Here is a 72,089-nt window from a genome sequence, read left to right as displayed (position 1 = left end):
GCCAAAGAATAAGTACATTGTATACGACAGAACAACTGGAGTGTTCTGTAGCTTTGAAAAACATTGTGGCCAAACAAAATGTTCTGCCAGGGGCAACACGGGCTAGCTCTCTGTCATCCCAGTATGAACGGTCATATTTTCAGGTACTGTTGGCCTTCGAGGCCCAGCCTAACACACTGTGTTCTTGTGTAGCTGAGTTGCCCAACAAGACCAACAGTTCCATCTGAAGATCAAGGAAGAAAAAGTGAATTTTCATTTCCTTTCACAGAACTGGAGTGCAATGGTGTGATCTTTGCTCACTGCAACCTCCACATCCCAGGTTCAAGCGATTCTTCTGCCTCGGTTTTCCAAGTAGCTGAGATTACAGGCATGCACCACCACACCTTGCTGATTTTGTATTTTTACTAGAGACAGGGTTTTGCCATATCAGTCAGGCTGGTCTTGAACTCCTGACCTCAGGTGATTTACCTGCCTCAGACTCCCAAAGTGCAGGGATTACAGGTGTGAGCCACCATTCCCAGCCTCAAGAGTATTTTTTTTTTTTTCAGGGAAAAATCCTTGAAATAAAATTGTTAGGAAGGAAAACTCAATTTTAGTAAATATAGCTATATTTACAAGAAAAACTCTTGACATATACATAATAAGACATGTAGGATTAGCAGCACTATATGTCTTAGTAAAAGTGTGAAGAATATCCATCAATGGTAGAATGTCTAAACAAATTGTGATATATTCAAACAATGGAATATTATTTAGAAATAAAAATGAAAAGTATAGCTACATACAGTAACATGAATAAATACTTTGGGCATGAAGAGAAGCAAAAACCATAAATTTCAGGAGAATAAATAAATATGAAATGGTTTATATAGAATTTAAAATATGCAAAATTTGAAAATATATTTTATAAGGGTACAAACATCTATGGAAGCTATAAAGAATTTCAAGATGATGACACACCTTAAGTTCAGTACCATGGTTATATCTAGAAGGGAGAAAGCATATTAAATCAGGAAGGGGCACACAGAGGGCTGTAACTGGGTGTGTCAAGTTTTGTTTCTTAAGCTGAGAAGTGGATAAGGAAGGTATTTTGCTTTTACAGTTTGCATCCTTTTTTTAAACAACTCTATGGGAAAAAAATTGAATCTGATAAAAAAAATGGGCAAGAGATTTAAACAGACATTTGTCAAAAGACAAACAAATGGCAAACAGGCATATGAAAATCTGCTCAACGGCCTGGGAGCAGTGGCTTGTGCCTGTAATGTAATTCCAGCACTTTGGAAGCCTGAGGCAAGTGGATTTACTTGGGTCAGAAGTTTCAGACCAGCCTGGCCAACGGGGTGAAAGTCTGTCTCTACTAAAAATACAGAATTAGCTAGGTGTGGAGGTGCACGCCTGTAGTCCCAGCTACTCAGGAGTCTGAGGCAGGAGAATCACTTGAACTGGAAGACAGAGGTTGCAGTAGGCTGAGATCATGCCACTGCACTCCAACCTGGGCAACGGAGCAAGACTCTGTCTCAAAAAAAAAAAAAAAAAAAAAAAAAGTGCTCGACATCATTGATCATCAGAGAAATAAAAATTAAAACTAAAACTATAATGAAATATCATCTCACCCTAGTTAAAATGGCTTATATCCTAAAGACAGGCAATTACTTTTTATAAATTTTTAAAGGTACCCCCAGAGACTAACACCCTTTCTCCAAGTGGGCAAAGTGAAGGGCTGCTTGTCACCTTTGGAATGAATATGTTTCTTTCGACCATGGCTGTGACTGAACTCCCAAGAATTTACATTTCAGATGAAACAATGAAGACAACTCAGAAGCTTATTCTGGAAGAATAAGAAACTCTCTACAGTTTTTACCCTGAGCTCCTTTTTCAACACCCAGGAACCCACTAGTATGGATTCCATACTTTGCCCTCAGTGTGGGAGCTGGTGTGAAAAGGATAGCTAACTTTTAAAGGCAGAGATAGATTGGGGTTTGAATTCTAGCCTTGCCACTTTCTGGCTTCAGCTTCTTCATCTATAATACAAAACTAATAAGACAAATCTACTTCACTGGGTTTCTATGAGGATGAAATTAGTTACTTCATATAAAACGCCTGGTATATGTAAGCGCCCGTGAGCAATACAAATCAGCAGTCTAGGGAAGTCTATTCTATTCTCTTGCTTGCTCTTTTTCTCTCTAAGATGTCTGCCATTTTCAAATTTGCCCTATAACTAAATATTTTCTTTCAGATTCCCTTTCCTGAGGTTTATGGTGACATGCACCCTAATTCACTGTTAGACAGTCAATTTTCTAGTTATTTCTAAACTCAGGAAAAAAAGAAAAGATATTAAAATGTTCCACTTATTCATAGTTCTTGCTTCCTTAAAAGCACTAGTGGAGGTCAATTAAGACCATTACCTCAGAGTGCTCAGACGTTACTACAACAAATTACTCTGGGTCAGTTTAAGGGGAGCCTTAACACTCATTCCAGCAGAGGAGGTTGGGAGGCCCCTGAGAAAAAGTGAAAGAATGGATCTCTTGTTGGCTCACACATGACATTATTTAGAAATGGTTTGTTTTTCTAATATGACCAGATGGCTCCCAGCCACATATAAAAACCTTGCAAACTACAGCGATTTGCTTGATAAGTGTCCTACAAAATGCAGTTAACCTAGACTGAAGGGCATGTGTCTATCTAAGGGTAAACCTTATTCAGGGATTGTATGGTCTGCTGATGAGAGCTCTTCCTTGAGAATATGCAAATATCAATGTTAGAAGGAAAAGCACTTGGTTGAGCCAAAAGTTGTAGGTTTGAATATTTACTCCAATACTTCCTGGTGAGGTGGCATGAGTGCACTGTTGAGTTTCTTGGCCACCATTCCTTCATTTGTGGAGCAGGGATTATAATACTGCAACTCACAGAGTTCTGGTAAGATTTAAGAGAATATTATGAAAGACTGGAATGGAGCCAGATGCCTAATAAGCACTCAACAGATATTAGGTAAAATATTAACTGACAGTAGATCAACTTGGACATGTGTTTTCAAACTTTAGATCCGTGTTTCAAGATGGTAGGGAACATAATGGAGTCGAAAGAAGTTTTAGACTCGCAGGCAAGGGGGGAAAAAAACAAATTGTACTTGCTACTGGCTGGGTGGCTCTGAACAAATTTCTCAACTTTTCTGAGTCTTATTTTATTTTTTAATTTTTAAAAAAATTTTGTGGGCACATAGTAGCTGTATATATTTACGGATACATGAGGTGCTTTGATACAAGCATGCAATGTGACACAATGAGTCTTATTTTCTTAATGTACAAAATGGGGCATCATCACATAATCTTCTCTCTCTACTTTCTGGGATCATTGAAGGAAACAAAGTTTATCTTTGTGTGTCCCCAGCCTTCACATTCTGCATTCCTTCTTTCTCTAAAAGTAATAACCATCGTTAAGCATGTATTTGTGTTTTCTTAAATTACTAACTTCTGATGGAATAGATTTTTAAAAATTCAGTGAAAGAATTATGGCTGTGATTTGGAATTCTAGTCTTCTCTCAGGGAGCACTTTATATATAAAGGCAAACAGCAACTCCAGAACAGAATACTAGCAACAGTAATAATTAGGATAATCATTCATCTCTGGAGAAACACCACCATCCTCTGGGACCTTGTGCTTGCAAGTTCAATCAGATGGAATAATTCCATAATAGTTTAAATTCTAGAACTACCTTGACTCAGAATCTGAGTAATAGTTTCTGAACACTCTACAAATCAAATGTGATAGCCACTTGGCTGCATTGTTGGGTTAATCAAAAGATAAGGTCTGTAATAGCCTGAGTTCTTGAAGGGTTCAGACTCAGTGAGTTGCATGGTATTCTAGCACATGGGGTATGCATGGAAGTTTACAGAACATGGCCTGGAGGAAAAGAGTTCTTGTTAGATTTTAGTTTGGCTGAAAAAGAAATATTCAAGTTTATTTGTCTTTTCTCTCTTTAAAAAAACAAACAAACAAAAAAAAACGTTCCATTGGTGTATATCTCTGTTTGGGTACCAGTATGCTACCAGTTAAGTTCTAAAACAGAGACATAGACCAATGGAACAGAACAGAGGCCCCAGAAGCAATGTTACACATCTACAACCATCTGATCTTCAACAAACCAGCCAAGAACAAGCAATGGGAAAGGATTCCCTGTTTAATAAATGGTGTTGGGAAAACTGGCTAGCCATGTGCAGAAAGCAGAAACTGAACCCCTTCCTGACACCTTATACAAAAATTAACTCCAGATGGATTAAAGATTTAAACATAAAACCTAACACCATAAAAACTCTAGAAGAAAACCTAGGCAAAACCATTCAGGATATAGGCATACGCAAGGACTTCATGACCAAAACACCAAAAGCATTGGCAACAAAAGCCAAAATAGACAAATGGGATCTAATTAAACTTAAGTTTCTGCACAGCAAAAGAAACAATCTTTAGGGTGAACTGACAACCAACAGAATGGGAAAAAATCTTTGCAATCTACCCATCTGACAAAGGCCTAATATCCAGAATCTACAAAGAACTAAAGCAGATTTATAAGAAAAAAACAAACCCATTCAAAAAGGGGTGAAGGATATGAACAGACACTTTTCAAAAGAAGACATTCATGAGGTCAACAAACATGAAAAAATGCTCATCATCACTGGTCATTAGAGAAACACAAATCAAAACCACATTGAGATACCATCTCACACCAGTTAGAATGGCGATCATTAAAAAATCTGGAGACAACAGATGCTGGAGAGGATGTGGAGAAATAGGAACACTTTTACACTGCTGGTGGGAGTATAAATTAGTTCAACCATTGTGGAAGACAGTGTGGTGATTCCTCAAGGGTCTAGAAATAGAAATTCCACTTGACCCAGCAATCCCATTATTGGGCATATACCCAAAGGATTATAAATCATTCTATAATAAAGACACATGCACATGTATGTTCATTGTGGCACTGTTTACAATAGCAAAGACTTGAAACCAACCCAAATGCCCATCAATGATAGACTTGACAAAGAAAATATGGCACATATACACCATGGAATGCTATGCAGCCATAAAAAATGACAAGTTCATGTCCTTTGTAGGGACTTGGATGAATCTGGAAACCATCATTCTCAGCAAACTGACATGAGAACAGAAAACCAAACCCTGCATGTTTTCACTCATAGGCAGGTGTTGAACAAGGAGAACACATGGACACAGGGAGGGGAGCATCACACACTGGGGTTGGTAGTGGGGAGCTAAGGGAGGGACAGTGTGGGAAGGGAGGGTTGGGAGAGAGAACACGGGGAGAAATGCCAGTTGCTGGTGACAGGGGGATGGAGGCAGCAAACCACCTGGTCAAGTATGTACCTACCCAACAATCCTGCATGATCAACTCATGTACCCCAGAACCTAAAGTACCATTAAAAAAAACTTCCTTTAATGTTTAAGTTATACGTGAATACATTCTTACTAAAAGAAGTAAATTCTATAGATGAAGTTTATGTCTTCTTAATCACTACTCCCCTTCTTAAAGGCGACTACTATTCATTGTGCATCCTTTCAGAACTGTTTTCTCTGAATTTCTTAGCACATATATGTTGTGTAGAAATAGTTTTATGAATATGCATTTGTACATAAATAATACAAACTATGACTAGCTTTTTACTACTCTATGAAGTGTATTAAAAGGGAATTCCAGGTCAGTTTTGTAGATAGCAACCTCAGTCTTTTTAACTGTTGTTTAGTACTCTGTAGCATGAATGTGCCTTTTTTTTTTAAAGACAGGGTCTCTTCTCTGTCACCCAGGCTGGAGTGCAGTGGTGTAACCTTGTTCACTGCAAACTTCACCTCTCAGGTTCAGGTGATTCTCTAACCTCAGCTCCAGAGTAGCTGCGATTACGGGCACATGCCACCACAGCCCGGCTAATTTTTGTATCTTTAGTAGAGTGGATTTTCACCATGCTGGCCAGGCTGCAATATGCTACCTTTGTTTAATTGTCTTCCTACTGACTTACAAGTGAGTCATTTCAAATATTTTGCTCTTATGGATACTGTTGCAATGAATATACTTGTTCATGCCTTCTTAGGCACGTGTATAGATATGAAAAAAGTAATTACTGATCTTAGGATATACACATTAAAAGCTCCAACACTGACAAATTACCTTCCCACATGCCTGTCCTAGTTTATACTCTCATCATCAGTGTATCATGGAACCCATTTCCCTGTACTTTCACCAAGATTTAATAGCAAATATTTCATTTTTTGCTTAATGAGAAGAAAATGTTATCTTATTATGGTTTTTATTTGTATTTATCAGATTCATAGAAATATTTATTACCTTTTCACAACTGTATTGCTTATGTGTATTTTTCTTCAGTAAACTACCTGCTAATATATACTTAAGTCTTCCCTGGACTTTATTCTTTGAATCTATTTGCATTTTCCTGCATAGATGCCACATTTACTTAATTAATCTAGCTTTTCTAGCTTTTTAATATGCTTTAATATGTTGAGAAGGGGTCTTTTTTCTGACATTTTTACTTGCAAATTACTTACACAAGGAAATATCTAATCTCACATTACACTTGTCACCAAGTGACAGATATCATTCTCCATTTCTTAGAAATGAGGAAATAAAACCACAAAATGTACAATGTCAGATCTAAAACCCATATCTTTGGCTCCAGACTTTTCTTCTGAAGTTTTGCAGTTATACTGAGATGCCACAGAAGCATAGGCTCTTAGAGGGAAGAATTATCTAATCTAAACTCGTGCTTTCTACAGATGAGTAAACTAAGGTATGGGAAAGATAAGTACCTAAAACCAGGTACTAGAACCCAGATCTTCAGGTTTTTGTTCAATTAGGTTTCTATAGTGGCATTATTTTATAAATAAATGCTAGTGGGGTTTTTTCCCGCATCACTGTCCTGAAAGAGGGGGAAAAAAATAGAACCATTGTAAGACACTTAGTTTTTTTCAGCTTTGTAATTATGAAATAAAGGAAAATAAATTGTCAAGGTTGAGACTGGGCACATATGAGTTCAAACTCAGGAGACTTTTATATGTTTATGGCAGCTCTGTGGAAGCGATGGGGAATAAAAGCATTCCCAGTTACAATAATGAATTCAGTCTGTTTATCTACTGCCCACCTCCCGGATATCGCAAGCATTTCATAGTGCTGCGTCTGTAAGCAAGAATAGACAAACGTGTCCAGAACAAGCAGTTGTAACTATGGTGAGGCCCCATCTGGGACAGAAGGTGATTCAAGCTCTTTCTTTGATTGGAATCTTTCACACTTTGGTTTTCAGCATTCTGAGCTAGGAAACATGTGAATACTGAATTTCAGCAGTCATCTGGTTTCTCCTGATACTGCTAATTTTTGCCTGAGCAAAGGACAAGAATAGCTTAACCTGCATCTCTACTTCAAAAGAGTTGTAGCTACTCCTGGAAAGAGAGAGACAGGAGGCTGCCCATGCCTCAACATCCTCTGGATTTTGAGCCAGAATGAAAAAAAAAAAAAAAGAAGAAGACAACAGCACTTGAAGTTCTGACCAAGTTTGGGCCCACAGTCTCAGATCCTCTGAGTTACAGAGCAGGAAGGAAAGAGTCCCCTGTGGGGTCATGAACCACATTGCCTGATTGAATAATCTGTGCTTATTTCTGGGTCCTCGTCTTGGCCATCTGACAGCTTGCATGTATTCCATTTATAATCCTCAGGCAAATTCTTTAAACTTTTGGGTTGCATTTTTCACTTCCATTTGTTATAAATAATAGGTCAGGACACATGTCTTGAATAGCCTAATATCTAAAATATATGTTTGTGTGATGAGACCACAGAGGTAGAACTATAGAACATGAAGCCAATTTTGTTTTTAGAAAAGACTTGTTGTCATTCAACATATTTATTTTAAAAGTAATTTTTATCTAATATGCTATTAAGAAACATATCAAATAAGAAGGCCAAATTCCTACCCTCCAGGAGTTCATAATCTTATTCCTCAATGTCCCTTCTCATGCTCAAAGAGTACCAGTTTGAAGAACTGGGGATCCCAAAAAGGGTAATAAGGTGAAGTTGTAGGGGAGCACACTTTCCCCTCAGACAGTCTCGAGCTAGTGAAGAATCCCTACCAGTTTTCTTCAGGCCCTTCAACGGAAATGTGGAGTAGCTGTATGGACCTCTCAACTATACATGGTAGCTTTGGTCTAATTTGTAAAACTGTTCCTTTGTTCCCTCTGAGACTGCAGTTCTCCTGTCTGCACACCCACTTTCCTGGGTCTGCAGCAGAAACTTAGTTACAAGACCCATTTCTTAGGTCAGCCTGTCTTCCTCTTTGGGTGAAGAAGTTTCCTTCTTCTCAGGTATTCCTGCCGTGAACTTTATGTCTTTCTGCTCCTTCTGGAGAATTCTGGTCCTGGAACAATTCTGCTACTACCACCCCTCCTCCTCCTCTTCCTCTTCTTTCTTCCCCTTTTCCATTTTCTAGAAAAATAAGGTCTAAGAGATAATGATGTTGTGGTCCAATCCTGAGTTAGGATCCTGACTCCACCCCTTAATAATCGGAGCTTCGGTGTTCTTGACTGTAAAACAGGTGAAAACGTTCACACCTACCTGCCTCAGCAGACTGATGAAATGCCTAAAGTATATGAAGCAGATACCTCTATAAGTATTGGCTCAAGTCTCCTTTTCCTAATTAAATCCCAAATTGCTCTTTTAGGCTGTATAGCATCCAACTCTGGTCTGTGGTCATCTTTCTTACTTTTTTAAAAAAAAGCATACTTGGCTTTAATACCTGAATTTCTCCATAGACAGTTTTCTCTGTCCTGTGAGCATTGCCTTCAATTGGTCGAGCCAACTTTGTCTCCAATGATGTTCAGCTTTCCCCACCACCACCACCACCACCACTAGGTTGTTGTAAACTGTAGATCACAGCACCCGCTCCTAAGACATCCGCGTGACATGCCTCCTCCAGGTCCTGTGATATGTTGATCAGTTGCCTCTTTATTGAGATGGGTGAAAGAGGAACACTGATTGGCAGCACGGTGTAAGTATTCCTACCACAGCCTCCCTCAGCTACCAATGGGTTAACGACCAACTTACAAATATCCTGAATATTGAATGATACATTTTTCAGCCTAGCAAGAGCTGGCTTCAGTATACAGCTGATACATGTTCCAGCTCAATATTCCTCTTGATTCAAAGGGATCTTGTTATAACTCTGTAGCAAACTTCATAGGACCTTCTACTATGTGTTGCCTCCACCATTCGTTTGTAGCCCATTTGCAGGGCTGAAATGATTGACACACCGTTGACCTCAGCAAATGCCTCAGCTGCTTCTGGACTAGAGCTCGACCCACCTCAGATAGCAAACCATCGTCTTTGCCCCCAAGAATTTAGTTACTAGGACATTTTTTTCTTTCTTTTCTTCTTTCTTTTCATCTTAAATGTGATGTTATTTATTTAAACCCAAAGAGACACATGCTGTAGGCTGGGTGTTTGTGTCCCCCTAAAATTCATGTGTTGAAATCCTAACCCCCAATGTGAAACTATTGGGAGGTGTAGAGCCTTTGGGAAATGATCAGGTTATGAGAGCAGAGCTTCTTATAAAAGAGACTCTGTAGAGCCCCACTGCCCCTTCTGCCAGAGACGACACAGCAAGGTGGCTGTTCATGAACAGGAAGCAAGCCCTCAGACACTGGACCTGCTGGATTCTTGCTTTTGGGCCTCCAGAACTGTGAGAAATAAATTTCTGTTGTTTGTAGCCACACAGTGTGTGGTATTCTGTTAGAGCAGCCGAAACAGACTAAGACAGACATGTATACAAACAATTTCACTTAGAGCTGGGAAGGAGAAACCTGTCAAAATTCTCCCCATTTCGCAGTTGATTTTGTGAGAGCAGCAGCAGAATGAGAAGAGTCTGAGTTAAACTCATGAGAGTTAAACAAGAAAAAGACTAAGACTTGTCCTACAGCATGAAAAACAATGATCTGTATCTTTTAAGCATCTGTGTCCAAAATTACATGATGAAACACAATTCTAGATGAAAAGAATCTAATGCTTTAAAATAATTTAAAACCCTTCCAAACAGCCAAATAATACTCTAAAAAGAGCACATCTCCTTAATTTTCTAATTTATCATTTTATTCAGACAGTTTTTGGAAGAGGACCAGGAAGTATCTTTCTTTCAATAAAGAAATTCCAAATTGGCTTTAGTTGAAAAAAATTCTTGACTCTTTTTGTGACACATTTGAATTTCTGGGTTTTGTTTAATCATTATAATTTAATGGATTCAACAAAGCTTTTGGCTTTCAAATCAAGTGATTATGATAACCTCATTTGTGTCTGTATATCCCAGAGTCACATGGGTTGTGGATCCATTTGAATCCACTACTTTTGTGAAATGAACTAGATAATTCACAAATTTCTATTTTCCTTTGGCTGAAGTCTGCCAGCTTCCAGTGATCCTCTCCTCCTGGTGTTCATGCCCCAATGTAGTTCTTTTCTACACTGATTAGGAATGACTTGTGTTTCCAATAGAATATTGTATAGAAATAGAAATGTCTGATGTGTGTGTGTGTGTATGTGTTGTTTTTGTTTTTGAGAGAGTGTTTCACTTTGTCACCCAGACTGGGGTGCAGTGGCACAATCTCGGCTTACTGCAACCTCTGCCCCCTGGGCTCAAGAGATCCTCCCACCTTAGCCTCCTGAGTAGCCAGGCCTACAGGCATGTGCCATGATGCCTGGATAATTTTTCTTTTTCAATGTTTTATAGAGATGTGGTCTCACTAATATTGCCCAGGCTAGTCTCAAACTCTTGGGCTCAAGCAATCCTTCTAGTTTGGCCTCCCAAAGTGCTGGGATTATAGCATAAGCCACTGTGCCTGGTTGAAATGTCATTTAAAAAAAATTGCAGCTTCTGCTTTCCTCTCTCCTGGATCACTGACAGCTTCCACGTCACGAGAGCCCCAGGAGAGCATTCAAACAGCCCTATGGAGAGGTCTATGTGGCGAGGAACAGAAGCTTCCTGCCAACCCTAGGCATCAACTGTCAGCATGCGAATAAGCTGCCTTTGAAGTGCATCCTGAAACCCAAACTGAGCTTTCTGAGGACTGCAGCCCCAGCTGACATTTTGATTGCCACGTCGTGAGAGCCCTTGAGTCAGAAACATACAGCTAAGCTGCCACCGAATTCCCAACCCGTTCAAACTGCGAAATAATACTTACTTTTATTTAAAGGTGCTGTTTCTAGTTAATTTGTTATGCAGCAATAGAAAACTAATACATTTAGGTAGAAATTTAAAACCCAGTATTAAGCAAGCCAGTGTTTCTCAGGGTCAGTTGATGCAAAAAATTCCACTTTAATCCCTGTAATAGACAATATTACTGAGTTTTTAGGACCCCCTTGGCCTTTGAACTCCCTTTCACTGCTTGTGAATTCTCTGTCTTCTGGGTCTTGGTGACAGGCTGAGCATTTTCTTTCACCCTAGACCCAGAAAAGGCAAGATGTGCACTTGCCAACGTAGGATCTTGAATCAAGCAACAGCTATTGATGCAAACAGGTGGACAGTGACAGATGAAGCAGTATCTAATGTCCAGTGGCAGTAGAGACAGTAGAATAAGCTGCAGCCACACGGATTCCATGAGATACCCTATATTCCTTAGTAAATGTGTTTGGGGCTTAAATCAGCATCTTCTGTGTGCGCACTGCATCACGGTAGGTGCAACTGAAGTTACAATAGAAGAATCAAACACATCAGATGACTGTTGCCAACAGTAACTGCCCAGGAGAGAGGATTACCTTATTCTGGTCCATTGAGTCTGTCTTCAAAAGTACCAGTTAATTGACAGGAAGAAGCCAAGTCACAATATGGAAAGATAAGGGTTAAAAGGCACAATCTCTAAGAGAAAGCGTTAGAGAGATGCATCAGTACACCTGGCGATTCAGAAGTGCAATGTTTTACAAAGCCTAAGTTCTTTTCCTTCTGTAGCTTTATATTTAAATGTGCGTTAACTTACTAAAAATGATTTCAAACCTTTTATGAACTTCAAGAAACAGAAGGCATCAAGATATGGAAAACAGAATTAATTGTAAATGAATACTAGTTAGAGCAATGACACGCAGAAAATCACACAATTTAACATGGCTGGAATTGAAACCAGCTCTAAAAGTATGAGATGGTCACAAACATTAGATTTTTATACTGTTTTCCCAAATAATTAAGAAGGAATATCCATGACAGAACTTGGATTTAATGTTTCATCTTATTCCTCATATGCCTTTGATTAATTTTGAGTTACAAATCCACATAAATTTTGGAATTTAGGCTGCTAAACAGATCTGTAGGCAGGCCAGAGAAATTCTAGAGGAAGAAGAAACAAAAGTGCAGAATCACAGCTTTTTGCAAACAGTATTTGGCCAGCTGCATCCAGCCTCATTTGGATCTGCTAGTAGCCTGTCAGCTCTAACTTCAGTCCCTCTCCATGGCCTTAGCAACTCCTAAAACTCTTGCTCTACCTTTTGGCAAGAAAGTATGTTAGATTGTTTTACTTTTTATTTTTTGGAAATACTTAATAACACAGAGTACATGAATACATTCTTGGTACAAAATTCAAACATGACAGAGCAAGCCCCTCGTTACCACCACCCACTGTCCATGCCTGCAGCCTTCCACACATTTTTCCATGTACATATTAAACTATATACGTACAGGTGTAAAGCCCAGCCTCAACTCTGATGTGTAAGAAAAGATTATTTAAAGGATGCAGTCTAGCTTCATAAAAAAGTTACTCCCAGTCCATCAACCCCTACTATTCTCCCTTTTGTCATGGTTGCACCTAAATTTGGTGATGGTTAGAAAAGTATCTTGTCCTCCAAATCATTTGTGCCATAGGCATTTAGGGAGAAAAAGCTTGTTCCCATCTTTTCAGCTCTTTAGAACTAGAGACTGCCTTTACCCCATTAATGCTGGAAGGCTAAGACCCGGTCATCTACCTGCACTGCTGTTATAGCAAGAGAATTCCTGCAATGCCATCCAGGTTCTTTTCTACAAAAACTCCCTCTGGGGTCTCTCACTTTCTGGATACTGCCGGGGAGAACTAGCTCCCCGCAAAGGAATCCACAGTCCCAGTGTTTGCTCCATTTGTCCTACCCCTCTCAGTTCAAGGAATTTTTGTTTTGTTTTGCTTCTTAGGCTGGGGGGTATAATGAGACAGAAGACTCAGAATTCCCTCTGTCCCCCTAAAGCGTTGATGCTTTTAAAAAGCAGAGGTAGGAAGAGACATGTAGGTGATATTTCCACCTTTTGTCTACTTAACATCTTTCTGCTGAGGTAGTGAGTCTAGAATGGCCATGTTAGAAACAGGAGGGAATGAGGAGACAGTGAAATTATTAGAGTAATATTACAAAAAGAAATCATTTTGTACTTATTCTGCATGAATTATATAATTCTATGTGAATTACTCTGTAAAGTTCTTTTTCTTCCTATCAATATGCCTAGGTGAGTTTTCTATGTGTTATATATAGTTCAACACTATTCATTCAATAACAAGGTATTGAGTCCCTATACTATTCCGGGCAATATGTGCTGGGGCTCCCTATGTGACACTGGAGAAACAGACTACATCTCTATTCTTATCAGACTTACATTTTAGACGGGGAGGAAGATACCAGCCAAATAGGCGTGTGCATCACTAATGCAATAACATGGAGTGACAGGTGCTATGAAGACAAAGTGGGCGAAAGGATATAGGCAGGAGTGGCATTTCAGTCGGAGAAGGCTGCTCTGCTGAGGCAAACTCATTGCTTTTAGCTGCTGCATAGCATTACATTTTCCTAAAAAAGGATAGTGAGGTTCATTTCTCATATGCACACAAACAGTAGTACTTTGAGGAGATGCTGAAAAGTAGAATTACTATGTCATACTTGAAACTTGCTGTCTGAAATGGATAGTTTCCACTCTCATTAGAAACCGCATGTTCCCTACACCTCTCTTAGTAGTTAATGCTATCAAAATTATTCTTTTTATCAATGTGATGTATGAAAAATGATATCTCAGTTATTTTTAATTGGCACTTCCCTTATTACTCTTTAGTTTGAATATCATTTCAAATGTGTATTAAACATTTATTTTTCCTGTCTTGTAAAATGACATCTTATTTCCTTTGCCCGTGTTTTCATGTTTCTGTCTTTTTGATTTGTTGGCATTCATATATTGAATTTGTCTTACATATGTTGCAAATATTTTATCTCATTCTTTGTTATCTAGAACTTTATTTATTCATGTTGATGAATGTATCCATGTATCCCTTTAGTGGTCATATATTTCTCAGTCCTCGTGTTTTCAAATTCAAATTCAGTGTATATTTGTTAAATATTCACTATATATAAGACATTGTGCTAGGCAGTTTGAAAGACATCAATGTAAGTGAGATATGGTGTCTGCCCTCATGAATCTCACAATTTATTGGTGGGTACACATGAAAACAAACACCTGTAAAGCCAAGGGCTTTGATCATCCACAAAATACTATAAAAAGAATTGCTATGGTAGAGCAATGCCTAAGTCAGAACCAGCTACCTGGGAAGTTTTTGCAGATGTACTAGCTTTGAAGAGAAACCAGCCTCTTGTAAGACAGGGGTGAAAGTAAAGACCTCCGTCTTAGGAGAAACAGCATAAACCAAGGCAGAAAATACAGCAAGAAAGGGCTAGAGAGAGATTTTTAAGAAAGCTGGACAGTGGGTGTGAAAGTAGGAATCAAAAGAGTGTGGCAGAGAACAGACTGCAAAGGTAGACACAACTATTTAATCTTTTCCCATTAATAAGAAATATCGAGAAATTCCACACTTTCTCGTCTTCTTGAAAAGTAGTCATTAAAGAAAAGAACAACTGACTCTGAGAAGTTAAGCACAAATCTGGAGTGATTGGGTCAACTCAGAGAGCCTCACTCTAGTGTTGGAGGCAGCTGAAGGTGGGTTGTCACAGCCTGTGTGTATGTGTGTGCGCACTGCCCGCAGATCTGCTGCTTTCTGCCCGGCCAGAGCCCTTGCCCAAGAACAGCTGCAATTCGCAAGTCTTCTTGAGTCTGTTTTACCATCCTGCAGAGGTAAGAGTTGGATAATTTATGCACTATGACTTCACAGTCCTCTAGGTAGGCTGCCAAGAAAAGCATGTTTTGGATAGAAATCTGAAAAAAAGAAAAAAAAACGAAAAATGTAAAAACCTAAGCCCAGTTTGGCATAGGGATAAGGTTTCACATCCAGCTCCTCCCTAGGTTCGGCCATTTAATCATCCGCCAGGACGCAGGGGCTGCCACGGGTTACCAGGGATAGTGATTAGGCATCCCTGAGCCGCATCAGCAAACACTCCTGATAGGCAGCTGGAAGGTAATGGTTTTGGGTTTTAGTTGTGAGACAGTGGTGGAAAATTTTACCAACAGCTGACCTGCTTTGCCCCTGCTGAAATAGCGGCCTTCCTCTGCACATTTTTATGTTGCTTTGGGGAGAGTGACAAAAGACAGATGCTTCTTGCCGGAATGCCAGTTGTTTAATCATTCTTTCTGGTCCCAAGACATTTACTGTAGCTTCTTGGAGCTGACATCTTGGGCCGCTCCTTGGTTTTCAATGTCTTGTAAATTGTGTTGCAATTTTCCATTACATGGAATATGGGGAAGTCTGTGGGAGAGTTTTTTGAAGGTGTTACGATGCAGATGGTGTCCTCAGGCAAAAAGCCTTAAAGTTGAGAGTGCAGGAATTGCAAATAAACTGTAAGCTCTCTAGTGGGACACAAAATACATAACCTGGTCTGGCTCCTGTCCCCCACACAGCCTCACTCGGGTCCACAGAAGTGTTTATGTCCATTCCAAGGCTCGGCAGTAACATCTGAGATTAATCTTCCCAACAGCATGACCTGACCACACAGTGCCCACTACAAAGGAGACCTGCTTCCTCTCTAGATTGTGTGGTTCCCACAGCACCCCAGGAAGCTGCATGGTAGATAAAATGTCCTTCAGAATGAACCTCTCATCTTAGCTACAGACTGCCCTCCTCAGCAGGTCTCTTGCTCTCTGTTTTCAGAAAGATAACATTAAGGATAAACTGAAAAGGTGTAATGTAGTCAGGCATTTTTATTATGTTAAGGAACAAGAGTAAATGATTAGTCTCATAATCTCATATATATATATGAGATGTGTATATTAGGATGATATGCTTAGGAACAGGTGAATTACGACAGTGATTTGGAAAGATATTCATATTCTTTTCATTCTTTTCCCCTAAAAGTCATAACATTTGGTAGAACTTCATGATTCCTCTTGTTTTACTGTATCTTATTAAATTTACTTTTTCTAAACCAGGTGTGGTGGCTCAAACCTGTAATCCTAGCACTTTGGGAGGCCTAGGCAGGTGGATCAGAGGTTAGGAGTTCGAGACCAGCCTGGCCAACATGTTGAAACCCCATCTCTACTAAAAATACAAAAATTAGCTGGATATGGTGGTGGGCACCTGTAATCTCAGCTACTTGGGAGGCTGAGGCAGGAGAATCGCTTGAACCCAGGAGGCAGAGGTTGTAGTGAGCCAAGACTGCGCCATTGCACTCCTGACTGGGTGACAGAGTGAGACTCTGTCTCAAAAAATATATATTATTTTTTTGAATGTGAGCCTGGGAATGACTTTTCTCACCCTCATGTTATGTTTACAAATTTTCTTGAGATTAATCGTTCTGAGATTAATTAGCACCATAACCTCCTTCTCTTGTGCTGAGATACTTATTTCGTTCTTCTCTGGTGACTATTATACTCTGAAGAGCTCTCTCCTCAATATGTGGGAGCTTCAGACTGAAGAAGACACAACTAAAAATGTTGTGTCCGTGTGTTGGCCCCTGTGTCTTAGGGAGAAGAGACATTCTGGGGAGGAAAACACTCACATTTTGTTGATGTATCAATGTGTGCAGGAGGAGCATTTGGAAACAGTAGGGAGGATAATAAGACTTTGTGTTTCTGTAACACTTTTCACATGGACATTTAGAAAATATAAAGATTATCCTCCAAACCCTCTCTTCAGCAGGATTAAAACCAAGAATAATTTGCATATTTTATCAAGAAAAATCAGAGTAAGGAGAAGTGTCTCAACTCTGCCAGCTGTACCCAGCTCAGAAACCAAGTCCCGCCCTTCTGAGTTTAGAGACATCGTCTGTCAGACCCGCTGTCTCTCCCTGGCCTCTCTTTGGTTCTCCACTTTGTATAAACCAATGTTCTTGGCTCCTCATTTAATCTAAAAATCAGTGTTGGGTGAATCAGTCAGAATATTTGGACATTCTGTTCAGAAAACATTATAAATTGATCAAGATTTGCTTGTCCTGCAAAACTTTCCTGGCATTCTTCATAGCAGTTTTCTGTCCTCAGATGACTCCATGAAATGTAGAGTTTGTGTGAGGAGATGATCTGGACAGTTTGCCCATTGCCCTGAAAGAGACACACCCTGCCACACCCCTTTGCCTTCATCCATGCTGTCCTCTCTTCCCAGCATGCCTCTCTTCCCTGCTCTCATCCACCTGCAATGTTCTTATGTGCCTTCTAAAATTCAGTTTGACTGTTATCATCCCCCTCATCAGGCTTTACATGCATTCTTCATTTCTCCTTCTTAACAAAGCCCCGATTTTGCTCAAGTCCCACTCACTCCTCTCCCACAAGATGTGTGTCTAGTGAAAGGTGTTGATCTTAGTCTCATCTCCATGAAAGGACTAATCAACATAAGCATAATCTCATTCCCTTTGCCAGGGTTTGGCTAAAGAATTGTCATATGGTTTGGCCAATAAGACAGGAGGGAAAGCATGTGGAGGGCTCTCAGTCCTCACTAGTAAGAAAGAGATGGTCAGCCCCCTTCCCTTTGTTGTGCCATGTCTGACTATGGCCTAAGGGTGGCTGCCTTCCTCTCCAGAGCAAACCAAGTAGGTCAGCTGGCCTTTTAGTAACACTCCATGGTCACTTACCTCTGAGAGTGTCACTTTCCTCTTTTGCAAAATGAGGAAGTTGACCTCATTTTTCTGTAGCTTCCTTTTAACTTTAGAATACCATGTATGCCTCTAAAAGATGATGGAGGAAGACCTAGGAAGTGAAGAAGGCCAGCTAATTTTATGTGTAGCTTTAACCATCTGCTGCCATTAACATGAACAAGCAGCTATCTGCATTTTAGTGTTTGGGTGATCTTAACTTTTCAGTTTAAGAAACAAGTACTAATCTTGGTTTAGCCACTAAGATATCCTCATATTTCCCCTTTCCCTGAAGTGAATCTATTAATATCCCTTTATCTTGTTTGGTAAACAAAATGTTTTTACTGAAATTAAGTAGAAAGGGTAGCACAATTCAAGTTTAGGAGCCAAAAAGATTTTTTCCCCTGAATTTCAAGTAAAACCATTTTATTCTCCTCCTGTAATTGTTCCAAAACCACCCAAGAAGACCTAAGAGTTTATAAATGGAGAAGAAGTATGGACATTTTTTAATGCAGGATTACATTGCTTAAGGTCAGTAGATCTTAGCTTGCTTCAAAATGTTAAGAGACTTAAGTCGAAGCACCATCTAGTGGTTCTCAACTGTGTTCTGCTAAAAGTTGCTCCCAGTTTCCCTCTATTTAGGACCGCAGTTAATTTGATGGGCATGAATACTATTGACCCTGGAACAGCAACTTTAAAGTGCGCAGATCTACTTATATGTGGAATGCTTCCACTTCTTCAGCCCCTGAGACAGCAAAACCAACCTCTCTACTTCCTCCTCCTCCTCAGGTTACTCAATGTGACAAGAACAAGGATGAAGACCTTTATGATGATTTACTTCCAATGAATGAATAGTACACATATTTTCTCTTCTTATGATTTTCTTAATGTTTTCTTTTCTCTAGCTTGCTTTATTGTGAGAATACAGTATACAATACATTTAACATACAAAGTATGTGTGAATCAACTGTTTATGTTATCAGTAAGGTTTCTGGTCAACAGTAGGCTGTTATAGTATTTACATTTTGGGGAGTCAAAAGTTATATGCAGCTTTTCCACTGCATGGAGGGTTAGTACCCCTAATCACCATGTTGTTCAAAGGTTAGCTCTATATGAACGCATATGTGCGTTCAGAAAAACAAATACGGAGTTTTTTATCTTTATGTAGGAGTGGGAGGATGGGGGTAGTAGCTATAGCTTTTTACTCTTTCAATCTAACATTTCCCACCCAGAAAATTATGGCAGTGAGAATGGGATAAAGAAATAACATGAATTCACATAAATCTCTTCTAGAAATCGTGAAGTTAATCCAGTGGAAAAAAAGAATTAATACAATAAAGTTTCATAGATTTCAGTTCTTCGGTTTCTCCTGCTCATATCCTCTTTAAAAGCCCACACCAATATCTTTATCTTCCTTTAGAATTGCATAATGTAGACATGTTCTCACACATCCAGGTACTGTCTAACAATTAGATCATTTTTACATACCTCCAAGTTCTCAAGCCCTTCTCCACCACAAGCGCAGAGGATTCCTCGCACTTTATATAACCAGCAATTTTTCTTGAAGTGTCATGGAGATAACTCTTATACCTATAATTCCTATCTTCTGAAGTTACATCTTTTCATTACCTCTACGGGCATAATGAAAATGGACCATAACAGTGTCACATGAGTGAGAACATCTGTTTCATTGTCACTAGGGGAAGAACAAAAATTGGACATGAAAACATACATGAGTAGAAAATAACCTGTAGCAAGATTGACACAAACCTTCACATTAACAAACTAGGTATTTGCATCAATTAGGATTAAGTTTAGCTACGTGTCGTGTGAAACTGAAAATACCACTGGCACGAACACATTTTATTCACTCTCACAAAAGAAGTCAATGAATAGGTGGTTGAGAGTTTGCAGGGAAACTTCATGGTCATCAAGCCCATAATTCCCATGTGTTATGGGAAGGATCTGGTGGGGGTAATTGAATCATGGGATCAGGTCTTTCCCATGCTGTTCTCAAGGGACTGAGTGAGTCTCATGAGATCTGATAGTTTTATAAATGAAACTTGAACATACTCTCTCTTTGCCTGCCACCATGTAAGTCGGAGGCTTGCTTCTCTCTGCCTTCTACCATGATTGTGAGGCCTCCCCAGCCATGTGGAACTGTGAGTCAATTAAACCTTCCATTTACAAATTACCCAGTCTTGAGTATGACTCTATCAGCAGTGTGAGAACAGACTAATACAACTAGGTAACCAGCAATCCCTGCCGCAGCTGTTTTTAGTCTGTTACAGAATTGAATTAGAAGACTGCTTTCCATTCTATGCCGTCTTAAACATAAAGGAATTCTAATAAAAAAGAGAGGCACACACGAGCTTACATCATATTGTATATATATTGTGAGCAGAGCCTACTCTATATGTCGTAGTGAACCTGATTACTTTTCTTTTAAGGCAGCTAGACTGTATGTTCCGACTTCTGTGGGCGCTAGAATAGGTATGCTGTTAAGAACTAACCAATGGAACGTGAGCAGAAGTGATGACTGCTCCACGCCTGGCCCATAAACACCTCCCACATAACATCCTTCATTCTCCCTCCCTGTTTCCTATTCACCAGCTGAACTAGAGAATACTCTGAGAAGGGCAGAGCCATAGGATAAAATGACAGCTTAAAGTAACAGCCTTCCTCCACCACTGCCTCGTCCTCACCAACTGCACTGTAGTGTGATGTGAGCAAGAATTAAATGTTTGTGGTTTGAATACACTGAGATGTAGGGCATGTTTGTTTCAGCAATTAAATGATCATATGCATATAATATCACCCAATATTATGCATTCATTTTTTTCCTTAGGATTTTGCTAAAAATAAAAGTAATGGACCAAATAGTTCTTTTTCATGCTGCTGATAAAGACATACCTGAAACTTGGAAGAAAAAGAGGTTTAATTGGACTTACAGTTCCACGTGGCTGGGAAGCCTCAGAATCCCAGAGGGAGGTAAAAGGCACTTCTTACACAGTGGCAGCAAGAGAAAATGGGAAAGAAGCGAAAGCGGAAACCCCTGATAAACCCAGCAGATCTTGTGAGGCTTACTATCATGAGAATGGCATGGGAAAGACCAGCCCCATGATTCAATTGCCTCCCCCTGGGTCCCTCCCACAACACATGAGAAATCTGGGAGATAGAATTCAAGTTGAGATTTTGGTGGGGGCACAGCCAAATCATATCAATCTGCTAATTTAAATGAGAAATGTCTTCTTTTAAATAAACATACATTTTACTATATGATTACCATCTGTATCAAGTGAATATAGGATCTCAGTTTACAGTGGCCCTAGAAGATAAAAGGATTTCACCAATATCTTACTCTTTCCATCATTAATCCATCCAACTGCTGGAATCTGAGTGTAGACAAGAGAGGGAGTTGAGACATTTGAGGTCTAAAAGGTAAGGGGACCTTCAGGGTCATCTCCAGTGACCCTGACATTTTCTTAGTGGAGATCAACTTAAATAATTTCTGCCAAAATGTAAATACTGCTAAAAATGACTCAGCCATTTACTCATAATCAGTCCAAACATGCAGTACTACTGCCCCACTAATTGCTAGCAAGGAAGTAATGGATGAAAGGTCAGCTATTAGCTGACTTGCAGACAGTGTTTGCAGTGGTTCCTGCCGTTGCAGCATTGATTAGCATCTCGGGTGTGCAGAGAAGCCAAGAAGCTAAGAGGAAAGCACCGTTTGAGAACCCAAAGGGCGTAGAAAATCTGCCCAGCATCATTATTTGCCTTTTGCTGAGCCATCTTCCTCTTTAGTTTGAAAAGCAGTTGTTTCACTTTTGCAAATAAAAATTTACTAAGGGAAATGGGAAAGTAGATAAACTATCCTAGGCATTCGTGACGGCAGGCCCGAAGCTTTGGCGTGTGTACTTAACACTGTATGCCAAGAGTCTGAAATACGCCTCGGAAACTATTAGTCCATTTCACACTGCTCTAAGGAATTCCTCGAGACCAGGTGATTTATGAAGAAAAGAGGTTTAATTGACTCAGAGTTCTGCATGGCTTGGGATGTCCCAAGAGACTTACATTCACAGCAGATGGCAAGGGGAAGCAAGGCATGTCTTACATGGCGGCAGATGGGAGAGCGAGCAGGGGAAACTGCCGCTTATAAAACCGTCAGACCTTGTGGGAACTTTCTCACTATCACAAGAACATCATGGGGGAAACCGCCCCCACGATCCAGTCACCTACACCAAGTCCCTCCCTTAACCCATGGGGATTACAATTTCAGATGAAATTTGGGTGGAGACACAGCACCAGACATTATCAGTAATTATCACATCAAGTCACAGAAGTTAAGATAGACTTTGAACATGGAGGCTTACTGCAAATGGCTGTTTTTTGTGATGTCTCAAATATAAGTTGACTTCCGGCTCCTTTAACTTTAATTCTTTGGGGAAAAAAACACATAAAATACATGATTAAGCAGGAATGGACACAAGCCCCTCACAGAGAAATTTGAAACGAACATTGGAGAAGCCCCAGAAACTTTATTTCCCCCACCACGTTCTCAAGCTGTGGGCTAGGCCTCTTCTCTTCTAGATCGAAGCCACAGTGAGGCAGAAGTCCTTGCCCCAGTTTTGCAGGCACATCTGCCGGGGCTCTCCATTTTCCTGATGCCTTCACAATGAAGAAGGGGCCGGAGGGAGAATACAACATGCCAAGAGTGTCAAGCTTTTCCCAGTACGCTGTAAACTCAAAATGTTACAATGATTTGTTTCCTACCGTGTCTTGCTTTTCAGGCTTCAGTTCCTACCTGGCATCATTTATCCTCTGGAAGAAAACAAGCCCTGTGATGACCAGAATCACCACAAAAAGAGTTTCATGTAAAGAATGATCAGTACGGAGGACAACGCTGGAGATCCTGGGGTTCTGAGACCTTTAAACACAGACGGGGGTAAGAAACCATTTCAAGGATTCTTTTAATTACAAATTAAAGTCAATCATTTTAAAGAACATTTTAAAATATTCTTACGAGTTCACAGACTGTCATAATCATAAAAACCTCTAAATTACAACTTGAATGTTACTAATATATCATTCTTTCATGGCAGAATTTAGGAAGCGTGCTTGTGTTTCGTACACGGTAAGTTTCTGACAAATGTTTTCTGAACAAATAAATGCACAGTACACATTGCTGATACTTTCCAATTTTATAAGAAAAACAATATGTTTTCCCCAGTATATTTCAACTTCCCATGCAAATATTAGCCTTTGAAAGAACATTACTTTTAATATTTGGGGTACGATCTGATGACACTTTCCACACAGTGAAGTGATTTTCTTACTAAGTTGATGTAACCTCTTTAGCAAGGTGTTTTATGTCTTCCTACTTTCATTGTATTTATCTGTGAAATGGCCCTAAGAATTACTGAAAAGATAAATCAAAGTAGGAACATCATTCTTTTTGGGGGGATGGGGATGGAGTCTCGGAGTGTCTCTCAGCTCTAGTGCAGCGGCGTGATCTCGGCTCACTGCAACCTCCCCCTCCTGGGTTCAAGCAATTCTCCTGCCTCAGCCTCCTTAGCAGCTGGGATCACAGGCACACACCACCCAGCCCAACTAATTTTTGTATTTCTAGCAGAGACGGGGTTTCATCATGTGGCCAGGCTGGTCTCAAACTCCTGACCTCAGGTGATACGCCTGCCTGGGCCTCCCAAAGTGTTGGGATTACAGGTGTGAGCCACCATGCCCGGCCAGGAACATCATTCTGAAGTCTTTTATCCTATGAAATTGGCCAGCTAGGCTGGGCATGGTGGCTCACACCTGTAATCCCAGTGCTTTGGGAGGCCAAGGTGGGTGGATCACCTAAGGTCTGGAGTTCAAGACCAGCCAAACCAATATGGTGAACCCTGTCTCTACTGAAATACAAAAATTAGCCAGGCGTGGTGGCACACACCTGTGTTCGCAGTTACTCAGGAGGCTGAAGTGGGAGAATCACTTGAACCCAGGAGGCAGCAGAGGTTGCAGTCAGCCGAGATCGTGCGACTACACTCCAGCCCGGGTGACAGTGCAAGACTCCGTCTCAAAAAAAAAGAAAGAAGGAAGGAAGGAAGGAAGGAAGGAAGGAAGGAAGGAAGGAAGGAGGGAGGGAGGGAGGGAGGGAGGGAGGGAGGGAGGGAGGGAGGGAGGGAGGGAGGGAGGGAGGAAGGAAGGAAGGAAGGAGGGAAATTATCCACCTAAAGAGTGTGTGAACTCTAAATACAAGTCTGACTCCTGGCTCCAAGAGGTCGTTCTATCCTGTTAAATACCCTGCTCAAAGACTACACTAGAAAAATGTCAGATAACCCGAGGCATGAAAACAATATGGTTACAGTCCTCAAAATATCTCACAAACCAACTGGAGAAGTCAAATCCATACAAATGAAAAGATAACTCATATGAAAGAAAAACAAAAGCTCAAGACCCCAATTCAGTATGCCAAATGGGAAAAATTAAGCTGAAAGCTGAGTCAGGCAGGCAACTGCCTTTCCTTGTATTCCTTAGCAGATAGCTACAGATAAAACGTAAATTTCTTCACAAGTAGTTCCTCTGTGTTCACCTTATCATAATTGACTCTCCCTCTACCTGCTCCGTTTCTCTTACATCTGAGTTACCACACCCGTCCTCTTTCCCCTCCAGTGCACTTTTACCCTTTAAATATTGAAGCCCTCAAAGTCATCTTTGGAGAAAGACACAGATCACTGACTGTGTCTCTGATTCTGGTTTTTTCTTTTGTTCAATCTGTGCAAATTGTTCTAAACCTTGGCAAAATAAACTTCCAGATTAATTGAGACCTGTCTCAGATATGTTTTAGTTTAAATGTACAAGAGAGAAAACGGTGCTGGATGAACATTATTGATTATAAATCATCTAAGGAATAACAGCATTTAATCAACTCTCACAGGGAGGTTAGGGAGAGGCAGGACTTGAACTGAGCCTTGCTGGTCTGCAGAACTGAAAAGATTAAAAGAAGGACTTTTCAAGACAAAGAAAGAATTTGAGAAAAGTTTAAAAGACGAGTTCACCTAAGTAATATTTAGAGCATAGAATGGAATATATAGAGATGAATCTGCAGTGATTTGAACCTAGGTCTGCAGTTGTTTGTATTATGTCAGGTACTGTGCCAGACTTAAGGAATACAAAACTAAAAGAAGTGGTTCTAACTCTCAAGGACCTTACACTGTGCTGAGCGTCACAGAAGCAAGTGGTTGTAATATAATAAGAAACATAGATTTGGTCTTTGTCCCCCAGTTCCTGGCACAGTTCCAAGGATTTTTCATAAACTCCTTGGAAATTCCACAGTGATCCATCTCTTGTATGCTAATGAGATAAGCGGTGTCTGGGCCTTCAGAATGGGGCTGGTAATTAGAAAGACCGAGGTATGGTTAGAGCGTTGAAACTCACCCCCTACCACCACCCTCCCCTTCTACTGACCTCCTGGGAGGGGAGAGGGGCTAGAGATTGAGCTCATAACCAATGCCCAATAATTTAATCAATCATTCCTGTGTAATAGAGCGTATACAACAACCCTACATGACAGAGTCTGCAGAGCTATCTGCATTGGGAGATTTTCCCAGCTGTGAACACACTGAGGGACTGGGAGGTCGGCACTCCCAGAGACATCATGGAAGCTCTTTCCTCCATACCTTGCCCTCTGCATCTCTTCCTTTTGTCCCTGAGTCGGATACTTTGTAATAAATCAGTCGTAGTAAATAAAGTGCATTCCCAAGTGTGAAAATAAGTAATTTAAAATTCCAAGCTGTTGGAATTTTAAAATATTTTGAGGCTTAGCGGAATATAACTATGAGACTTGAGTTACATAAACAAGCGGCTATGACCTAGAAAGCTGTAACTTCTGTTTCGCTGATTGTACATTAGCCTTTTTCCTTACCTCCCCATCCCTTTGGAGTCTGTGTTACCCGAATGGCTATTCTCAGACTCTTGCTTAAATAAACTCTTTTAAACTGGATTCTGATCCTTTTGATTATATCAGGTTGACATGAGTTCTGTGAGCCATTTTAGCAAATTATTAAACCTGACAAGGGAATGATGGGTAGAAGTTCAGGTGGCAACCTGGGACTCATGACAGGTGTCTGAAGTGAGACTAAGCCCTTAACCTGTGCAGTCTGTGCTAACTCCAGGTCGTTAGTGTCTGGATTGAATTGTAGGACACCTAGTTGGTATCTGGAGAGTTGGAGAATTAGTTGGTGTAGGGAAAAAAACACCCGCATTTGGTGTCAGAAGCATCGTGAATGAAAACAGTGCCGAGCAGTCCATTACAGGTCCGTGGAGGTACTTTGACAGAGGAATGCATGAAGCATTCTGTGAGCACAGAGGAGGAATAGCTAACCAAACTTCAAGGCAAGAGAAAATCATCCCAGAGGATCAATGTCAAACTGAGTTCAACAGGAATTGATCACATGCAATGGGAGAAGAGGGTACAGGGAAAGAAGTGTCTTATGGAGAGGTAGAAATTGCCTGTAAAAGGGAACAGAGGAATACAAGCACTTAACACTTTTGAAGAGCCTAAAGAGGCCCACATGCATGGGGTACAGGATAGAGAACAGTGAGATACGAGGCTAAAGAGAGCAGCCAGAGATTGTTAAAGCGTTTCACTCGATATGAAGCAAAGAGATTATGTAAGTAGGAGAATGGCATTTTAGAAAGGTCCCTCCAGAAACGGTAGACAGGGTAAATTGGAGGAAGGTCACCTGGGGCCAGGAAGATTTGTTACAAGGGCATTACAATAATCCTGATGTGAGATACTATCTGACCAACTGAGACAGTAGGAAGAAAGAAAAAGACCCAGACGTAAGAAAAAAATTAAGATTAAATCAACAAAACATCTTAACTGGCATTGAGTATGGGGATAAGAAAGAGAAATATTGTAGCATATTCTAACATTTCTAGCTTGAGTCATTTATCAAGATACACAGATCTAGGGCTCACAAAGGGGTAATGGGGAATGGTTTCGGAAATATGTAAGTAGACGTGCCCTCGATGCATCCAGGTGAAGCTGTCCAGCTGGAATCTGGTTTTGGTCACTGTGTAGCCAAGGAGAGAAATCCAAGCAAAACTATAGACTTGAGAGTCAGGAATTGGACAGTGGTTGAAACCATGGACATGGATGAGATTACACAAAGAACGAAGGTACAATAAAGAGATGGACGAAGATGGAACACATAGAAATGCGTCCATTCATGGGGTGAATACATGAAATGAATCTATTTAAGAAAACACAAAAGTTGACAAAGTTAAGAAAAGAACCAAGTGAGAACAGGAGAAAAACACATCAGAAGGGAGAAGAAACCATAGCAAATACTATTAAAAAGCAAATAAATAAAAAATTTAAAACTATATTATATAAAATTACATTATTAGATATTTTAAATTAATTAGTAATTATAATAATATTACAAAGAAGCTAATTAAGCGAACAAAGAATGAAACATTTATATTTTATTTGGCATCTGAGAGATGCTTTTTTTTCAGAGCATTTTCTCTGCAGGGAGATACAAGTGAGTTAAGGGACAAATGTGAGGTGACATAGAAGAGACAATAAGGGTAGACTCCTCTTTTAAAAAAAAATCTTGGCTATGAGTAGAAGCCAGGAGTTAAATGTTTGAGGAAGTCATAATACCAAGTTTTTAGATATGAAAGAAAAACAGGCATGTTTTATGAGCAACTTTAGGAAAAAATGATGTAAGGAACAAAAAAACTAAGCAAAAGAGACGTGAACGAAGCAAAGCTCCAGGGAGCAAAGGGGGACGAAGGGTTAGAACATAGGTTGGGTGTTGGCACTGTAGAAGGGAAGATCAGATAATACCAAAGATAAACGCACCGACCATAGATAAGATGTCTGAAGTAAGAATTTAGACTTGATGGGAGATGGATCATGGAAAACACAGCTAAAGACTACATGGTTTCCTTTTGGGGTGATAAATATGTTCTAAAATTGATTGTAGCAATGGTCGCACAAGCATGGAAGTGCATGCTTTAAATGGGTGAATTGTGTGGTATATAAATTAGATGTCAATAAAGCTGATGTAGAAAAGAAAATAAACATGAATATGAGGAAAAATTAATATGATTATGTTTAATATTAGTTATAATAATTATTACAATAGGTAATTTTTATCAATAGGATACATATAATAGCCAACATTTATTAATATAAGGAAGGCTAGTGGCCAACACTTGCCAAGTATCAATTATGTAGTCGGTATATATTAATACAATTAAATAGATAACATGTTTTTTATATATGTACTTTAATTAAACCAGTAATCCTATTAGGTGGGTCTCATTATCTTCATTTAACAGGTAAAGAATCATGAGACAGAGCTTTAATTACGGCTCAAGTTCATATAGCTGGTGAACAAAAAGCCATGTTACGTGAAAGGCTTTGCTCCTAATCACAAGATTCTCCTGTCCAAAACAATATAAAGATGTAGACCTTATCTTTTCATCTTTGCACCACCAACTTCCAACTGATAAATAGCATTCAATAAGTATTCAGTGAATTAATTAATAGATTGCTTTTAGAGGATGAGACGGGGGAAGAAATACTTGTGTCTTATTCAGAGTGACGAAGTGATAACTACCACAAGAAATAAAATCAGGAAGGAAATAACCGTCATTCTGGGCTATCTACTAAGCAAAGATTGTTAAAACTATATAAAACTCTGGATATTTCATATCACAAAATTAGCAAAATATATTTTTATGACTGTTCCACTAAAGGATAGATTCCAGCAGTGCAATGCATTTATTTCTCGGTTTTAGAGGATATTTTCAAACTAGGAGCTCAAATTTTCTTACCTGGTGTTTGATTATTCATTATTTTCTGTGGAAGAAGAAGTTGAGCATAAGGTTTACTCTTCTACAAGAAACAGACGCTTACCTGAATTCAACTTTATGTCCAGACTCTTGTTGCCAGTCAAATGGGAGACATGGCAGGTCACGGTAGACACATTGTGGCCCTCCCAGTGGCATGTACTCTTAACAGTCACTGTGCCATTGCCCCCGTATTCTTGCTCAGTGACACAATCCCCCTCTGGGATCCAGGAGATCTGTGCAGCTGGCTTCCCTGCAGCTGCCTTGCATACTGCAGTTCCATTCCTGCTTTGAAACAGGGTCACTTCAGGAGTAACTGCAGAGATGAAAAAGAAGAAAATGCTTCGGTTTTCACATAAAGCATATGGAACTCAGAGAGACACTTGCTTCAGTCACAGATCTGGTGATGTGAAATACCACAATATATGATGCCCTTACCTAACACTTGGAGGTGATATCCACGATGGAAATTGCCATCAGGTGCTCCCATTATGCATCTGTAATACCCGTCATGAGTGATGGCCACTGGACGAATCTGAAGGGCGGGATTCTGATCAGGTCCAGAGACCCAGGTTATTCTCTCATCAGTACAGTTGGTTTCCTTGGTCTCATTTGTTTCTTTCTTGTAGGCTTTTTTACAGAAAGGCTGGCCTCTCAGGATTATTTCCCATGTTATTATGATCAAGTATTTTAGTGTGATAGGAGGACAACAAAGCACAGCATTTTTACCCATCAGTATAGGCCGTGAAGTATTTGCTGGATGCGTACAAGGAAGGAGAATGGTAAAAGAAAATCTTGATGAAGAACTTCAGGTGTTATGTTTATTCACAGTAGTATATCACATGAAGTTGTATTAGAACATAAATCTGCTGATCTTATCCCCAAAATATCAGGCTTACATAAGAAAATAACATTCACAAAATATAAATAATGTATTGAATCCAATCTAGAAATTAACACATTTTCTCCAGTTTTATGTATTATTAGAAAAACAACATACATAATATTGTATTCTGAAATACAATAAAGTGTTCTGAAATCAATTCAGGAGTTTAATATCTAGAAACAGAGAAGAAGACAGAATTGTAAATTAAACAACGAAGGCAGTGTTCTACATCTAATCTGTAGGTGGTGGAGAGTACTTTATTTATCATACAATTCATGTGCCTTGGAAGAGAAAGTGGAAAAACTGCTGATGTGATTGTCTCCTCCTCTGTTTTGGTGGGTACAAGAACATCAGTTACATCAAAGTTAAGTGCCTGTCTCTAAGGTTGTTATTTCAGACATGCATAAATGTGGAAAGTTTATGGCTCTTTCCACATTTACCATAAAGGTAACTAATATGGCATCCAAGTTTAGCTAGCTGGACATTTTTTAAGTTTATTTTTTATTTAGTGAGAGCCATAGATCTTCAAAAAAAAATCTAATTTTACCAGCTGAGCCATCACATGTAAATAAAATAAAATGCCTAGGAGCTCAAATTTTCTTACCTAGAGATGTTTAGAAACACATGTTTCTAATTTAAAAAGTAGTGTGGCATGTACTTCTTAAAACGCTTTATTTTTCTTTGGACATTTATCAGGTAAAAGTTTTATTGTAAATTCGTGACATTGTCAAACATAGCCTTTCGATATTTTCCTTCCTTCCTACTTAGTCACACATACAATCCCAGAGAGTTCAGTGGTAAATTTCTCTGACAGATTTTATTTCTGTATATTCATTGCAATCATCAGAAGTAAATGTGTAAGTCGACCCTTTTCTGTCCATCTTTTAAAAAAGTAAAAAGTAAGCCATACATCCTCCACATCCTACAAGCATTTTCCAACATAGATTCTCATGCATTTCATACGCTGACACAATGTTTCCACAACTGATCAGGGTTTACTGAAACGTAATTATTCTTTAGGTGGTAGAGAGTACTTTATTTATCATACAATTCAAGTGTCTGTCACTACTCACCTGTAAGTAACAAAGGTGAGTGTCAGAGATGCCGTCACTATAACAGAAGCAGAATCAGTTGCAGAGGGGCAAACCCTTATGCGGATGATGCTTGTTTTTGCTGAACCCTACGCTTAACATCGCTCCTCTACTGTTTTGGTGTTGCCCATCTCTTATGCAGTGCTTTAACCCTTGTATTTCACAGTCAAATAATGATCACATATCTAGATGCAGTAAGAGGAAGGACTTTAATGCAGACCTCAAAGGTCGTTAAATCCGCGCTCCTTCCACCACGCCACCTTAGCAAAGGTTCAGAGGCAAGCAAGAAGATGGCTTGTCTGGAAAACTACAGACTGGGACATTCAGGGACTCATACCACAGCACTCAGATCAACATGTTCTGCAGGTAGTCACAAGGGTGGCCTCCAGCCAGGCCGTTAGCCAATGATTCTAGCAAAGTTCAACTTCCATGTCTCGGTCTTGGCCACTCCTAAGGAAGCATATTACCTTCTCAGAAACCTGTTGAATTGTTCTTTGTCATCTGCTTTTCATCCATACATGAACTACTTGAAACTAGAAAATAGTTACAGAAGAATAAATGAAATGAATTTTATATATTCAGAATGGAAGCAAGTATTTCCCCAGAAAGTCTTACTCAACATGAAGACAATTAGTTAACCATAACTAAAATTATATAAAAATCATTGTAAAACAGAAATTAGAAGTCATGCCATCATTAGAGGAAAAAACATGTTAACATCTTTAACATTATGCGTATAATCAATTAATAATGATTTCTCATTCATGAGACACTTGTTCAGTGAACCAGTTTGTATGGGGTAACCATGCCTCCCCCATTCCTCCTTTCCCAGTCAAGATTGGTCCACATGGGCATCTCACATGAGCTAGTGCAATTATACTTCTTTCTCCAAATGCTGGAGAGAGCATCTTTAAATGAAATTACTCTGCACATTTTTTTCCCTTCTTAACCTAACTCCTCTAAAAGAGTGAAGAAATTAAACACAGAACTGGAGTATTACTAACCAGGAAGTAGCTCTATAGACACTCTTGTTGCTAGTCACGTGTGGCTATCACAGGTCATGATAGGCACACTGTGGCCCTCTCAGTGGCATGTACTCCCAGCAGTTACTGTGCCATTGCCTCAATATTCTTTCTCAGTGACATAATCTCCCTGTGGAGTCCGGGAGATCTATGCAGCTGGCTTCGCTGCAACTGCCTTGCACACCACAGTTCTTTTATGCTTAGAAACACTGTCACTTCAAGGAGAATTGCAGAAAGGTAAGGAAAAAGTGCTTCAGTCTTAAAGAATATGAAACTTAGAGAGACATTTGTTCCCTACCTAACACTAGGTCCTTCAGGTCCCCCGATGGCCTAGGGGAATGACTGCTGTAGTAATTCTCAAAGCGTGGTTTTCAGATGGCTAGGGATAACCAAGACCCTTTCAATGGACATTATCGTGGGTAATATCTATGATGGAAATTCCCATCAGGTGTTACCATTATCCACCTGTAATACCCATAAGGAGTGAGGACAACTGGATCAATCTGAAGGGCAAGATTCTAGTCAGGACTGGAGGCCCACGTTATATACTCTTGTCATTGTAGTTTTTTTCCATTGTCTCATTTCTATCTCTCCTGTAGGCTTTGATGCAGGAAGATTTGTCTCTGATGAGTATTTCCCATGCCGTTACCATCACATTTGTCAACAGGATGGGATGGCAACAGAGCACAACTTTTGTATCCATTAGTATAGACAGTGAACTGCTAACTGGACACAATAAGGAAAAAAAATGATAAAAAATGTCTGCATGTTGGGCCGGGCGCGGTGGCTCAAGCCTGTAATCCCAGCACTTTGGGAGGCCGAGGCGGGTGGATCACGAGGTTAAGAGATCGAGACCATCCTGGTCACCATGGTGAAACCCCGTCTCTATTAAAAATACAAAAAATTAGCTGGGCATGGTGGTGCGTGCCTGTAATCCCAGCTACGGAGGAGGCTGAGTCAGGAGAATTGCCTGAACCTAGAAGGCGGAGGTTGCGGTGAGCCGAGATCAGGCCATTGCACTCCAGCCTGGGTAACAAGAGAGAAACTCTGTCTCAAAAAAAAAAAAAAATGTCTGCAGTCAATTTCTTCCACTGGGTCTCATTTAAGGTCCCATAAAACCCTTCTTTCTCTTAATGGGTATTTTACCCACCCTGGATGTTAAAGGTTGGTTGGAAATAGTTCCACTTGCTACTCAAACATTTGATACAAATGCATTTCCTCAAAATAGCCATCATGCTTTGGTATGCAACAAAAAGGCATTAAATGTATTTCCAGTTTCATCATGTAGAATATTTTTAAAAGATGCCAGATGTAAGGCTTGAGATTTAATATATTAATAATTTTTACTGAAGCATCAAGGACATTTTTAGGGAATGTGTATGTATGTGCATGAACGAGTGAAGAATACGACTATTGGTACAAGTTGGTGCCTGTTATGGGTTGAATTTTATATCTAAAAATGTATGTGTTGAAGTCCTAACCCTCAGAGATGTGACCTTATTTGAAAATAAAACCATTACAAATATAATTAGCTAACGTAAAGTCATACTGGAGTTGAGTGAGCCCCTGATGCAATACAATTGGTGTTTTTATAAAACAAGAGCAAATGGGACACAGATATGGACACAGGAAAAGCTCCATGTAAGGACTGGGGGATATGCTGCCTCAGCCAGGAAATGCCAGGAAAAGCTCCATGTAAGGACTGGGGGATATGCTGCCTCGACCAGGAAATGCCAGGAAAAGCTCCATGTAAGGACTGGGGGATATGCTGCCTCAACCAGGAAATGCCAGGAAAAGCTCCATGTAAGGACTGGGGGATATGCCGCCTCGGCCAGGAAATGCCAGGAAAAGCTCCATGTAAGGACTGGGGGATATGCCGCCTCAGCCAGGAAATGCCAGGAAAAGCTCCATGTAAGGACTGGGGGATATGCCGCCTCAGCCAGGAAATGCCAGGAAAAGCTCCATGTCAGGACTGGGGGTATGCTGCCTCAGCCAGGAAATGCCAGGAAAAGCTCCATGTAAGGACTGGGGGATATGCTGCCTCGATCAGGAAATGCCAGGAAAAGCTCCATGTTAGGACTGGGGGTATGCTGCCTCAGCCAGGAAATGCCAGGAAAAGCTCCATGTCAGGACTGGGGGATATGCTGCCTCGATCAGGAAATGCCAGGAAAAGCTCCATGTCAGGACTGGGGGATATGCCGCCTCAGCCAGGAAATGCCAGGAAAAGCTCCATGTAAGGACTGGGGGATATGCTGCCTCGATCAGGAAATGCCAGGAAAAGCTCCATGTAAGGACTGGGGGATATGCTGCCTCAGCCAGGAAATGCCAGGAAAAGCTCCATGTAAGGACTGGGGGTATGCTGCCTCAGCCAGGAAATGCCAGGAAAAGCTCCATGTCAGGACTGGGGGTATGCTGCCTCAGCCAGGAAATGCCAGGAAAAGCTCCATGTAAGGACTGGGGGTATGCTGCCTCAGCCAGGAAATGCCAGGAAAAGCTCCATGTAAGGACTGGGGGTGTGCTGCCTCGATCAGGAAATGCCAGGAAAAGCTCCATGTAAGGACTGGGGGATATGCTGCCTCGATCAGGAAATGCCAGGAAAAGCTCCATGTCAGGACTGGGGGTATGCTGCCTCAGCCAGGAAATGCCAGGAAAAGCTCCATGTAAGGACTGGGGGATATGCTGCCTCGATCAGGAAATGCCAGGAAAAGCTCCATGTCAGGACTAGGGGTATGCTGCCTCAGCCAGGAAATGCCAGGAAAAGCTCCATGTAAGGACTGGGGGTGTGCTGCCTCAGCCAGGAAATGCCAGAAGCTAGGAGAAGGGCTTGAAACAGACCCTTTCGTAGTGCCTTCAGAGGGAGAATGGCCCTGCCAACACCCGGATCTCGGAGTTTTCATTTCTAGAACTGTAACACGATAAGGCTCCGTCGCCTCCATCTCCCAGTTAATGGTTCTTTGTTAAAACAGCCCTAGCAAACAAATACAGCTAGTGCTCAGCACTTCATTCATGCTAAGGCACCAGTAACTTTAAACAAGGGTTCAATTGTACTATCCGGGAAAATGTCGGTAGAAAGGCAAATAACATCACTGTATTATCATTATTATTACTATTGTAACTCATTTTTACTGAGGGGACCCACTGAAAGGGTCTTGGTTGTCCCCAGCAATCTGGAAGTTATTCCCCTACTCCTTCACCAAAGGACCTATAATCATGTGTTTGGGTAACCATAACTGGGGAAAAAGGAATACAAAGATCTTTTGAGGGTCGTTTGAATACTAATCTGAACTTATCCTGATACCCAAGGACACAAAGAACACTGAGGGCCTCCTGTTAGAGCAGGAACATATTGGAATCAGGTAATAAAAGAAATCCTGGGTCTGGTTCATGTCACAGTAGACTTTCAAAGTCCACAGACTGATCCAGTGGTGATTTTTCAGCTGCTGGATTGGAACAAGCATACTTAGCAGCTTGCAGATCCTCTTGTTCCTTCATCTGTCCTCTTATAATAGGACAGTCCAAGAGGAATCCCCCAAACCACCCACCTTGGCCAAGATGGTAAATAAATATTAATATTGAAGACCTGAGGATGAGTCTCCTCTCAGAGACTTAAAGTATACGGAAATAGTGGTCCCCACCCTCTCTCCTATATGGAAATAGTGGTCCCCACCCTCTCTCCCATATGGAAATAGTGGTCCCCACCCTCTCTCCCATATGGAAATAGTGGTCCCCACCTTCTCTCCCATACGGAAATAGTGGTCCCCACCCTCTCTCCCATACGGAAATAGTGGTCCCCACCCTCTCTCCCATACGGAAATAGTGGTCCCCACCTTCTCTCCCATACGGAAATAGTGGTCCCCACCCTCTCTCCCATATGGAAATAGTGGTCCCCACCCTCTCTCCCATACTGAAATAGTGGTCCCACCCTCTCTCCCATACGGAAATAGCGGTCCCCACCTTCTCTCCTATACAGAAATAGTGGTCCCCACCCTATCTATCTCCTATATGAAACTAGTGGTCCCCACCCTCTCTCCTATATGGAAATAGTGGTCCCCACCCTCTCTCCTATATGGAAATAGTGGTCCCCACCTTCTCTCCCATACGGAAATAGTGGTCCCCACCCTCTCTCCCATACTGAAATAGTGGTCCCCACCCTCTCTCCCATATGGAAATAGTGGTCCCCACCCTCTCTCCTATACAGAAATAGTGGTCCCCACCCTATCTCCTAATTTACCTGTTCGATCCCTGCCAAACCCTGGATGGTGAACTGCACTAGGCCAGTGCAGAATTACCGCTGTGTTAACCCCAACTGAAGCTACTCTGCCAGATAAGCTACCTTTGCTAGCAATACTCCGGTTGTAGTATGCGGTTATTGATCTGGTAAATGCCTTAGTTTCACTATTCATCAGGAAGGAACATCAAAAGTTTGTTTGTTCCACAGGAGAGTAACCCGTATACAAGCATGGTCTTGCCTTAATTTCTACGTCCATGTGCCCTGTAATCTAAAAAGATCTAGGCTGTCTAGGCATTCTACAGAAACCATCACACTGGTCTACTATATTGATGACGTATCAGTTAGATCTTCTGAGCAAAACGTGAGTGGTATTATGAACGCCTTAGTCAAGCACATGCATTCCGGAGGTGAGAAATAAATTCTAAGAAGATTCAGGGCCTGAGAAATCAGTAAAGGTTTTAGTAGCCCGGTGGTCTGAATCCCACCATATATCTCCTCCCAAGAAAAGGACAAAGTATTTAACCTTACTTCCTGCCGCTGAGTAGAACACCACTTGGTTTTGGAGGCAGCCTGCTGCATATGTGAGATTACTGCTCTGCCCCTCTAATAGAATGCTAGTCCGAGTGTGTTCCAGACCAAGATAACAGGTCCATGCTACAGCACACCAACCCCGACAATAAGTTCATAAAATCAGACAGATCTGTGATACGAGAAGATTCTGTGATAAAGATGCAATGTGGAGCCTCAGACAAGTCCAGTAGGACAGTCACAGTGCAGGCCCTAGGCCTTCAGATGACTAGTTATCTGTCATCTGAAGCAGATAACTAGTTACCTTTTAAAAAACAGCTCATGGCATGCTAGGGGACCCTGGTGAAGACTGAGCATCTAATTATAGGATATGAAATAATCAGGCTCCTAAAACAACCCATTATAAGCTAGATACTATTAGACTCACCAAACCATAAATAAAGTGGGCCCAGCAGCAATCCACTGTAAAACAGAAGCGGTACATTGGGGATCAGGCTTCGGCTTCAAGAGAACACCAGTCATTGGAGAGAACAAATGGTTCAGGCCCCCACCTCATACACCACTGTTACACTGTCATCTCTCTCTCAGCTCACATCTAAGCCCTCACTGTAAGTTCTCTAGGACCAAACCCAAAGCTTAGCTTATGGATGAGTTGCCTCAGTCTGTGATATAAGCCAAAAACGGACTGCTGCGGCACTGTAGCCCCACTCTGGTCTGGCCCTGAAAGACAATGATGGTAAAAAATACTCAAGGAAGAAATGATTCTGTAATAAAATAGATAAACTCATGAGCAGTGGCAAATGGTTCGGCATGTTTGGTCAGAGACCTGGAAGAGCCACGGTTGGAAAGTAGAGGCTAAGAAGGTGTGGGGTGGAGGCATGTGGGTGCATTCAGAAACTGCCTGCTTGTGGAGCACTGGCACAGCCTCTAGCAGGCACAGCTGAGGTTTGGGAACAATGTCTTACGAAGATGGGATACCACCCTTTAGGATGATGCTGTGTCCCCAGTTCATAGTTTAAACTGGACCTCAGAGACAAGGAGAAGAAGTAGGGGTAGTCTCTCTCACCGTCATTCTTCCGTAATGATATGTGGAGTCTTTGCCTCTGCATTACAAGTGAAATTAGCTTAGAAATCTTTTTGTGCACTAACTTTGTCAAGATCTGATATCTGAGTTATACTTGCAAAATTTAGAAAACATTTCTCCTTTCTCTATTCTATGGAAAACTAAATGTCATAAATGTTATCTGTTCCTTAAAGGCTTAAAATAATGCAAACTATTTCTCTTACATAGAGGCCACACACTTTTTGGCGGTAATTCTCAATTTCTTCTGTGGTTCTGTATCTGTTCACGCAGTTCCTCTTTTGACTTGATTACTACCCTTTCTACTTCCTTCCACTATTTGACTGCAACTTGACTTTTCAGGCTCCACTCTCACTGCAATCCAGCATGCACACTAAACTCCTCCCACCCCAGACTACTTCTAGTGACTGAACATTTTACGTGCCTTTCTACCCTGTATCTTAGTGCACAATGATCCCCTGGCCTCTTTTTTCCAATAATTTATGCTTTCTGAAACCCTTCCAGAACCTGTGCAAAAGCCACTCTCCGTAATACACTGATTTTATATTATAGTGCTCATCTCATTCTACCTTGTAATATAATTCTGTGTCCTTGTCTAGTTCCAAGACCAGAATATATAGACTACTTGAAGGTGCTGTAAGTTTCCTTCTTTTAACTTCTAGTTTACCAAGCACATTTTTGTGTGCTACTAAGAAATATACATGTTTGTTTTTTGTTGTTTTTGAATTAAATTGAATAAGTAGGTCCTTGCTTGGTCTTCAGGCAATAGCATGCAGAGAGTTATCTATTACAATTGCACACAGGACCAATGATCATGTAGATGTTTCTGCTCATGATCCCACCCTCCCATCAAACTGGTTATTAAGTGAGCATTTTACCTTCATTAAGAAATATTCTCTGGCTCTGCATTTCCAGTTGTGTCATCAGACAGGAATTATTATCTGAAGCTAGGAAACATTTACAGAAGAAATATGGAGAAAATTAAGAAGTTTTATTTACTGAAACGGACTAGAATCCCCCGATTTTGCATAAGATGATCACAGAAAACATTTCAGTTCCTTAAATTAGTTAACAATCACACCAAAAATCACAGAAACCTCTACATAAAAGAAATCAGCAGTGAGACCATAAGCAGATAAATGCATATATGACAGGATTTTGACATTTCTTTTGCACAGTTAGGAATAAATGATTCATCCAATGTTACTATAACAGATCAGCCTTTACCAGTCTTTTGCCAGGCACACCCACTTCTAATCAGTGGAAGAGTTCAATGCAGGTCCCCGCAGTAAAGTTCCATTCCAGAACTATTTTAGAAATGCTAGACAACCTCCTCTACTTCAAGGAAAAACTTAGAAGTATTGGACAAACTAGAACAATTCTTGTTTCAAATACATGGCTGAACTTGCAAAAATACGCTAAGGGAAACTTCTCAAGGTAAAAATGACAAGGAAACAGGAAACCACAAGATCATTTTCTGGTCTCAATAACATAAAGCCTTTTAAAAATAATTTATTAAAAAATAATAAAAATTTTTAATTTTTTTTAAAAAGGCTTTAAAAATAATTTACTGAGATAAATTTAAATTTATTGTGATTTGTTTTATGGCTCATTTAATGGTCTGCCTTGATAAACATTCTGTGTGTACCTTAAAAAATGTGTATCCTCCTGTGAGAGCTAGTTTTATGTGTCAACTTGGTTAGTGTATAGTATTCAATTATTGAGTCAAGCAAATATTAATTTCAGCATTGCTGTAAAGGTATTTTGTAGGTGTGATTAATAACTACAATCAATTGATTTTAAGTAAAGGAGATTATTCTCAATCAAGTAGGTGGGCCTCACTCAATCCACTGAAAGGCCTTAAGAGAAAAAGTGAGGTTTTCCGGAGTAAGAAAAAAAATTCTTCCTCAAGACTGCAGCATTGGATGCATTACTTTCTGCCCAAGAGTTTCCGGAAAACCAGTCCACCCTATACATTTCAAACTTACCAGCTTCCACAATTGCAACAGTCAATTCCTTGAAATACACACACACACACACACACACACATACACACACACACACACATACACACACACACACATATACACTCACACATATACATACTTTCTACTCATTGTGTTTCGAACCCTGACTGGTACAGAATTGGTGCCATAAGTGGTCCTCAAAAACAGAATCATAAGGATGAATTTTCAGAATTAGTCCTGGGTTTCTGGAATTGGTCATCTAATCTAGTTAAATTTAAAAGCACTACTGACTGCATTTCTAGTGCTAGAGGGCACACTGAAAGTCCATGGCCATGAAGTAACAATGGAGATATGCAAAATGTCACCACTGGATGGGCCTAGTCAAATGCTTACAAGAGGCAAGGTCTGAGTTGTATTTGATACATTTTAGCATAACGAGATTGGCTGGTTTCTCCTACTTTGCTGGACAAATGGAGAAAGAAAAAGATGAGATCACACCTTCAAATTCTCAACTTAAACTATATGAGTGAACTGGAAATTTCTATGTCTGCCATGAAAGAACCCCCATCTTCTCAGCAAGGCTGAAGTTTCCAGAAACCAAAACTTATCCTGTAAATGGCCGAATGACAACACAAATTGAATTCCTAACCTGTCAGGGTATCTCTGCTGCAGTGAGGTTATTGACTGGAAAGGAATGGGACCCTGAAAATTGGAATGCGAATGTATAAGCAAAAGCCAAGGAAACTGAGCATGAAAATCTCTAACGTCTCCTAAGTCTTTGCCCATAGAAGCAGCCCCCCCACCCCTGTTTGGAGATATTAACCCCCTGCTTTGTTTGAAGAAACTATAATGACTTTTCTTCAACTAGTTGCCTTAAAAGACACTTTCTGTTCTCAGGATCTCCCCTCTCACTCTTCTTTGCTTTCAGACTTAGAACTAGACTCCAGTCCCAGCAGGGCCCAAAGAGTGAGGTACAGTGTGACCCACAAAGAGGTACACCAGACACCAGAAGATCTATATGATTCTTCCAATGTATACAGTTATAAATGTGGACAATACATTTAGAAATGAAGATTAAGGATGTGAGATAATGAAAAAGACAAAGCTGAATGAGGCCAAATCATTAACATGAACCCACTAAGCAGAGATTCTGGATTCAATGCTGTAACTCCTGGCATTGGAAAGGGCTCTGCGTGTGTTAGTCAGTTCTGGCACTGATACCAAGAAATATCCAAGGCTGGTTTATTTATAAAGAAAAAAGGTTTAATTGGCTCATGGTTCCACAGGCTGTACAGGATGCATGGTGGCATCTGCTTCTGGGAAGGCCTCAAGGGGCTTTTATTCATGGCAAAAGGCAAAGCCAGAACTGGCATGTTCACACAGCCAGGACTGGAGGAGGAGGGTGTGGGTGGGAGATGCTACACACTTCTAAACAGCCAGATCTCGTAACTCACTCACTCACTATCATGCAAACAGCACCAAGGTAATAGGGCTAACACATTCATAAGGAATACCACCTCCATGATCCAGACCCCACCTCCCACACTGGGAATTACAATTAGACATGAGATTTAGTGAGGACACAGACCCAAACCATCTCACTATTCATTTGTTTAGTGGGCCGAAACATGGACCAAATTGTGGTCTACACTAAATAAAAATAAAATATCAGAACTGCTTCAGTATATGGAAAAATGAGTGCCAGAGAAAAACAGTTCCAAAATCTGCATATAAACTCACCCCATTTCTTGCTAGAATTCTAGCTGGTAAAACTTTGAAATTGTTAATACATGAGTGTTAATACATGAACAATGTCATTTCTTTCTGGAAAACATGCTGACTGTGACTGTGACTGTGATTATTATATGAATGATATATTTGATATTATTATTTAAAAGTGATGGTTGTTGATTTGATTCTTAGGAGGTATTAGCATCACACAGTCCAAAGCTGTTTCATAACCACAGATCTGCTCCTTAATCCTCGTCAGGGATATGAAGTATATGTTAGTAATAGCAAGAGAAAAGAGGCAAAAATACATTGCTGGCTTAATATGGTTTGGCTCTATGTCCCCACCCAAATCTCATTTTGAATTATGGTCCTGAGCGGCACCTGGTTGGAGGTGACTGGATCATGGCTGGTTTCTAATGATTTAGCACCCTCCCCCTAGTGCTGTCCCATGATAGAGTTCTCACAAGATCTTCTTGTTTAAAAGTATGTAGCACCTCCCCACCTTCTGCTGGGCATTTGAAGATATGGTTGCTTCCCCTTTACCTTTCCACCATGATTGTAAGTTTTCTGAGGCCACCCCAGCCAAGCTTCCTGTACAGCCTCTGGAACAGTGAGCCAATTAAACCTCTTTTTTTAAATAAATTAACTATTCTTGGGTAGTTCTTTTAGCAATGTGAGAATGAACTAATACATGGTTACTTAATGCCCAGAGAATAGGCAAAGGTACAGCTCAAACCTGTGTGCAGCCTAGAAAATTTATCATGTGGGGCAGGTGCAGCAAAACACAACCATATGCATCCATCACCATGGTTTGCCATTTTGCTCTGAGTGACTCTAGCCCCTGCAGAGTGCCAGGCTGGCAGAAGGAAGGGCTGCCTTTCCCACAGGACTACTGTGTGTCTAATCTACCCTTGTCCACCAGCCCCATCCAAGGCCCATGCCTGGCCACTCCTGAAATAGGGTACACGCAGAACAGCCTCCATTTCCCCACCTGGGTGTTTTGCAGTGGCCTAGGAGCAGTATGGCCTCCCCAGCATACCTGGTGCTCAACCTGAGGGGTCAGAGGATAAAACCATGCACTCAATCCCAACATCCAGCATTCAAGTGCACCATCCAGAGGTATCAAGATGAGATCTGCCCCCTGAGTTCAAGCCAGGGAAGAGCCCCCAATCTCAGAACACTGAGAAGAGTGAGGAGTAGCTTTGTGCTTTGGCATGGTAGTTGGGTGTCCCTTTATCCATGAGATTGGTCAAACAGGGGTTTAGCCTATTGGTCAGCTGCAGCTTCTGCCCAAGGGATCTTCCTAGACAGGAAGAGAGAGTGAGCAACTTAGAAAACATATTTGAGGATACAGTCCTGAAAAATTTACCCAATCTCACTAAAGAGGTTGACATGCAAATTCGAGAAATTCAGAGAATTGCAAGATACTACACAAGATGACCATCTCCAAGATACATAGTCATTAGACTTTCCAAGGTCAATGTGAAAATCTTACAAGCAGCTGGAGAAAAGGGCCAGCTCACTTACAAGGGAACCCCATCAGACTCACAGCAGACATCTCAGCCGAAAGCATATAAGCCAGAAGTGATTGGGGTCTATTTTATTTTCAGTATCCTTAGAGGAAAGAAATTCCAGCTAAGAATTTCATACTCTCCAAACTGTGCTTTGTAAGCAAAGAGAAATACAATCTTTCCTAAGCCAGCAAACACTAAGAGAATTCATTGCCACTAGGCCAACCTGACCAGAGATCCTGAAGGGAGTTCTAAACATAGAAATGTAAGAACAATATCTGTTGCTACAAAGACACACTTAACTACGCAGCCCTATAAAGCAACTACGCAATCAAGACTACAAAGCAACCAGCTAACAACATCACAACAGGATCAGGACTTCACATATCAATATTAATCTGGAATGAAACAATCTAAATGCCCCACTTGAAAGGCACAGAGTGGCAAGTTGGATAAAAGCACAAGACCTAACCATCTGCTGCCTGTCAGAGACCTATCTCACATGTAACAACACAGACAGGCTGAAAGTAAAGGGGTGGAAAAAGTTCTGTCACACAAACAGAAAACAAAAAAGGGCAGGGTTACTATTCTCACGTCAGATAAAACAAAATTTAACAATAGTAAAGAAAAGGACAAAGGAGAGCATTACATAATGATAAAGGGTTCGAATCAACAAAAAGACTTAACTACCCTAAATATATACATGCCCGACATTGGAGCACTCAATAAAAAAAACCCACCTATTTCTGAACTTATGGAGAGACTTCGCCACTTAATAATAGCTGGAGACTTCAACATCCCACTGACATCATTAGATCATCAAGGCAGAAAACCAACCAAAAAATTCTTGTCTAAAATGTAATCTTTGATCAGTTGGATCTAACAGACAGCTACAGAATACTCCACCCAACAACCACAGAATATCTATTTTTCTCATCACATGGAACTTACTCTGAGGTCAACCATATACTCAACCATAGAGCGAGTATCAGTAAGTTTAAAATGTCAAAATCATGCCGACCATACTCTCAGACCACAGAGGAATAAAAATAGAAATCAATATCAGGAATGTCTCTGAAAACTATAAGATAACATGGAAATTAAACTACTTGATCTTCAATAACTTTTGGGTAGACAATAAAATTAAGGAAGAAATAAAAAAATGTTTAAAATTAATTAAAACAGCTCCTTGGTCTGTGTTTCAAGACCAGGCCCCCTCACGCACAGACCCCCGTCGCTGGGAGAGCGGTCGCACCGTGGGAGGGGCAGCCCAGCGCGCCCCCGTGGGGGTGGGCGCCGGGAGCGGGGAGAGCGCGGGAGACACATAAAAATCCCTGAGACGCAGCAAAAGCAGTGTTAAGAGGAAAGTTTAGGATGCTGAACACCTACTTCAAGAAGTTAGAAAGATCTCAAATGAACAATGTAACATCACACGTCAAAGAACTAGAAAAACAAGAACAAACTAAACCCAAAGCTAGCAGAAGAAAATAAATTACTAAAATCAGAGCAGAACTGAATGAAATTGAGATCCAAAAATCTATAAAAAGGATCAACAAAACCAAAAGGTGACTCCTTGAAAAGATAAACAAGATCAGTAGAGTACGAGCTGGATTAACAAAGAAAAAGAAGATTCAAATAAATACAGTCAGTATGACAGAGAAGACATTACAACTGATCTCACGGAAATAAATACAGTCAGTATGACAGAGGAGACATTACAGTTGATCTCACGGAAATAAATACAGTCAGTATGACAGAGGTGACATTACAACTGATCTCACGGAAATAAATGCAGTCAGTATGACTGACAGAGGTAACATTACAACTGATCTCACGGAAATAAAGTCAGTATGACAGAGGTGACATTACAGTTGATCTCACGGAAATAAATACAGTCAGTATGACAGAGGTGACATTACAGTTGATCTCACGGAAATAAATACAGTCAGTATGACAGTGGTGACATTACAACTGATCTCACGGAAATAAATACAGTCAGTATGACAGAGGTGACATTACAACTGATCTCACGGAAATAAATACAGTCAGTATGACAGAGGTGACATTACAGTTGATCTCACGGAAATAAATACAGTCAGTATGACAGAGGTGACATTACAGTTGATCTCACGGAAATAAATACAGTCAGTATGACAGAGGTGACATTACAGTTGATCTCACAGAAATAAATACAGTCAGTATGACAGAGGTGACATTACAACTGATCTCACGGAAATAAATACAGTCAGTATGACAGAGGTGACATTACAGTTGATCTCACGGAAATAAATACAGTCAGTATAACAGAGGTGACATTACAACTGATCTCACGGAAATAAATACAGTCAGTATGACTGACAGAGGTGACATTACAACTGATCTCACGGAAATAAAGTCAGTATGACAGAGGTGACATTACAGTTGATCTCACAGAAATAAATACAGTCAGTATGACAGAGGTGACATTACAGTTGATCTCACGGAAATAAATACAGTCAGTATGACAGAGGTGACATTACAACTGATCTCACAGAAATACAAAAGATCCTCAGAGACTATTATAAACAGCTCTGTGCACACAAACTAGAAAAATCTAGAAGAGATTGATGAATTCCTGAAAATACACAACTTCCCAAGACTGAATCAAGAGAAATTGAAACCCTAAGCAGACTAATAAGTTCTCAAATTGAATGAGTAATTTAAAAAATCTACCAACAAAAGAAGCCCAGGACCACTTTTCTGTCACAGAAGTTTAGTTTCACCTCAATACGGCTAGTCAGCTAGTCAGTACACCACTGGGATAACGTAACTCAGAAGGAGTTTTGCTGGATAATGTACACACTTATCACTGCTGCTAGGACAAGTCAAGAAACACCGTATAAGTAGATCAAGAGTAGCCTCATCATTGTTGAAAGAAAACTTTATTTTTAGCTGAAAATGTCACAATATCAGACTTACCAGATAGCGTGATAATGATGGATGGAGATCAGTAACGTTGAAGCGGACATCTTCCCCCACGTATGCATTTGGCGTAGTTTTCTACTTAAACATAAATCCACTTTAATCAGTCAACAGACTTAGTCAAACTTTTGTTTGACTACGAACAAATTTTGTTTGTTCTCTTTTCAACAAGATTGCAAAACATGTTTCTTTGTCATCTTGCTGATCTTTAACTTCTGCTTTTATTGCCTATGTTTTTGACTGATTATCCACTGACAGAAAGTGTCAGTGAGTTTTGCTGAGTAATAAACCAAAAAAACCACTGCTTACTACTTATTGCTTCTCCCACAGCACTGAAGTAACAATTAATGATATAACAATTCCTTTGACAAGCAGCATTTTGAGAGTATTACACATGGTGAAATGAACGTATCTTGAGTATACAGCTTGATGAATTTTTACACATATATGCACTCATCCAATCACTTCCAAAACCAAAGTGTTGATAATTTTTATTACTCAAAGTGTCCTTTGTTCCCTCTGTGCTAATATCTTCTCCTCCAGAGATAAACACTACTTAGACTCTGATAGCATTAATTCATTCTGACAGTTTTTGAACTTCACATACATGAAATTCTTTGCATAGTTTGTTAATGCTGTATAGCAAATTTTAATAACTATATCACAATTTATCCATTTTTCTGTAGATTTAGATTGTCCCAGCTTGGGGCTAACATCAAGCTTCTAAGAATATTCTTTTTTGTACATAATTTTTGTTCTGTGTGTACATTCATTTTCTTGGCTATATACCTAGGAATTAAATCATTGGGTTATAAGATAAGTGTGTGATAAGATATGTGTGTCTTTAATAAGTACTTGCAGTCATGGGTTGAATAGTGCATCCCTCACCAACATTTATTTGTTGAAATTCTAATCCCCAGTACCTCAGAAGATGACCTTATTTGGAAATAGGGTCGATGCAGATATAATTAGTTAAGATGTGACCATCCTGAAATAGATGGTCCCTAATCCAATATAACTGCTGTCTTTGGTTTATTCTTTTTCTCTTCTTTTGCACTTCTTAGCTTCTTACGGTGTCCTTATAACAAGAGGAAAACTGGGTGCATACATAGGAACACCATGTAAAGACAAAGGCAGAGATCAGAGTGGAGCTTCTACAAGCCAAAGAAAACCAAATCTTGCCAGGAAACCCCTGTAAACTAGGACAGAAGCAGAGATTCTTCCCTCCTGTTTTATGAGAGTAAGATTCTTTTGATGACAGGACCCAACATAAAGACTATCTTGGATAGATGAAAGGCAAACCTCTTTGTTACTTATAGCTCCAAACAAAAGACTTCTATGTAGGGCTGCACAGTGACTGCACACACGGACTGGGTCACAACACACAGGAGCTGCAGAGAACACCTTATATATGGCAATCGGAACAGGATTCGGTTTCCTGAAAACCCTGTGCGTAAGCTAATTTGAATGACTTCACAAGCTCTGGGACATAGCTGTCTATCATATTCAAATGGGGAGCTGGTAACCATTAGGGGCTCAAAACTGGGACTAGAAGGCATTTTTTTGACATGAAAATGATGTTAAAATTGATCTCTTGATCTCCACATTAATGTTAAGCTTGATTACTTCATGTATTTGAGTGGCCTAAATTGTAGAGAAGACTTTTAGTGAGTAGTGCATACACTGGCTTAAATAGCATAAAAAATTTTTATTATTTTTTCCTTAAAAAGGAAGAAAACAAGTAGGAGTATAAGGAGTCCTTGTAGACTGGTTCATAACCAAGTTTCACATTGTATGGCCTTAGCCAAGAAAACAGATCTGGGATTTCCAGGATCTCCAACAATATACTGATTGAGTTGAAGTATGTTAAAACATGAGCTCTATTTTTGTGTGTGTGATAGTAATCTCATGGTATATTCCAGGGTTCAAGGTGGCAGGTCCAACAATTACATTTTTGGAGAGTATGAAGTTAGTTAAGTAAGACATATGTAAAGATTAGTGATGTTTGTGACCTAGGGGAAGAGGTAGCAGCTGTGGTCACGGATGCAGGGCGGGACGCTGTGGTGGCAAACTGGAGTGGAAAGTGTCAGAGGAGGTAGCAGGCAATGGGAGGTCCTCTCTCCAGGGGCTTGAGGAGTGAACCCATATGCGGCAGTTACTTCCTGGAAAAACAAATAATCTCATTAATAATTAGAATGGCACAAAGGGTAGTACACTCTACCAGATTTTTCTTTAGGTGTGGAAGTATAAAGAGGTACATTTTAGCAGAGAATAAGAGTATGAACTAAGCAAATGCTAAATTCAGGGAATGAAACAGAATTTCTCATATCAAAGGAAGTAAAATGATAAACGTTCTGTGTCCAGTTTTTCATCTCCTTAGGAAAGCCAGCATATGTATGTTGCTGGGTTGGTGAAAATGATAAACGTTCTGTGTCCAGTTTTTCAGCTCCTTAGGAAAGCCAGCATATGTATGTTTCTGGGGTGGTGATCTCAGTATCCTGGGTGAAGTTGTTTCTGGGAAAAGGGGCAGCAAAGTCATCTTCAAGGTCAAAGTCAGGCTGAAGCAATATCATCTATAATGTGAGGCTGAAACTGGAGCTGCGATATGGGACATCCTTTTCAAATGATCACAAACTTGAGTTGATTTGGGTCTTATTTTTGTGGCTCTATGGTACTATAATGAGGCTGAGCCACAGTGGAGTAAGAAGGCAATGTGAGGCCTGGGGACTTGACATGCAAATATCATTTAAGTCAAGGAGCTTTGTGAGATCAGTATCCATGCATGATACTGCTGTAATGTATCAAAGCACCAGAATGGAATGGCATAATTAAAGCCTCAATTAAGTGTGGTTGAATCTAAAATTACCAACAGCCCAAGCTTTTGAGTTACGAAATAGGTTTTGCTGCAAATAGATTTTCAATCAGGGATTTCTCCTCCAAGAGAGTCAACTAGACACGGCCAGGAGGAATATCTTCCACTGAGAGACCCGGACATTGGAAAGGCTGGCACACTGCTAGCCTCTGAAGATGTTGAGAGCAGATGGAGGGAAGAAGCAGATGCTGGGCTGAAGGGGGAGGAAGGTGTGAATACTGCACAGAACTATGGAACACTAGAACTCATTTCTGGCCACCAACAACTCCTGCAAAGGGATGGGTTAGAGAAGCAAGGAGCAACCTGGTTTCTGAAATCCCAGCAGGAGAAGACCCCTGGACCACCACAGATACTTGACAGAAAGACCTGCTTAGAGAAGTGATAGAAGCAGAGCTCCTTCTGGCATGAAACCCAGAGAGTTTGGTCTGGAGCATCTGTAGTGAACCACGCAGCCAGCGTTACCCCTACTCCTAGGCTCAACTTGCTCCCAGAGGAGACTTTAGCCCTAGGGGAACTGTTGTACCTTAACTCTGCAGGGTAATATTGCCCATGGGATGGGGCTGGTTTGACCTGGGCACCTCTTGTTCTGCTGGCCTCTCCCAGGGCTCCAACCTGGTGGCACCTGCTTACAGTGCAGCCCCCAGGTATCTTGGGGGCTCAGATCATAGCTCCTGTACTGGTGGACCATGCCTGACTGGCAGAGTGTTTGGCAGAACACTCCCTGCAGTCACACCCCAGCTCACCTGCACTCTCCCCCCACCCCCATAGGCTCACCTGTGTCTTTGTGCCTGCACACACTCGCCCACAGCCACCCCTCCACACCACCACATTACTTTTGGTGCACGTGTGTACCAGGGACCTTCCCTTCTCTTACCCACTAGCATGTCTGTGCACATGCACCTGCTGTGCCACTGCTGCCTATGTGAGTGCACCCCCACATTTACCCCTTGCAGAACAGCCATTGCCATCGGAGCATTGGCAGGCATGAGGCACAGGAGCCCTGCCCCCACCCGTGACTACCCTGGGCTGATATTGTCACCAGAGAGAAACTATAGAGGAAGAATAGCAGAACCACCCCTGTCCTGAGCAGCCAAGGCTGCCAGTGTGAATACTCACAGAGGGCACATACAATCCTGCCTGCATTTGCCAGTAACCTGCCCCCATGCTAACACCACAAATAGCACAAACGAGTGCACAGACACTGGAAGGGGCCCTGAACCCCTGAGGGATGATGCCACCATACTGCTGAGAACAACTGCATGGAGGATGGTAACCTGGCACCAACTAGTACCCTGCCAAAGCCCATGAGTGTGCACCCTGACATGCTGCCACTGCCCATGCTGCTGATACATGTGAACCAGGATGTATCCTGCTGCCACTGCCCTATGAAGTGCTTTGGCTGGCACCACCCATTAGAGTGTTGTGGCCAGTGCTCTGAAGCACCACGGCACCTCCAATGCAGCAGTTTCCTTCCTAACCTCAAGAAGCCAAAGAACAAAATAAGGGCCCAATACCAGAACCCTGGAGTTAGAGCATGCAGTCCAGGGCTCCTGAGCTGAGCCTTGACCCTCTAAAACATTCCAGAAATGAAGCCAGTTGGTTGAACTCACCTTATACCACAATCAAACACCCAATGTCATCAAATAGGATAAAAGAAAAAGAAAGCCCAGCCAAAGGACAGCAGCTTCAAAGATAGAAGGAACATCACTCCACAAAGAGGAGAAAAAACAGCACAAGAACTCTGATAACTACAAAAGCCAGAGCATCTTCTTTCCTCCAAATGATCATACTAGATTTTTAAGAAAGCTCTTAACTTGGTTGAGATGGCTCAAATGAGAGAGAATTCAGAATATGGATAAAAACAAAGATATCGAGATTCAGGAGCATGCTGAAACCCAATTTGAGGAAACTAAGAATCACAATAAAATGATACAGGAGCTGACAGAGAAAATAGCCCGAATAGAAAAGAATGTAACCAACCTAATAGATCTGAAACCACACTGAAATAATTTCATAATGCGTTCACAAGTATGAACAGCAGAATAGAAAAAGCTAAGGAAACAGCCTCAGAGCTTGAAGACTGAATTTTTAAAATAAGACAGTCAGACAAGAATAAAAATAGAGAATGAAAAGAGATAAACAAAACCTCCAAGAAACATGGGATTATGTAGAGAGGCCAAATCTACAGCTCATTGGCATCCCTGAAAGAGATGGGGGAAATAGAAGCAACTTGGAAAACATTTTTCAAGATATCATCTATAAAAACTTACCCAATCTAGCTAGAGAGGCCAACATTCAAATTCAGGAGTGCAGAGAACACCCACAAAACACTTCACAAGAAGATCATCCTCAAGACACATCGTCATCAGATTCTCCAAGATCAAAATGAGAGAAAAAAATGTTGAAGGCAGCTAGAGAGAAAGGACTGGTCACCTACAAAGGGAAGCCCATCTGAATAACAGCAGACCTCTCAGCAGAAAATACTGGGGGCCTATATTCAACATTCTTGGAAATTCCAACCAATAATTTCATATCCAGCCAGACTAACCTTCATAAGCAAAAGAGAAATAAGATCCTTTTTAGACAAGCAAATACTGAGAGAATCTGGTACCATAAGACCTGGTTTACAAGAGTCCCTCAAAGAAGCACTAAATGTGGAAAGAAAAAACTGGTAGCCACTATGAAAACACACTTAAGTGACAGTATAAAGCAACCACACAAACAAACCAGCATATTAACAACCTAATAACATAATAGCATCAGAGCCACACGTATCTATACTAACCTTGAATGTAAATGGATTAAACATCCTAATTAAAGGTATGGAGTGGCAACCTGGATAAAGAAGTAAGACCCAATGGTGTCTGTCTTCAAGAGATCATCTCACATGCAATGACATCCACAGGCTCAAAATAAAAGAATGGGAAAAAAATCTACCAAGCAAAAAGAGAACAGAAAAAAGAAAGAAAGGTAGTGATCTTAATTTTAGACAAAACAGACTTTAAACCACCGAAGATTTAAAAAGGCAAAGAAGGGCATTAAATAATGGTAAAGTGTTCAATTCAACAAGAAGACCTAACTAGCCTAACTATATCAAATACACATGCATTCAACACAGGAGAACCCAGATTCATAAAGCAGATTCTTAAAGACCTTCAAAGAGACTGAGATTCCCAAACAATAATAGTGGGAGACTTCAATACCCACTGACAGTAATAGATCCTCAAGGCAGAAAATTAACAAAGATAGTCAGGGCCTGAACTCAATATTGAACCAAATGGTCCTGATGGACATCTATAGAACCCTTCCCCCCAAAACAACAGAATATATATTCTGTCCATCACCAATTGGCACATACTCTAAAAACAACCACACAATTGGACATGAAACATTCCTCAGCAAATGCAAAAGAACCAAAATCATACCAACCACTGTCAGACCACAGCACAATAAAATAGTAATATCCAAGACTAAGAAAATCAATCACCACCATACAATTACATGGAAATTAAACAACTTGCACCTGAATGACAAGATAAATAATAAAATTACAGCAGAAATCAAGATATTCTTTGAAACTTAACAAGAACAAAAATACAACATACTAGAATCTCTCAGACACAGCTAAGGCAGTGTTTAGAGGGAAATTTATAGCACAAAATGCACATATCACAAAGTTAGAAAGATCTCAAATTAAAAACCATACATTACAACTAAAAGAAGTAGAGAAGCAAGAGCAAACCAACCCCAAAGCCAGCATAAGACAAGAAATAACCAAAATCAGAACTGAACTCAAGACAGCCTTGGGGACACAAAAAACCATTCAAAAGATCAATGAATTAAAGAACTGGTTTTTTGAAAAAAAAAAAACAAAAAACAAAAAACAAACTAATAAGATAGATAGTCCTAGGCTAGCTAGAACTACCTTTGAGTGGTATTTTGGAATTCTCATTGCAGAGATCTTTCACCTCCCTGGGTAGTTGCATTCCTAGGTATTTTATTCCTCTGTGGCAATTGTAAATGGGATCATATTCCTGATTTGATCAGGAATATGAAGATACCAATTCCCTAACAAAGAAGAAATGAGAGAAGATCCAAACAATTACAATCAAAAAGGATAAAGGAAATATTCCACCTACCCGATGAAAATAACCGTCAGAGACTACTATGAACACCTCTGCACACAAACAAGAAAATTTAGAAGAAATGGATAAATTCCTGGACACATACACCCACTCAAGACTGCACCAGGAAGAAAAGGAATTCCCAAACAGACGAGTGACAAGTTTTGAAATTAAATCAGTCATAAATAGCCTACAAAACAGGAAAGACCCTGGATCAGATGAATTCATAGCCAAATTCTACCCCATGTACAAAAAAGAGCTGGTACCTACTGAAACTATTCTAAAACATTGAGAAGGAGCGACTCTTCTTCAGTTCATTCCATGAGGCCAGCATCATCCTGATACCAAAACCTGGCAGACAAAATGGAAAAAAACAAAAAAAGAAAACTTCAGGCCAATATCCTTGATGAATATGAATGCAAAATATCTTACAAAATACTAGCATAACAAATACAAGAGCACAATAAAAAGCTAATCCACCATGATCAAGTAGGCTTTCTCCCTGGAATGCAAAGTGGGTTTAACATACATGAAACAATAAACATGATACATTACATGAACGGAACTAATTCCAAAAGCCACATCATCATCTCAATAGATACAGAAAAGGTTTCTGATAAAATTCAACATTGCTTTATGTTAAAAACCCTGAAGAAATTAGGTATTGAAGGAACATACTCAAAATAATAAGAGCCATCTATGACAAACCCACAGCCAACATCATACTGAATGGGCAAAAGCTGGAAGCATTCCCCTTGAAAACCAGCACAAAATTAGGATGCCCTGTCTTCCCACTCCTATTCAACATAATGCTGGAAGTCCTGGCCAAAGCAGTCAGTCAAGAGAAAGAAATAAAGGGCATCCAAAAAAGAACAGAGGAAGTTAATCTAGCCCTACATTATTCTATATTTACAAAACCCCATAGTCTCAGTCCAAAAGACCCTTAAGCTGATAAACAACTTCAGAAAAATTTCAGGATACAAAAATGACTAGTATTCCTATACAGCAACAACAGCCAATCCAAGAGCCAAATCAGGAATATGATCCCATTCACAATTGTCTCAGAAGAATAAAATACCTAGGAATGAAGCTACCCAGGGAGGTGAAAGATCTCTGCAATGAGAATTCTGAAATACCACTCAAAAAAACTGGAGATGACAAAACAAATGGAAAAACATTCCATTATCATGGATAAGAATCAGTATCATTATAATGGCTCTACTGTCCAAAGCAATTTATAGATTCAATGATCTTTCTATCAAACTACCAAAGAGATTCTTCGCTGAACTAGAAAAAAACTATTTTGAAATTCATATGGAACAAACAAAGAATGGAAATACCCAAGACAATCCTAAGAAAGAAGAATAATACAGTAGACATCATGCTATCTGACTTCTAACTATACTACAAGGCTACAGTAATGAAAGCAGCATGGTACTGGTATAAAAACAAACACATAGACCAATGGAACAGAATAGAGAACCCAGAAATAAGACCACTCATCTACAGCCATCTGATCTTTGATGAAGCTGCTCAAAAAAAAGCTATGGGGAAAGGACTCTACTCAATAAATGGACTTTACTCGATAAATGGTGCCGAGATAATGGGCTAGCCATGAGCAAAAGATTAAAAGTGGATCTCTTCCTTACACTATATACAAAAATCAACTCAAGATGTAATAAAGACTTAAATATAAAAACCAAAACTATAAAAAACCTTGGAATACAACCTAGGTAATACCATTCTTGACACAGGAACCAGCAAAGATTTCATGACAAACACACCAACAGCAACTGCAACAAAAGCAAAAATTGACAATGGAATCTAATTAAACTTAAAAACTTTGAATGGAGGAAAATATTTTCAAACTATGCATTCGACGAAGGTCTAATATTCAGCATCTATAATGAGCTTAAATCAACAAGCAAAAAACAACCCCATTAAAAACTGGGCAGAGGACATGAACAGACAGAAGACATAAATTCGGGAAACAAGCATTGGAAAAAAAGCTCAATACGACTGATCATTAGAGAAATGCAAATCAAAACCACAGTGAGATACTATCTCACACCAGTCAGAATGGCTTGAGTTTTGCTCTTGTTAACCAGGCTGGAGTGCAATGGCGCAATCTCGGCTCACCGCAACCTCCGCCTCCTGGGTTCAGGAAATTCTCCTGCCTCAGCCTCCTGAGTAGCTGGGATTACAGGCACACGCCACCATGCCCAGCTAATTTTTTTTTGTATTTTTAGTAGAGATGGGGTTTCACCATGTTGACCAGGATGGTCTCGATCTCTTGACCTCGTGATCCACCCACCTCGGCCTCCCAAAGTGCTGGGATTACAGGCGTGAGCCACTGCACACAGCCTCAGAATGGCTATTAAAAAGTCAAAAAGTAACAGATTCTGATGAGGTTGCAGAGAAAAGGGAATGTTTATACACTGTTGGTGGAACTATAAATTAGTTCAATCATTATGGAAAGCAGTGTGGAGATTCACTACAAAGCTGAAAACATCCTTAGCATTCAACCCAGCAATCCCCTTACTGGGTATATACCCAAAGGAATATAAAGTAAATATAACATGTTCATCATAAAAACACATGCACACATATTTTCATTGTAGCTCTATTTACTATAGCAAAGACATGGAATCAGCCTAAATGTCCATCAATGATAGACTGGATAAAGAAAATGTGGTACATATACACCATGGAATACTATGCAGCCATACAAAAGAATGAAATTATGTCCTTTACAGGAACATGAATGGAGCTAGCAGCCATTATCCTCAGCAAACTAACACAGAAATGGAAAATCAAATACTGCATGTTCTCGCCTATAAGTGGGAGCTAAATGATGAGAGCACATGGACACAAAGAAAGGAACAACAGACACTGAGACCTACCTGAGGGCAAAGGGTGGGAGGAAGAAGAGCAGAAAAAAATAACTAATATTAAGCTTAGTATCTAGATAATGAAATAATATGTACAACACACCCCTATAGCACGAGTTTTCATGTATAATAAACCTGCACACATACTCCTTAACCTAAAATAAAAGTTAAAAAGAAAGATTTTTTATTATATGGTCTGATTTGTGTGCATGTTTTTAATAGAGGACAGGTTGTTTGCTAATTGAAGTATCCATGCTCCAGACTGTAGCCACACCCTTCCATTTAGCCAGTTTCTATGGGCCCTTTGCCTCCATTTTCAGTTTAGTTGGTGATGGGCAAGCCAGTGAGGTTTTGGGGCTTCAGGGTTTGCATTAGCCAAACTCAGTGGCATTTAGGCCCCAGTATTTGTCATATTTGGTTAAAACAATAGCTTACTTGAAGAGGGTTTGGGTCTTTGGATCACCAAAAGCACTGAAACTGGTATTCACAAGACCAACGGTCAACAGAATGATGTGCAGCTACCCTTGAAAGTCTTTTGTTGTCTGATTTTAATTTTTTTTCAGTGTGTTTTATCACCAAGGAAGGATTGTCTGGTTTTGTAATTATAGGATATGGTTAACTTTATTACTATCTCCAAATGTGATTTTTATTTACTAACTAGAGTTTTCTATCTCCCTTTTTGGCAACACACACTGTCTATGAGAATGACCTCGGAAACCAGGATCAGTTCCCTGAAGGGAATCAGACAAAGAGCTCAAATTAGTTACTTCTTATGACCCAAATATTCAGGAAGGTTTTTCTGGGTGGTGGAACATCAGACATAAATGGGTCCTCTATCTGATGGGTAGGTACCTGGCCCTTGGGGCAATCTATGATTAATAGGCTCCAGGAGAGTTGTCTTCCATCTGGCTTCCAGCCCTATGTGGACAGGATAAAAAATCCCTAAAGACAGAGGCAGGGGAGACATTATTAAATGGTCTCAGATATAATGAGTCATCACATACTAGGATATGAAACACAGCCTCATTAAATATAGGACAGGGTGATTTAAAACCTTTCTAAAATTGATATGAGGTATAAATTGGCTAAAGAGACTTGAATTAAGAAAGATTGAAGTCCGAGTCAAGATAGACCCATTTAGGGGTTTTCTTGCTAGAGAGGCCCTTTTACAAAGTTGTTAAAGGAAACCATTCTGTCTCTCAATTAAACAGACTGTCTGGGGAGATAACGGCCGTGGATTTAATAGCCCCAGGTAAAGGAAGTGGTTGAGGTGTGCCCTCATTCAGGTGCTCAAAAAGGGGAACTTCCTGGCCTATAGCCACCAGGACCTCTAAACTGAGCCAAGACAGCTTTAAAAACAGCACTAAGAACTGTATTAACAGTCGTCAGAATGAACCGGCCCTGCTGACTGACACCTTGGTCTCAGCTTTCTAGCATTTCTGTTGCTTAAGCCGTTTATTTGGTTGTACTTTACGACAGTAATCCTAGCAAACGAACACACTTCCAAACTAGCAGTGCCATTTTTCATGCCCGTCAGTTGCAGAGGGCAGGTTTTACCACATCCTTACCACATCTCCCACCCCAATTATCCACATTTCTTTTTGCAGTCATGATTATCCTCCTTTTAAGTAGTCAACAGCCTTGTGGTTAGTGCTAACATGTTAGTCAACACCGTTCCATTAATAGAGCATAGTTCATTTGTATGTTCATTATGATGCTCTAAAATTTTCTGATAGCATATATTTTTTTAAAAGATAAAGCATTTAATCCTTTCTCAGACCTTGAGAATATCACCAAAGTTTATTCTAAACTATTTTTCATCATATAATTTTAAGTAATATACAACTTACAGAGCCATCAAAATATACACAAATTCATTCTTCTGTATTATTTACTCAAATTTTCCAGTAGAGTTTACGTAAGCTGCTCCACCATAACTTTGATAACAACATGGAAAACAAATGATGAAAACTGTATTATGTCATTTGTCAGTTTCCCTAATGATTTTTATTTTTTCTCTCTTAAATGTTGCAAGTCACTAAAATGCATTTATCAATTACACAGAAAAGTCATTTGACAAAATTCAACACCAGTTGTCTTATTCTTCCCAGGCTACCATAAAATACCACACACTGTGTGGTTTAAACAACAGAAATTTATTTCTCACGGTTGTAGAGACCAGAAGTTCAGTATTAAGATGCCACCAAGGTTGGTTTCTGCTGAGGTTTCTCTTCCTGGCTTATGCAGAGAGAGGGAGATCTCTAATGCCTCTGCCTTTTCTTACAAGGAAACCAGTCCTACAGAATTAGAGTTTCACCTTTATAACCTCATTTAATCTTAATTACTTCCTTAAAAGCTTTATCTCCCCAAATGGTTATGTTTGGGATTCAAGCTTTAACGTATGGATTTTAAGAGGACACAATTCAGTCCATAACACCAATTTATAATGAAAACTCAGGAAAATAGGAATAGAAAGGGAACATCTCCAACTTGGTAAAGAGCATCTGTAAAAACCTATAGATGACATTGTACTTAATGGCAAAAAACTGAATGCTTTTCCCTTAAATAGTAAACAAGGCAAGAGTGTCAGGTCTCACAACTCTTATTCAATGATGTATTGAAGGTTGTAGCCAGTGCAATAAAGTAAGAAAAGGAAATTAAAGACATACCAGTCAGAAAAAAAGAAAGAAAACTGTTTCTACTTGGAGGTTACCTGATGGAAATGTTACCAGGAAGTGTGGGGATACTCGGTTCTTGTTTTACTTCAGAGAAAGAATTCAGCCAAAAGACAATTTAGCAAAGAGAGCAAAGAGTTTACTGAAGGTAAATAAAGTGCACCCCAAGGAAAAAGTGGGCTGGTCTGGCTGGAAACAGCGGCAGTAGCAGCCGAGTTTAAGCAGTAACAGAATATTTAAAGAGGCAGTACACCTGAAAGATGAGGCAGAGCAAGCTGAGAAAAGAGAATTAAGTCACCAGCCCTGAGACTTCTGCATTGTGGTTTTTATTATGTTGGACTCTTGCTTTAAGTTCCTCATCTGTCTCAAGTCTCCACTTCTGTCTTTATCCAGTTTTCCACTTCCGTATTAAGTCTCCACCTTCCCCCCACCCCTCAATGCTGAGATCCTGCCCTGGGTTTGTGGGATTCCCCCATGTAGTCAGTGGATGTACATGTGCAGACCTGATAATTGATACAAATCCTACCTAATGGTGCTTTGCTCGTGACTGCCACCCCAGGAAGGTTGAAGTGAGGTTACATCTGCTCTTACTGGGTCTGCGTGTCTCTTAGGAATTTCCCCTTTGTGCTTTTGTTCTTCTTATTAGCATGTAGCTGGCTACATTCTGACAGGTTAACAGCAGAATGAGCAATTACTGGTGTCTCAAGGGGCGTTACTTTCTGCACAGGTATCTCTCATTTCTACTCACATTTGACTAGTTGCCCACCCACTCCAGCATTAGAGATGTTATTAGTGTGCAGGTTTGCAGTGATTCCTGAGTGGGCGAGGCTTCCCTTTCTCACAGGCTCCCCCTCCTGCTATCTGCCTACTCTAACAGGAATGTTTTCTATTTTTACTGTGTCAATGTCAATGTCTTGCTTGCATTATTGTTCTAAAGTTTTGCAGAATGTTAGCATTGGAGAAAACTGAGTGAGGGCATGTAGAATCTCTGTATTACTTCTTATAATTACCTGTGACTCTACAATCATCTCAAAATAAAACGTTTAATTTTTCAAATTAAAGTTAAAAATAAATTTCATTGTCTGTCACTTGTAAGTGTTCATAAAGATTCTTTTTCCAATAGAAAAACTTAACTAGGCATGGTGATGCATGCCTGCAGGCCCAGCTACTCAGGAGGCTGAGGTGGGAGGATCACCTGAGCCCAGAAGTTTAAGGCTGCAGTGAGCTGTCATCACACCACTGCAGGCTCACCTGAGCAACACAGTGAGACCCTGTCTCTTAAAAAATAATGAGATTCTTTTGCCACCCTAGATTTTTTTTTTTTTTTTTTGAGACAGAGTTTTGCTCTTGTTACCCAGGCTGGAGTGCAATGGCGCCATCTCAGCTCACTGCAACCTCCACCTCCTGGGTTCAGGCAATTCTCCTGCCTCAGCCTCCCAAGTAGCTGGGATCACAGGCACGCGCCACCATGCCCAGCTAATTTTTTGTATTCTTAGTAGAGACGGGGTTTCACCATGCTGACCAGGATGGTCTCGATCTCTTGACCTCATGATCCACCCTCCTCGGCCTCCCAAAGTGCTGGGATTACAGGCTTCAGCCACCGCGCCCGGCCTCCACCCTAGATGTAACAAATAACTAAGGTGTATTTTTTATTACAGAAAATACATGTAACAGAAATGTCACTATTTTACTCATTTTAAATTGTACAACTCACTGACATTTCATTACACTCACAGTGCTGTGCAGCCATCACCACTTCCGAGTTCTAGATTTTCATCACCCTGAAAAGAAAACTTGTTTAGACAGTCAGTCACTCCCAATTCCTCCTAACCCAGCCCTTCGTAAACAGGAATCTGCTCTCTATCAATGTAGATTGGCCTATTTTGGGTATTTCACACAAGTGAAATCATATACCACATGGCCTTTTTGTCTGGTTTCTTTCACGTGGTGTTCTGTTTTAAAGGTTCATCCATGTCCTAGTATCAGTATTTCTTTTCATGTTTGAATAATATTCAGTTGTATGAATATATCGCATTTTGTTTATACATGTATCAGCTGATGGATTTGGGGGTTGTTTCTGACTGGCTGTTGTAAATAGTGCAGCTGTGAACATTAGTGTGCAAGTTTTTGTTTGCACATCTATTTGCAATTATTTTGATATGTGATGAAATTGCTATATACCACGTTGTAATTTCATGTTTAATTTACTGAAACTGTGGTTCTTAGTGGCTTCATCATTGTACATTCCCACCAGCGATATATGAGGTTTTCAATTTCTCCACATCCTTGCCAATACTTTTTATTTTCCAATGTAAAAATTAGCATTATTGGCCGGGAGTGGTGGCTCATGCCTGTAATCCTAGCACTTTGGGAGGCCGAGTTTGAGACCAGCCTGACCAACATGGAGAAACCCTGTCTCTATGAAAAATACAAAAATTAGCTAGGTATGGTGGTGGTCACCTGTAATCCCAGCTACTTGAGAGGCTGAAGCAGGAGAATTGCTTGAACCTGGGAGCCGGAGGTTGCAGTGAGCAGAGTGCATCACTGCACTTCAGCCTGGGCAACAGAATGAGACTCCATCTCAAAAAAAAAAAAAAAGTTTTGCTTCCTCCACATCTTCACCAACATCTGATTTTTTTTTTTTTGTCTTTTTGATAATAGCGATTCTAACTAGAGTAAGATAATATGTCACTGTGATTTCGATCGGCATTTCCCCAATGATTAGTGATGTTGAATATTTTATATATGCCCCTTGGCCATTTGTATGTCTTGTTTTCAGATATAAAACAGATTCTTTACCCGCCATTTAATGGGATTATTTGGTTTTGTGCTGTTGTCTGAGTTCCTTGTATATTCTGGATATTAGTCCCGTGTCAAATGGATGCTCTGCAGATATTGTCTCCATTCCACAGGTTGTCTTCATTCTGTTGATTCTTTCCTTTGCTATGCAGAAGCTTTTTAGTTTAATGTAGTCCCATTTTTCTACTTTTGTTTTTGTTACTTGTGCTTTTGAGGTCTTAGCCATAAAACTTTGCCTAGACCAGTGTCCTGGAGTGTTTGCTCTATGTTTTCTTCTAGTAATTTTATAGTTTCAGGGTCTTATGTAGAACTTTAATTTCAATCTGTTTTGAGTTGGCTTTTTTATATGGTAAGAGATGGGAACCTAGTATATGAGGTAAGAACCTAATACATGAATATTCCTCTGTCCTTGAATATCCAGTTTTCCCAGCACCACTGATTAAAGAGAAAGTCTTTTCCCCAGTGTGTGTGTTCTTGACACCTTTGTCAGTTGGCTGTAAATACATGCATGGGTTCCTTATTCTGTTCTAATTGGTCTATGTGTCTGTTTTCATCCCAATAACATGCTGTTTTGGTTACCATAGCCTTGTGATAGATTTTCAAGTAAGGTAGAGTGAGAGCGATGCCATCAGCTGTGTTATTTTTACTCAGGATTGCCTTGATTCTTTAGGCTCTTTTTTGGTCCATAGAATTTTAGGATTGTTTCTATTTCTGTGAAAAAATGTCATTGGTATTGAGAGAGATTTCATTGAATCTGTAGATTTTTGGGGGGTAATATGATCGTTTTAACAATAGTAAATATTTCAGTCCATGAGTATACAATGTCTTTTTATTTGTTCCCTCTTCAATTTCTTTCATCAGTACTTTTTCTTATGAAGGTCTTTTACCTCCAGGGTTAAATTTATCCTTAAGGTTTTTTTTGGGTGTGTACAGATTGTAAATGAGATTGCTTTACTGGTTTCCATTTTAGCTAGTTAGTTATTGGTATATAGAAATGCTACTGATTTTTTGTCTGTTTATTTTGCATCTTGCAACTCTACTGATTTATCAGATCTAAGAGGTTTTTGGTGGAGTCTTCAGGTTTTTCTAGATATAACATCATGTCCTCTGCAAAGAGGGACAATTTGAATTTTTCTTTACCAATTTGGGTACCTTTTATGTCCTTCTGTTGTCTGACTGCTCTGGCTAGCACTTCTAATACTAGACTGAATAAGAGTGGTGAAAATGGGCATTCTTATCTTATTTCAATCCTTTGAGAAAAGGCTTTCAGCTCTTCCCCATTCAATATGATATTAACTGGAGGTTTGCCATCTATGGCATTTATTATATTGAGGTATGTTCTTTTTTTTCCTAGTTTGTTGGATTTTTATCATGGCGAGATGCTGAATTGTATCAAATGATTTTTCTGCATCTATTGAAATGGTCATGAAGTTTTAGTCCTTCATTCCGTTGAGGTGACGTATTATAGTTACTGATTTGCATATATTGAACCTTTCATGCATTCCTGGGATAAATCCCACTAGATAAATCCCGCTTGATTATAATGTATTATCTTTGTATTGTTGGATTAGTTTGCCAGTATTTTGTTGAGAATTTTTGTGTCCATGTTGATCAGTGATATTGGCCTATAGTTTTCTCTTTGGTTTGTCCTTGTATAGTTTTGCAATTAGGGCAATTCTGGCATCATAAAATGAGTGAAGAAGAATCCCTTCACCTTCAGTTGTTTGAAATGGCTTGATAATAATTGGTGTTCATTATTCCTCATACATTTGGTAACATTCAGCAGTGAAAACATCTAGTCCTGGGCTTTTCTCTGAAACTTTTCATTATTGATTCAATCTCATCACTCATTATTGGTCACTTCAGCTTGTATGTTTCTTTCTGACCCAGTCTTGGTAGGACGTATGCGTTCAGGAATTCCTTTATTTCCGCTAGGTAACCCAGTTTGTGAGCACATAGTTGTTCATAGTAGTCTTTGACGATATTTGCATTTCTGTGGTATCATTTATAACATCTCCTTTTCTGTTCTTATCTTGGTTTATTTGGGTCTTCTCTTTTCTCATGGTTAATATAACTAGCAGTTTATCAGCCTTATTTCTCTCTTTTCATTTCATTCATCGTTTATATTTTTTTAGTCTCCATTTCATTCAGTTTGCTTTGATCTTTATTATTTTCTGTCTTCTACTGATTTTGGCTTTGGCTTATTATTGCTTTTCTAGTTCCTTGAGGTACATTATTAGGTTGCTTATTTGAAATCTTTCTACTGTTTTTTAAATTTGGGGTTTTTATTGAGGTAAAATATACATATAAAATTTGTTATCATTATCATGTTTTTAATTTTTGTGAGTACCTAGGAGGTATATAGATTTATGGGGTATAAGGGATATTTTGATATATCATCTGTCAACAGATAAATGTGTAATCATCACATCGGGGCAAGTGAGGTATCCGTCATCTCAAGAATTATTTTGTGTGTTACAAACAATCTAATTGTACTCTTGTTGTTATCTTTAAATCACAACAGATGACAAGAGTCAGCCTTTTGTGCTATCAATGACTACATCCTATTACTTCTTTCTAACTATATTTTTGTGCCTATTAACCATCCTCACTTCCCTTCCACCACCCCACACTACCCTTGCCAGCCTCTGGTAAGTAACCATTATTCTATTCTCTGTCATCTTGAGTTCAGCTATTTTAATTTTTAGCTCCAACAAATAAGTGAGAACATGAAAAGTTTCTCTTTTTTGTGCCTGTCTTATTTCACTTAACATAATGACCTTCATCCAGTTCCATCCATGTTGTTGCAAATGATGGGATATCATTTTTGGTGGCTGGATGAATAGTACTCCATTGTTTATGCGTTCCATATTTTCTTTATTCATTTATCTGTTGACAGATGCTTAGGTTGCTTCCAAATCTTGACTATTGCGAGTAGTGCTGCAATAAACATGGGGGGTGCAGACATCTCTTTGAGGTACTGACTTCCCTTTTTGGGGGTATATACCTAGCAGTGGAATGACTGATCATATGGTAGCTCTATTTTTAGTTTTCTGAAGATTCTCCGAACCATTCTCCATATGTGCAAATTGACATTTCCACCAACAATGTTTAAGGATTCTATTTTCTCCACATCTCTGCCAGCATTTGCCTTTCTTCTGGATAAAAGCCATTTTGACTGGGGTGAGATAATACCTCAGTGTAGTTTTTATTTGCATTTGTCTGATAACCAATGATGTCGAGCACTTTTTCAGATACCTGTTTGCCATGGGTATGTCTTCTCTTGAAAAACGTCTATTCAGATCTTTTGCCCATTTCTGAATTGAAATATTAAATTTTTCCTATAGAATTGTTTGAACTCCTTATGTATTTTAGTTATTAATCCTTTGTTAGATGAAGAGTTTTCTAATATTTTCTCCCATTCTGTTAGGCATCTTTTCACTTTGTTAATTGTTTCTTTTGCTGTGCAGAAGCTTTTTAACTAGACATGATACCATTTGTCCATTTTTGCTTTGGTTGCCTGTGCTCATGAAGTATTACTCAAGAAATCACTGCCCGGTCCAATATCCTGGAGAGTTTCCCCAATGTTTTCTTTTAGTAGTTTTATTTTTTAAGATCTTAAAGTATTAAATCCATTTTGATTTGATTTTTGTATATGGTGAGAAATAGGGATTTAGTTTCATTCTTCTATATATGGATATCTAGGTTTCCAGCACCATTTATTGAAAAGGCTGTATTTTCTTCAATGTATGTTCTTGGCACCTTTGTGGAAAATGAGTTCACTGTACATATGTAGATTTGTTTCCACATTCTCTGTTCTGCTCCATTGGTCTATGCATCTGCTTCTATGCCAGCACCATGCTGTTTTGGTTACTATAGCTCTGGAGTAAATTTTGAAGTCAGATAGTGTGATGGCTCCTGCTTTGTTCCTTTTGTTCAGTGTTGCTTTGGCTATTCAGGTCTTTTGCGGTGTTATATAAATTATAGGATTTTTTTCTATTGATATGAAGAGTGCCATTGGTATTTTGATAGGGATTGTATTGAATTTTTTAACTGCTTTGAGTGGTGTGGACATTTTGATTCTTCCAATCCATGAACATAAAATCTTTTTGTATTTTTGCATGTGTCCTTTTCAATCTCTTTCATCAGAGTTTTATAGTTTCCCTTATAAAGAATTTTCACTTCTTTGATTATATTAATTGTAGCATATTTTAAAATTTTTGTAGCTCTTATAAATTGAATTGCTTTCTTCATTTCTTTTTCAGATTGTTCACTATTGGAATATGTAAACACTACTGATTTTTCCATGTTGATTTTGTATCCTGCAACTTTACTGAATTTCTTTATCAGTTCCAACAGTTTTTTCTAGGTATAAGATCATGTTGTCTGCAAACAAAGTTAATTTGACTACTTCCTTTCCTATCTCTATGCTATTTCTTTTTCTTTCCTAATTGTTCTCTACAGGAGTTCCCATGTTATTGTGAATAAAAGTGTTGAAAGTGGGCATTCTTCTTTTATTTCAGTCACTAGAGAAAAAGCTTTCAATTTATCCCCATTAAATACAATGTTAGCTGTGGTTTTGTCTATATAGCTATTATTATTTTGAGATATGTTTCTTCTGTACCTATATTGATGAGGGTTTTTATCATAAAGGGATGTCAGATTTTATCAAATGCCTTCTCAACATCTATTGAAATAGTCATTTGTTTTTCTTGGTTCTGTTAATATGATGTATCACATTTATTGATTTGTGTACATTGAACCATCCCTGCTTCCCTGGGATGAATCTTACTTGATTATGGTTGCTGATCTTTTTAATGTGGCGTTGAATCCAGTTTGGGAGTATTTTGTTGAGGATTTTTGCATCTATGCTCAGCAGTGATATTCACCAGTATGTCTTTCTTTTTTTGTGTTACATCTTTGTGTGATTTTGCAATCAGTGTAATGCTTTTCTCTCATAAAATATGTTAGAAAGGATTTCCTTGCCTTCAATTTTTGCTATGAAAAAGTTTTTCTTCAAAAACTATTCAATGAAAGAGTTTTTGCTACAATTTTGGTCTCATTATTCCTTATTGGCTGTTGAAGTTTTCTATTTGTTCTCTCTTATTTAGTCTAGCTAAAGACTTGTTAATCTTGTTTATCTTTCAAAACACCAACTTTTCACTTCATTAATCTTTTGTATTTTTTTTATTAATTTTTTATTGGATTTTAGGTTTTGGGGTACATGAGCAGAGCATGCAAGACAGTGCGTAGGTACACACATGGCAGTGTGCTTTGCTTTCCTTCTCCCCTTCACCCACATTTGGCATTTCTCCGCAGGCTATCCCTCCCCACCTCCCCCCCCACTGGTCCTCCCCTTTTCCCCCCAATAGACCCCAGTGTTTAGTACTCCCCTCCCTGTGTCCATGTGTTCTCATTTTTCATCACCTGCCTATAAGTGAGAATATGCGGTGTTTCATTTTTTGTTCTTGTGTCAGTTTGCTGAGGATGATGTTCTCCAGATTCATCCATGTCCCTACAAACGACACAAACTCATCATTTCTGATTGCTGCATAATATTCCATGGTGTATATGTGCCACATTTTTCCAATCCAGTCTATTATCAATGGGCATTTGGGTTGATTCCAGGTCTTTGCTATTGTAAACAGTGCTGCAATGAACATTCGTGTACATGTGTCCTTATAGTAGAAGGATTTATAGTCTTTTGGATATATACCCAGTAATGGGATTGCTGGGTCAAATGGAATGTCTATTTCTAAGGCCTTGAGGAATCGCCACACTGTCTTCCACAATGGTTGAACTAATTTACACTCCCACCAACAGTGTAAAAGTGTTCCTTTTTCTCCACATCCTCTCCAGCATCTGTTGTCTCCAGATTTTTTAATGATCGCCATTCTAACTGGCGTGAGATGGTATCTCAATGTGGTTTTGATTTGCATCTCTCTGATGACCAGTGACGATGAGCATTTTTTCATATGATTGCTGGCCTCATATATGTCTTCTTTTGTAAAGTGTCTGTTCATATCCTTTGCCCACTTTTGAATGGGCTTGTTTGTTTTTTTCCTGTAAATCTGTTTGAGTTCTTTGTAAATTCTGGATATCAGCCCTTTGTCAGATGGGTAAACTGCAAAAATTTTTTCCCATTCTGTTGGTTGCTGATTCACTCTAGTGACGGTTTCTTTTGCCGTGCAGAAGCTGTGGAGTTTCATTAGGTCCCATTTGTCTATTTTGGCTTTTGTTGCCAATGCTTTTGGTGTTTTGTTCATGAAGTCCTTGCCTACTCCTATGTCCTGAATAGTTTTGCCTAGATTTCCTTCTAGGGTTTTTATGGTGCCAGGTCTTATGTTTAAGTGTTTAATCCATCTGGAGTTAATTTTAGTGTAAGGTGTCAGGAAGGGGTCCAGTTTCTGCTTTCTGCACATGGCTAGCCAGTTTTCCCAATACCATTTGTTAAACAGGGAATCCTTTCCCCATTGCTTGTTTTTGTCAAGTTTATCAAAGATTGTATAGTTGTAGATATGTTGTGTTGCCTCCATGCCTCTGTTTTGTTCCATTGGTCTATATCTCTGTTTTGGTACCAGTACCATGCTGTTTTGATTACTGTAGCCTTGTAGTATAGCTTGAAATCCGGTAGTGTGATGCCCCCCGCTGTGTTCTTTTTGCTTAGAATTGACTTGGCTATGCGGGTTCTCTTTTGGTTCCATATGAAGTTCATGGTGGTTTTTTCCAGTTCTGTGAAGAAAGTCAATGGTAGCTTGATGGGGATAGCATTGATTCTGTAAATTACTTTGGGCAGTATAGCCATTTTCACGATATTAATTCTTCCTAACCATGAACATGGAATATTTCTCCATCTGTTTATGTCCTCTCTGATTTCGTTGAGCAGTGGTTTATAGTTCTCCTTGAAGAGGTCCCTTACGTTCCTTATGAGTTGTGTTCCAAGGTATTTTATTCTTTTTGTAGCAATTGTGAATGGCAGTTCATTCTTGATTTGGCTTTCTTTAAGTCTGTTATTGGTGTAGACGAATGCTTGTGATTTTTGCACATTGATTTTATATCCTGAGACTTTGCTGAAGTTGCTTATCAGTTCAGGAGTTTTTGGGCTGAGGCGATGGGGTCTTCTAGGTATACTATCATGTCGTCTGCAAATAGAGACAATTTGGCTTCCACCTTTCCTATTTGAATACCCTTTATTTCTTTTTCTTGCCTGATTGCTCTGGCTAGAACTTCCAGTACTATATTGAATAGGAGTGGTGACAGAGGGCATCCTTGTCTAGTGCCGGATTTCAAAGGGAATGCTTCCAGTTTTTGCCCATTCAGTATGATATTGGCTGTTGGTTTGTCATAAATAGCTTTTATTACTTTGAGATACGTTCCATCGATACCGAGTTTATTGAGGGTTTTTAGCATAAAGGGCTGTTGAATTTTGTCAAATGCCTTCTCTGCATCAATTGAGATAATCATGTGGTTTTTGTTTTTGGTTCTGTTTATGTGGTGAATTACGTTGATAGACTTGTGTATGTTGAACCAGCCTTGCATCCCCGGGATGAATCCTACTTGATCATGATGAATAAGTTTTTTGATTTGCTGTTGCAATCGGCTTGCCAATATTTTATTGAAGATTTTTGCATCTATGTTTATCATGGATATTGGCCTGAAGTTTTCTTTTCTTGTTGGGTCTCTGCCGGGTTTTGGTATCAGAATGATGTTGGTCTTGTAAAATGATTTGGGAAGGCTTCCCTCTTTTTGGATTGTTTGAAATAGTTTTAGAAGGAATGGTACCAGCTCCTCTTTGTGTGTCTGGTAGAATTCGGCTGTGAATCCGTCTGGACCTGGGCTTTTTTTGAGTGGTAGGCTCTTAATTGCTGCCTCGACTTCTGACCTTGTTATTGGTCTATTCATAGTTTCAGCTTCCTCCTGGTTTAGGCTTGGGAGGACACAGGAGTCCAGAAATTTGTCCATTTCTTCCAGGTTTACTAGTTTATGTGCATAGAGTTGTTTGTAATATTCTCTGATGATGGTTTGAATTTCTGTGGAATCTGTGGTGATTTCCCCTTTATCATTTTTTATTGCATCTATTTGGTTGTTCTCTCTTTTCTTTTTAATCACTCTGGCTAGTGGTCTGTCTATTTTGTTGATCTTTTCAAAAAACCAGTTCTTGGATTTATTGATTTTTTGAAGGGTTTTTCGTGTCTCAATCTCCTTCAGTTCAGCTCTGATCTTAGTTATTTCTTGTCTTCTGCTGGGTTTTGAGTTTTTTTGATCTTTCTCCTCTAGCTCTTTCAATTTTGATGATAGGGTGTCAATTTTGGATCTCTCCATTCTCCTCATATGGGCACTTATTGCTATATACTTTCCTCTAGAGACTGCTTTAAATGTGTCCCAGAGGTTCTGGCATGTTGTGTCTTCGTTCTCATTGGTTTCGAAGAACTTCTTTATTTCTGTCTTCATTTCATTGTTTACCCAGTCAACATTCAAGAGCCAGTTGTTCAGTTTCCATGAAGCTATGCGGTTCTGGATTGGTTTCTGTATTCTGAGTTCTAACTTGATTGCACTATGGTCTGAGAGGCTGTTTGTTATGATTTCAATTGTTTTGCATTTGCTGAGCAGTGCTTTACTTCCAATTATGTGGTCAATTTTAGTGTAGGTGTGATGTGGTGCTGAGAAGAATGTGTATTCTGTGGATTTGGGGTGGAGAGTTCTGTAAATGTCTATCAGGTTTGCTTGCTCCATGTCTGAGTTCAAGCCCTGGATATCTTTGTTGATTTTCTGTCTGGTTGATCTGTCTAATATTGACAGTGGAGTGTTAAAGTCTCCCACTATTATTGTGTGGGAGTCTAAGTCCTTTTGTAAGTCATTAAGAACTTGCCTTATGTATCTGGGTTCTCCTGCATTGGGTCCATATATGTTCAGGATCGTTAGCTCTTCTTGTTGTATCGATCCTTTTACCATTATGTAATGGCCTTCTTTGTCTCTTTTGATCTTTGTTGCTTTAAAGTCTATTTTATCAGAGATGAGAATTGCAACTCCTGCTTTTTTTTGCTCTCCATTTGCTTGGTAAATCTTCCTCCATCCCTTTATTTTGAGCCTTTGTGTATCCTTGCATGTGAGATGGGTTTCCTGGATACAGCACACTGATGGGTTTTGGATTTTTATCCAATTTGCCAGTCTGTGTCTTTTGATTGGTGCATTTAGTTCATTTACATTTAGGGTTAATATTGTTATGTGTCAATTTGATACTGCCATTTTGATGCTAAGTGGCTGTTTTGCCTGTTAGTTGCTGTAGATTCTTCATTATGTTGATGTTCTTTAGCATTTAGTGTGATTTTGGAATGGCTGGTACTGGTTGTTCCTTTCTATCTGTAGTGCCTCTTTTAGGAGCTCTTGTAAAGCAGGCCTGGTGGCGACAATCTCTGAGTACTTGCTTGTTCGCAAAGGATTTTATTTTTCCTTCACTTCTGAAGCTCAGTTTGGCTGGATATGAAATTCTGGGTTGAAAGTTCTTTTCTTTAAGAATGTTGAATATCGGCCCCCACTCTCTTCTGGCTTGTAGTGTTTCTGCCGAGAGATCTGCTGTGAGTCTGATGGGCTTCCCTTTGTGGGTGACCCGACCTTGCTCTCTGGCTGCCCTTAGTATTTTCTCCTTTATTTCAACCTTGTTGAATCTGACGATTATGTACCTTGGGGTTGCTCTTCTTGTGGAATATCTTTGTGGTGTTCTTTGTATTTCCTGCATTTGAGTGTTGGCCTGTCTTGCTAGGTGGGGGAAATTTTCCTGGATGATGTCCGTAAGAGTATTTTCCAGCTTGGATTCATTCTCTTCGTCCCCTTCTGGTACACCTATCAAACGTAGGTTAGGTCTTTTCACATAGTCCCACATTTCTTGGAGACTTTGTTCATTCCTTTTTGCGCTTTTTTCTCTGATCTTGGTTTCTCGTTTTATTTCATTGAGTTGATCTTCGACTTCAGATATTCTTTCTTCTGCTTGGTCAATTCGGCTATTGAAACTTGTGCATGCTTCGCGAAGTTCTCGTATTGTGTTTTTCAGCTCCTTTAATTCATTCATATTCCTCTCTAATTTATCCATTCTTGTTATCATTTCCACATATCTTTTTTCAAGTTCCTTAGTTTCTTTGCATTGATTTAATACATGTTCTTTTAGCTCACAAAAGTTTCTCATTAACCACCTTCTGAAGTCTAATTCCGTCATTTCGTCACAGTCATTCTCTGTCCAGCTTTGTTCCCTTGCTGGTGAGGAGTTTTGGTCCTTTCTAGGAGGCGAGGTGTTCTGGTTTCGGGTGTTTTCCTCCTTTTTTCACTGGTTTCTTCCCATCTTTGTGGATTTATCTGCTTGTCGTCTGTGTAGTTGCTGACTTTTCGATTGGGTCTCTGAGTGGACACCCAGATTGTTGATGATGAAGTATTTCTGTTACTTGGTTTTCCTTCTACCAGTCTAGCCCCTTCGCTGTACGACTGCTGAGGTCCACTCCAGGCCCTGCTTGTCTGGGGTGCACCTCTAGCAGCTGTGGCACAGTGAGGGATGCTACCCGTTTCTTTTTCTGCTATCTTTGTCCCAGGATGATGCCTGCCAAATGTCAGTCTTTTGGATATAGAGGGGTCAGGGAGCTGCTTGAGGAGACAGTCTGTACTTTATAGGAGCTCAATTGCTGAGCTGTGAGCTCTGTTGTTCATTTAGGGCTGTTAGGCTGCTATGTTTGATTCTTCTGCAACAGAGCTCATTATAAAAACCCTTTTTTTCTCAAATGCTCTGTGGTGGGGGTTCGGGCTTTATTTTTGGATGTCCGTTGATGTGTCCTGCCCAGCTAGGAGGCAGACTAGCCACTGTTTGCCAGCCGAG

General features: G+C 39.8%; 1 protein-coding gene across 1 annotated transcript; it reads right to left on the bottom strand.

Annotated features, from left to right (window-relative positions):
- Positions 1-22,693: 22,693 nt before the first annotated feature.
- Positions 22,694-45,935, bottom strand: CD200R1L (CD200 receptor 1 like). The gene is given in 6 exon segments (XM_078352418.1): positions 22,694-22,863; positions 22,866-22,922; positions 28,929-29,177; positions 29,300-29,655; positions 44,139-44,243; positions 45,868-45,935. Coding segments are annotated over 6 exon segments (903 nt in total). The 3' UTR covers positions 22,694-22,795.
- Between the last annotated feature and the right edge of the window lie 26,154 nt (positions 45,936-72,089).

This window comes from Callithrix jacchus, chromosome 15 (genome assembly GCF_049354715.1).
Source record: "Callithrix jacchus isolate 240 chromosome 15, calJac240_pri, whole genome shotgun sequence".
Taxonomy (NCBI): Eukaryota; Metazoa; Chordata; class Mammalia; order Primates; family Cebidae; genus Callithrix; species Callithrix jacchus.
This window is presented reverse-complemented; position numbering and strand designations above follow the sequence as displayed.